Source organism: Mobula birostris, chromosome 14 (genome assembly GCF_030028105.1).
Source record: "Mobula birostris isolate sMobBir1 chromosome 14, sMobBir1.hap1, whole genome shotgun sequence".
Lineage (NCBI taxonomy): Eukaryota > Metazoa > Chordata > Chondrichthyes > Myliobatiformes > Myliobatidae > Mobula > Mobula birostris.
In genome coordinates this window covers 12020114-12092202 of record NC_092383.1, presented here as the reverse complement: position 1 = coordinate 12092202, position 72089 = coordinate 12020114, and positions in this window count along the sequence as shown.

The following is a 72089-nucleotide window of genomic DNA, read 5'->3' as shown; positions in this document are numbered from 1 at the left end:
CTCCTCAGATTCCCTTAAATATTCCACCTTTCACCCTAAACCTCTCCCCTCTAGTTCTAGTCTTACCCAAACTCAAGGGAAAATTTCCTCACAAAAGTCCTGCAAAAGGTAGTGGATGTGGCCCAGTCCATCACAGTAAAGCTCTCCCCACCACTGAGCACATCCACATGAAGCACTGTTGCAGGAAAGCAGCATCCATCATCGGAGACCCCACCACCCAGAACGTGCTCTTTTCTCACTGCCGCTATCTGGAAAAAGGTACAGGAGCTTCAAGACTCACACCACCAGGTTTAGGAACAGTTACTACCCCTCAACCATCAGGCTCTTGAAGCAAAGTGGATAACTTCACTCAATTTCACTTGCCCAATCATTGAAATGTTACCACAACCAATGGACTCACTTTCAAGGACTCTTCATCTCATGCTCTCAATATTTATTGTTTATTTATTTATTTATTTGTTGATTGATTTATTATTAGTTACTTCCTTTAGTATTTGCAGTTTGTTGTCTTTTGCATACTGTTGAACACCAACATTGGTGCAGTCTTTTGTTGATTCGGTTATGTTAATGAAATATTGAGTATGCCACACATGAAAATGAATATCAGGGTTGTATATGGTGACCTATACGTATTTTGACAATAAATTTACTTTGAACTTTGAAAATTTTGCATGTATTTACCTTAACTATTATCAGAAGTGAAGCAACATCTATTCAGGCTCGGAGACCTGAAGAAATGTGTAAATTGGGCTAATTTACCTTCCAGCACTTTTAGTTAATGTGCTGCTTGAACTAAGTGAGAGCATAGATGTGAACAAGCCAACTTCCACTTTCATAACGCCCTTAATATAGCATACGGTGCAGGACCATTATCAAAAGGCTTATCTAAAGGTTCTCCATATCTCCTGATATTCATCAAGCTCTGCTGTCTTCTTGAGTGCACAGAATGCATTAACTCATGGATGCAGATAACAATAACATTTAAAACACACTTGGGTAGGTATGCGTCTCGGAAAGGTGGGATATTAGCAAACGCAGGAAAATGGTCATCATGCTCGAGTTGGGCCAAAGGGCCTGTTTATGGCTCTGTAACTCACCTCTACGCATCACATCCTGTCAGGTATCTTCAATTCCATCCCTCCACCACAGAGAGGGACATGCCCCCTGCTACCATGATGCTGAACTGTGGCGTTCCTCCTTAACCCTTTCATGTCTCTGTTGTTTTCTCTGCTCCTTAACTCAAAGTTCAAGGTAAGTTTATTATCAAAGTACATATACTGTATGTTACCATATAAAGTTCAAAGGAAAATTTATTATCAGAGTACATACATGTCATCACATACAACCCTGAGATTCTTTCTCCTGCAGGCATACTCATCAAATCTATAGAATAGTAACTGTAAATAGGATCAATGAAAGAGCAGGAGCGTAGACGACAACAATTTGTGCAAATGCAAACATAAATAAATAGCAATAAATAACGAGAGCATGAAATAACAAGATAAAGGGTCTTTAAAGTGAGATCATTGGTTGTGGGAACATCTCAATAGGTGAATGCAGTTATCCACTTTTGTTCAAGAACCTAATGGCTCTGGGGTAGTAACTGTTAATAAATCTGGCGTTGCAAATCCTGAGGCACTTGTACCTTCTACCTGATGGCAGCAGCAAGAAAAAAGTGTGGGCTGGGTGGTGAGGATTTTTGATTAACATCAAATTTTCAAACTTCTGGCATTTACTTTCTCCAACCACCCTCCCCCCCTCCCACCTTCTCCTTCACTATTCCCCAGTCCCATTTCACTCTCTCACCTCATTTTCCCTTGTTTTTGATGATGGATGCTGCTTTTCTACGGCAATGTTTCTTATAGATGCACTTAATGGTTGGTGGGGGGGAGGGGCTTTGCCTGTGATGTACTGGGCCGAATCCACTCAAGATTTTCCACTCAAAGGCGTTGGTGTTACCATACCTGGCCATAAATTAAAGGCATCCTTTGGTCTTGCGAGACCATGGATCTGCGCCTGGAAAGTCTTCACTCTCCAGGGCGCAGGCCTGGGCAAGGTTGTATGGAAGATCAGCAGTTGCCCATGCTGCAAGTCTCCCCTCTCCACGACACCAATGTTGTCCAAGGGAAGGGCATTAGGACCCATACAGCTTGGCACCAGTGTCGTCGCAGAGCAATGTGTGGTTAAGTGCCTTGCTCAAGGACACAACACGTTCCCTTGGCTGGGGCTCGAACTCACGACCTTCAGGTCGCTAGTCCAATGCCTTAACCACTTGGCCACGTGCCCCCACCTGGCAATAATATAGCCCGTAAATACACTTTCCACTATGTATCTATAGAAGTTTATCAAGGTTTTTGATGACATGCCAAATCTCTGCAGATTCCTGAGGAAGTCGAGGTGCTGTCCTGCTTTCTTTGCAATTACAGTTATACGAGGGTCCAGGACAAGTCCTCTGAGATAGTGACACCCAGGAACTTGAAGTTACTGACCGTCTCCACCTCTGATCCTGCAATGAGTACTGGCTCTTCGTCCCCGAGATTCCCCTCTCCTGAAGTCCACAATCAGTTCCTTGGTCTTGCTGACATTCAGTGACAGATTGTTGCTATGACACCACTCAGCCAAATTTTCAATCTCCCTCTTGTAAGGTGATTCGTCACCCCCTTTGATATGACCCACAACAATGGTGTCATGAGTAAACTTGAAAATGGTATTGGTGCTGTACTCAGCCACACAGTCATGGGTATAAAGCGAATAGAGCTGGGGGCTAAGCACACAGCCCTGTATACTACCTTGAGAATCTTTTTTTTGCAGATATTTACAGTAAAATAAAGAAATCAACAGAAAAAAACCTACATAAACAGAGGCTGACAAACAGCCAATGTGCAAAAGAAAAGAAACTGCGCAAACATAAAAATAATATCAAGAATAATATCGTCGTGGTTTCCATGCCACTGGAATCAGTTGGTTGATTTGTGAAGTATCGTGTGCTTCTTGGAGTGTAACATCAAGTACACGTTAAACAAATAGACGCACAGGTATCTTCGCTCTGTGGGCCACTTCTTCAGAACGAAGACCATCATCCTCGACCTCAAGGGATAGCCATGACGATGAAGAATATAAGTTGTAAAGAGGCCTTGAAATTGAGTCCATAGGTTTATAGAATCAGTTCAGAGTTGTAGTAAGTAAAGTTATCCAAACCGATTCAGGAGTCTGATGGTTGTGGGGTTCCCAAACTTGGTGGTGTGAGATCCAGTTCTCCTGTACTTCCTTCCCAGTGAGACAATGGCATGGCCTTGATGGTAGGGGCCTTTGATAATGGATGCTGTTTTCTTCTGTCAGCACCCCATCACTTAACTGAGTTCAATGTGAGTGCAAGCCTCTCCCAGAAAGCTTCTAAACAACTTGTCCTAATCGAACCCTCCATGCCTAGAATTAGAGACTAAGTTGTTATTCCTTCTACCAAAACACTTCCCAACGCTATATTTCATCTGATGCCTCTTTGCCCATTTTTGTAATTTCAGTTCATTTGCAGCCTCCCTGCTTTCTCAACACTACCCGCCCCTCTGCCTATCTTCATATCATCTGCAAACTTGGCCACAAAGCCAACAATTCTTCATCCAAATCATTGACTTACAACGTAAAAAGAAGCGGTCCCAACGCCAACCCCTGTGGGTCACCGTTAGTCACCAGCAGCCAATCAGAAAAGGCTGCCTTTATTCCCACTTTTTGCTTCCTGCCAGTCAGCCAATGCTCCATCCATGCTAGTATCTTTTCTATAATACCATGGGTTCTTACCTTGCTCAGCAGCCTCGTGTGCCAGCATCTTGTCAAAGGCCTTCTGAAAATCCAAGTGCACAAAATCCACCGATTCTGCTTTGTCTATCCTGCTTGTTATTTCAAAAAATTCCAATGGATTTGTCAGGCAAGAATTTCCCTTAAGGAAACCATGCTGACTTTGGGGTATTTTATCACCTGCCTTCAAGTACCCCAAAACCTCATACTTAACAATCGACCCCAACATCTTCCCAACCACTGAGGTCAGGCTAGCTGGTCTATAATTTCCTTTTTTCTGCCTTCCTCCCTTCTTAAAGAGTGGAGTGATATTTGCAATGTTCCAGTCCTCCAGAGTCATGCCAGAGTCAAGTGATTCTTGAAAAGTAATTACTATTGCCTCCACAATCTCTTCAGCTACCTCTTTCAGAACCCTGGGGTATAGTCCATCTGGTCCAGGTAGCTTATCTACCTTCAGACCTTTCAGTTTCCCAAGCAACTTCTCGCTTGTAATAGCAACTGCGCTCACTTCTGCACAGTGACACTGATCCATTGCCACAAATCAAAGTCTGCCCGCAGGTGTCTCATAAATGTCATCCCAGCAGTTTCTGAGAACAAGGAGAGATGGTGGAAGCCTTGGTGGGAGTCACTGTGTCTGGGGACCAGCAGGTGCTCAAGGAAAGCTATTCCGGCCTGCATTCCAGGACAATTTTAGGAGACAGAAATCTCTGGAGGGAAAGAAATCTGTGGGAAACCTGGCCTCTGGGATTCTTCACAGATTTTTTTTTGGACCAACAGTGATTAAGCACCATTCCTGGGCAGTTCTAATATGAAGTAACTGTGTTTCACAACCATGCAGAACTAACAGGCTACAAATGTGGAACAGCTGAAGATGTTTGGAATAAATGTTCCTTCATGATTAACTGGAGGGGGCAATTCGACTTTAGACGTCCTATTAATTGCCATTTGTAGGAGGCTTAAAGAAAGAGGGACAAGAGCAGAAGAACTCACCACCTGTTGGTTCCACCACACACACGACTTGGAAATTTGTCGCTGGTCATCCATCCATCCCGGGTCTAAAACATAGACCTCCCTCCAACAGCGCTGCGGGAGGATCTTCACCAGAAGGACTGCACCTCACCACCACCCTTTCCAAAGGGCAATTAGTGATGGTCAGTAAATATTGGTCTCACCAGAATGTCCTCATCCCACAAGGGAATAAACAGAAACCTAGCAGTGAATCAAACACAAAAGATTCTAGAGATGCTGGAAATCCAGAGTAAATGCCCTCAAAATGCAGGAGGATTGCAGCAAATCAGGCAGCATCTATGAAAAGGAATAAAGAGTAAGCATTTTGGACCGAGACCTTTAAAAGCCATCTTGGTAAGAACATGGATCCCGAATTTTGCTTTCTCACTTTTGCTGATCATGGTTCAGGGGTTCAAAAAGGCTGTCACATTTTTCTCCAAGGAAGTTAAGAGAACTTAGTACTCTTGTCGTGTGATAAGTCTATGTATCACTGAAGATCTTCACTTCTCTCCAAGTTCATCCTCATCTAATGTGTAACTTTCATTGTGATGAGGGGTGGGGGGATAGTGAATTTAAGAAAACTCTGTGCATGACTTATTACATTCACAGTGTCATTCAGTCTATAGACAGCCAAAACAATCATGAACCTTTTACTAACACAGTCCAAGGATGTGCTGGGGCTAGTCCATAAGTGTTGCCATGCTTCCAGTGCCAATGTAGCATGCCTACAACTTATTAACCCCAACTCTAACCAATATGTCTTTGGATTGTGGGAGGAAACCAGAGCACCCAGAGGAAACCCACTGGAAGAAGACATTCAATATAAGTTAGAATCAGGATCAGCAAATTTTCATGGACCATATGGCCTGCTTGGTGTGTACTTTTCTATATTCTGATTTCCATAATGCAATAAGGTTTCTCAAGGCTGTCAGTGGTAGTGGAGATAAGTTCCCAGTACCGATTAAATGCTCCCAATGGTGCGCATCTCAATTAGCGTCTCACAGCTAACTCCAATTCCTAGTCTTCAAGTGTGGCTTAGCTGCTAAGCCTAGTGGAACCATAATACTGACAGGAGCAAGGCCAAAAGGTGGTTACTGGCACCTTAAAAAAAAAGTCGCTTTTGGCAGATGGGCCTCATCTGCCGTGGTCGGCAGCCCATTTAGGAAAATGGCTGACCTCAAACCTCCGCTGCCTTATGGCTATACCCACTCAGGAGGAAGGCTTCAGGAGTAAACCCTGAGGGAAAAAAATCCAGAGCTAGAGTTCCCTTAATTGAGTTCAACGCAGACTGGCAACTCCCGCGATGCCACCGATGCCAAACTATACCAGTCTGTGCTGTTCCTTTGGCGTTATCAGCTGCGTGTGGGGGGTGGGGGAGGGGGTTCTCTGCGTGGAAAATAGCTTACTCTCCAAATCGTACTGCCCTGGCACGCGTACGCAGACAGTTAGGAGGCAATATCCATTGTATATCCTGACTAACAGAGGGCCTCAACAATGCAATAAGTACATTAGTCCTGCACACAAAGCAAGCCACTCTTGCTGATGCCCAGTGCAATGTCAACTGTATTGTAACTCTTAATGTTAATTTGTGGCTTAAAAATATAAAGCATGCAATAGCCTTCCCCACGTGCCTAAACCAATTTTTGTTTCCGTCAAGACAACAGAAATGAAAAATGAGAGTGATTCCAGTCATGTATCACAGACTCCTTACCCTACCCCGTAAATCCCTGGGTTTAGATTAGGTTAGATTAGGTTCAACTTTATTGTCATTGTGCCGAGTTCAGATACAAAGCCAATGAAATGCATTTAGCATCTGACCAGAAATGCAAAGTATAGTGTTATTTACAAAATAACTGTGAATAAAAAAAGTGCTACAGCACATAAATATAAAAGTACTGAGACAGTACAATACGGATGCAATACTGCTTAGCGCTGTGATGAGAGGTTCAGCAGGGTCACAGCCTCAGGGAAGAAGCTCTTCCTGTGCCTGCTGGTGCAGGAGCAGAGGCTCCTGTAGCGCCAACCGGATGGGAGGAGAGTAAAAAGTCCATGGTTAGGGTGAGATGCATCCCTGATAATGCTTTTCGCCCTGCCCCGGCAGCGTTTATGGCAGATGTTCTCAATGGTGGGCAATTGGGTGCCGATAATCCGCTGGGCAGTTTTCACCACACGCTATGTGTGTTTATGTGTGTTTCCTCCTGGTGCACCTGTTTCCACCCACAATCCAGAGTCTTGCTGGTTAATAGGTTAATTGGTCACATGAGTATATTTGAGCAGCACAGGCTCACCATGCATGAACTTCTGTTGAGACTTCCTACTGGGTCTGTTACCATTCTGTACCGCCAAATAATACCATTTCTGGCTAATTGTCATATTTTATCTAATTTATAACATTGTGCTTATTAACACTACTGGTTAGTGTACTGATGAACTCCATCCTGGAAAATAATAGGGAGTTTGGATGAGCTTTCCTATTTAAGGGTCAAGATCAATTTGGATTTTACGAGGAGATCCAAATCCAAGCCCAAATCTCACGTCAATCTGAATTGCCTTTCCCCTTTGAGCCTGTGTAAAAATAATCCAAGTCCCAAAACGCACAGACAACTTTGCCAAGTCGAGTTCAGTCTGGATCAGGATTCTGCTTAGATCAGTGCTCAAAACTGCTGCTAAAAATAACTCCCTTACAAGACCCAGCACCAACAACCGTTTAATCACTGCCAGTCCCGCAGCTTCTGGGGAACAGGATCTTGCAATAGGCTTACAATTTTTGTGAACGGATCATGGTTAAAATGTGAAGCTCCTTCAGCTGATTGTGCACAGTGTGCAAAGTAGTAAGTTTCAAAATGTTAGGAAAGGTGTCTTGATGATTATTTAGTTCTTGCATTTCTGCTGAATGTTTCAACTTCCCAAACTTACTGTGGCAAAAGATAGGCAAAAATAATGCAATCTGCTGGGAAACGGGGTGACTCAACAGAAATTCAAGATGTTTGCCAGAGAGTGCTGATGAGAAACAGGCCCTTCAGCCCACACAGTGCACCCAACAATCAAGCATAATTTTTTAATATTAATTCTACTTGAACCCATTGTATTGTTCCTACATTCCCTTCTACTCTCCCAGATTCTACCATGGACCCCCAGGTAGGGAACTCCTGCTCTAGGGCCAATTTATAATGGCCAGTTAGCCTATTGAGCCTCACATTTTTTGGGATGTGGGTGGAGCACATATAGGAAACTCACCAAGCCACAGGGAGAATGTACAAGCTCCCCACAGTCAGAACTGGTCGGGATTGAACTCAGGACACCGGAAGCTGCAGCCTCTGCTGACTCCACCACCGCACGATCTGCGTGTAAGTGGAATGGCGGATCCAGGATTCAAGTTTTATTGATTCTTAGATTCACAGAGTTTTAATGCACTGGAGACATGATCTCCATCAAACAAAGGCATGCTGATCATCCCTAATCAGTCCGTGCCTTTCCAAACGCATGTAATTCCTGAGCCTCCAAATCCCTTCCAGGTTACTTTCCCACTACTGACGTGAGGCTCACTGATTCTGGCTTGTCCGTGCAGCCCTTCCCAATTAAAGGCACAACAATAACCATCCTGCAGACTTCTGGTGTTCACCGCGGCTAATGAAGAGAGCAGAAAGGAATAAGGACCTTATGGCCCTTTGAACAGAGATGTCCAGACAGATAGAGTGGATACCACTCACAATAAATAGTAATAAAGTCATATTCATGTGGTGAACTATGTTGATTGAGAGCAAGTGTTAGCAATCTAAGTGCACTGAGATACTCAGAGTCATAGAGCACTACAGCACAGAAACAGGCTCTTCGGCCCATCTAGTCCATGCCAAACTGTTATTCTGCCTAGTCCCATTGACCAGCACCTGGACTATTGCCCTCCATCCCTCTCACTTCCATGTATTTATCCAAACTTCACTTAAGCCTGCATCCCCCACTTCCACTAGCAGCTTGTTCAACTTTGCTCCTCTCTCTGATTGAAGAAGCTACCCCTTAAATATTTCACTTTTCACATTGAACCTATGTCTTCTAGTTATAGTGTCACTCAACCTCAGGATCAATTGGGCAAATGCAAGCTGGCTTTTCTCACTATTTATACTCCTCATAATTTTCTTTACATCTATCAAATATCCCCTCATTCTGCACTTCCAGGAATAAAGCCCCAGCCTATTGAATCTTTCCCTATAACTCAAGTTCCAGCAACATCCTTGTAAATTTTCTCTGTACTCCTTCAATCTTACTGACATCTTTCCTGTAGGTAGTTGATCAGAATTGCACACATTATTCCAAATTTTGTCTCTCCAATGTCTTAAACAGATTCAACGTAACATCCCAACTCCTGTACTTGATTTTTGGACTTTGATGTTTGAATGTCTTTAGGATCCTATCTATCTGTGATGCCTCTTGTTGTTAGCAATTTAGTGCACTGATATGTAAAATACACAACAGAAAGCTTTGGTATGGTTAGTGAATCAGTATCGCCACATCAGGGTCACAATACCCAAAAGACAGCAGGAACCTTCTGACCAGACATAACCTGCAGAGTTTCTCCCTCTGTGTGCGCTCCCCATCCACCTTGGACTAGTTAACTTCTTGCCGAGAGGAAGTCCAAGGGTGAAGAATGATGCAATATTTCACCTCAAGTGAGAACCTGGGGAAACAATACCGAAACCTGGAAGCGGTACAGCAGCGTAGTGGTTAGTGTAACACCATCGCAGTGTCAGTAATCCAGGTTCAATTCCCACCACAGTCTGTAAGGAGTTGGTACCGTGCAGGTTTCCTCCCAGTACTCCTGTTTCCTCCACCTTCCAAGGACATACAGAGGCATAGGTTGTAGTTGGATGGTGAATGTTACAAGGATTATCCCTTAGTAATAATGATCAATTAGGTACAGAGAGAATCTGTATTTACTGAAAAGTACCTTCATTATCTCAACTAAAAAAACATGTGAACTTACATAACCGAATACCTGTGTGCACAACTGCTAAGTTTTCCTGGCACTCCATGAACAGTCAAAGAATCAAAAAGGTAATATCCAGGAAAGTAGTTTACACTGTGATGTGGGATCCTCCATGTCAGCCAGAGGGTTGTCACTGCCTTGTGTTCAAAGCTGCTTACTTTTAAACACTTTTTATCATGTCAAATGTTGTGCTTCAATCTCATTGGCTCGAGGTCACTTGACCAACCTGGGTCACTTTCTTACTGTCTCTGGTTCAGGGCTACAACCAGTATTGTTCTATGGCTTTTGCCCTCAGCCTTGTGCCTTTTGTTCTTTTCAACTCTGACTCAGTTAAACCAGATGACCCAGACACTAAACCTAATGAGATTGCAGATTGCACTTCTTGCAACCCTGCCAATTTACTTAATAAACAGCTACTTGTCTGAGAAAGGTCTCAGTTTTAACAGATCATTGGCTAAAATACCTTGTGTCCACATTCAATTGCTCTGATTAAGATATGACAGAGCAGGAATCAGTTCACAAAATGGTGGCTGCAAGGACAGTCTCACAAAATGGCTACATGATTGTCATTCTTTCTGGTCAATATACAACAGGCTCATTGGGCCAGAAAGGTCTGCTACCATGTTGTATCTCTAAATAAATAAAAATAAAAAGTAAAAACACCCTCTTCATCCAAGGACCACTCAATGAGACTTAATCAGGAAAACAGAACCCTGGCTGATTTACCGTCTGTCCTGGCTTTAGATTGCTGAAAGATTTTAGGGTAAAGTGTTAGTAAGTAGGAATAAAGAAACATATTGCCACCTTTATTTGATAGCCAGTTTCAAAATATTCAATAGGTTTGCAGCAACTGTGATGAGAAAAGCAAAAGTTAGCATCACTGTTGATCAGAATCAATATTCACTCAAAAAGTTAATGAAATATAGAAAGGTTGTATAACAGAAGACTGCTTTGTTTTTTTTGTGCCTTTCACATTACAGTTCCATTCCACATGCATCATAACATGACTGACACAGTAGTACATTTGGTAGACCTACTGCTTCACAGCTTTGCAGAGACCCTGGTTCAGTCCTGACACAGGGTGCTGTCTGTGTGGAATTTGCACACTCTTTTATTTGAGGTTTGATGGAGATTTGATTGGAGGGAGGTTTGATGGAGATTTGATTGGAGGGAGGTTTGATAGAGGTATACAAAATTATGAGGGGTATAGCTAGGGTAAATGCAAGCAGACTTTTTCCACTGAGGTTGGGAGGGCCTATAACTAGAGATCATGGGTTAAAGGTGAAAGGTGAGAAGTTTAAGGGGAACATGAGGGGTAAGTTTTTCACTCAGAGGGTCATGAGAAGGTAGAATGAGCTGCCAGCACAAGTGGTGCATACAAGCTTGATTTCAATGTTTAAGAGAAGTTCGGATAAGTACATGGGTGGTAGGCATATGGAGGGCTATGGTCCCGGTGCAGATCAATGAGAGTAGGAAGTGCAGCATGGACTAGATGGGCCAAAGGACCTGTTTCTGTGCTGTAATTTTCGATGATTTCATGACTCTATGACTCCCTGTGAACGAATGGGCTTTCAGTTTCCTCCCTCACCCCAAAGACGTGCAGCATTGTGGGTTAATTGACCACTGTCAGTTGTGGGTGGTAGGATCAAGGGAGAGTTTACAGGTTATAGTGAAAATTAGTTGTGGGGGGTGGGATTGTTAGAATTGCTCTGTGAGCCAACTGCTTGGGCTGAATGACCTCCTTAGAGTTACATGGAAGTGAGGAACACGGGAAAACGACAATACTACTATAACATTGAAAATAGCTTGTTAAAGATAATTAATGTGTCAATTCAACTTCTAACCAAGTAACTTTAACAATGTTACACCAACCAGTACTAAGATGTAAAGGTCCCATTGTTGAAATGTGGTATTTCAAGCTGTTCAGAGCCAAGGGCGGGAACACTCAGTAATAGTTCTGGCATCCAACATGTTGCCCTTGAAGAACAGAATCCTACAGAGGGTCCAATGTTTGATTGTTGCCTTGGCAGACTCGAGCATCGCATAAAAGCTGCAGTCAAATCTTCAACCCTCTGTAAAATCCTGTTTTTCCAACAGCAGCAGCTTCACCAAGAGATTCATTAGGGAGAGTTCCAGCCCTGGGCTTGAAGCACTTCAAAGTTCAGAGTTCAGAGTGAATTTATTATCAAAGTACGCATATGACCCTGAGATTCATTTTCTTGCAGGCATACACAGTAGAACAAAGAAATACAATGCAATCAGTGAAACATTACACAGAGAGACTGACAATCAATGTGAAAAAGAATGTAAGCTGTGCAAATACAAATAGATTTTTTTTAGATTATGAGACACTCAGTCCTCTTTTATTGTCATTTAGAAATGCATATATGCATTAAGAAATGATACATTGTTTCTCCAGAGTGATATCACAGAAAACAGGACAAACCAAAGACTAACACTGACAGAAGCACATAATTGTAACATGTTCTTACAGCAGTGCAAAGCAATACCATAATTTGATGAAGAACAAACCACCGACATGGTAAATAAAGTCTCAAAGTCTTCAAGTCGATCGACTCCCGAGTCCCCGATGGCAGGTGGCAAAAGGGAGAAACTCCCTGCCATAGACCTCCAGGCACTGTCAACTTGCCGATGCCTTGGAAGCAGCCGACCACAGCCGACGCTGAGTCCGTCCGTCCGAAAACTTCTAGCCTCCGACCAGCCTCTCCGATACAGCCTCCCAAGCGCCATCCTCTGCCGAGCGCCTTCGACCTAGCCCCGGCCGCTTAAACACCCAAAGCCGAGGATTTCGGGGCCTTCAGCTCCAGAGATTCCGGTTACCACACAGTAGTAGCGGCAGCGAAGCAGACATTTCAGAAGTTTTCCAGATGTTCCTCCGTACTCTCTTGTCCGTCTCCATCAAATCAGAATTGTGCACGGTCCCCTACTTGACAGATAACAGACATCATCACCGAAGTGGCCGCGCGCACTGCGTCACACCGCCATCTTCTCCTCCTTATTATTATTAAATAATAATGATAAATAAATAGATAAGTAGCCAGAACATTGTTGAGACCTCGAAAGTGAGTCCATAGGAAGTGGAATCAGTTCTACGTTGAGCTGAGTGAAGTTATCCACGCTGGTTCAGGAGCCTGATGGTTAAGGGATGCTAACTGTTCCTGAACCTGGTGGTGCATGACCTAAGGCTCCTATGTCTCCTTCCCGATGGCAGCAGTGAGAAGTGAGCATAGCCTGCATGGTGAGGGTTCTTGAAGATGGATGCTGCTTTATAATGGCAGTGCTCCTTGCAGATGTGCCATATAGCTTGTCATCTAACTACAGACATTATGTAGCTTGGGGATTTTGGCAGTCCATGCAGTTATGTGTAAGAGCTACTGTTGCCTCTCTCAGTGGGTGCTTTGTGTGCATAGCTGGATTGTCAGGCCGTAAAACTAGAAGACACAGGAGCAGAATTAGGCCATTCAGCCCATCAATTCTATTCCACCATTCCATCATTGCTGATCTATTATCCCTCTCAAACTCATTCTCCTGGCTTCTCCCGGTAACCCTTGATGCCCTTACTAATCAAGGACCAATCAACCTTCTGGTTTAAATATACCCAATGGCTTGGCCTCCACAGCCATCTGTGGCAATGAATTCCATCCTCTTACTAAATAAATTCCTCCGCATCTCTGTCCTAAAGGGACATCCCTGTATTCTGAGACTGCGTCCTCTGACCTTAGACTCACCCACTATAAAAAGGCATCTTCTCCACGTCCCCTCTATCTAGGCCTTTCAATATTCGATAGGTTTCACTGATATCACCCATCATTCTTCTAAACTTCAACAAGTACAGACCCAAAACATTCAAATGCACTCTTTTATTCCCACAATCATTCTCCTTTGTACCCTCTCCATGGCCAGCACATCTTTACTTGGACAAGAGGCTTTCAAATGCTATTCAGAATGAGAATCAGTATCAGTTTTTATATCATGAAATATGTTAATTTTGCAGCAGCAGTACAATGCAATACATAATAATACAGAAAAAACTGCAAATTATGGCAAGTATATATATAAAATAGTTAAATGAAATAATAATGCATAAACAGAAATAAAAAATGTAGTGAGGTAGTGTTTATGGTTTCAATGTCCATTCAGAAATCAGATGTCAGAGGGGAAGAAGCTGTTCTGAATCACTGAGTGTGCACCTTTAGGCTTCTGTACCTCCTAACTGATGGTAACAATGAGAAGGGGGCATGCCCTGGATGATGGGGGTCCATAATGATGGACGCCACCTTTCTGAGGCACTGCTCCTTGAAGATGACCTGGATACTACAGAGGCCTGTACCCATGATGCAGCTGACTAAATTTACAACTCTCTGCAGCTTACTTCGATCCTGTGCGGTAGCCCCCTCCACCCCATACCAGATGGTGATGCAGCTATTTAGAATGCTCTCCACAGTACATCTGTAGAAATTTATGAGTGTTTTAGGTGACATACCAAGCCTCCTCAAACTTCGAATGAAATATAGTCAATGTCTTTCCTCGTTTATCGATAGTTGTGACCATTTTAGGTCCACAGAGATACTAACACCCAGGAACTTGAAATTGCTCACTCTCTTCACTTCTGATCCCTTTATGAGAATTGGTTTGTGTTCCCTCATCTTACCCTTTCTTTCAGTGTGTAGTGTACGACATCCTAAATTAACCATACAGTCGTATTTCCATGCATCCAGTAGGCAAGAAATTGCATAACTTTCTTTGTAACCTCCCTGATTTTTCCTCCTGATCCTGCCATGCTTGGACAATTTTAGTGGCTGTTTGAAAACCAGCTGTGACCAGCTCAGGCTACAACAGGAGGATGTTCCATATAAATGAGATCACCAAGTAGCAAAGGGAATACATTAAAACACACTTCAACTTTCATGGAGTTGCTTAACATTATCTCTTTGCTATCCTCATATCTGTTTGCTTTTATGCCAGAATTATTTTGTTCAATTGCTGATGTTATCTGAGGCACATTTAGTCTTCCATCATAGATTAGGCTGTGGGCGTATTCAGAAGTTCCTCTTGAACTGGGTTCTAATGCCATTTTGTGGTTTTGATGAAATCTTGACAATTTGAAAGCACCGACTCTCTAATCACACTCTGTGCTTTAACTGTTAATCAAGGTATTTGAATTTTATTGCTGGGTAAACTGAAATTCAGTGCACTGTGGGCTGGGTTATAAGCCCTGCTTTAGTCAAAATGCTTTTCGGTAAAAGTTTCAGTAAAGCAGAGTTAGAACAACATAATCCTCAATATTTATAAATGTCCATCATCTCTTTCACTTTTCTGAATAAGCCAAGGTAATTCCAAAATAAGGTTAACTTTTTATTCTGTATTGCTACATCAGATATCTGATATTTACATCTCCAAATCTTCTATTACTAGTGTAGGTGTTGGTGTCAAGGAGAAGATCAGGCCATTAATAGTTTCCTTCTCCACAGATTTTATTTATTTATTGAGATACAGAACAGAATAGGTTCTCCCAGCAATCCCCCAATTTAACCCTGACCTAATCGAGGGACTCTTTACAATGCCCAATTAAACAACCAACCGGTACGTCTTTGTGCTGGGAGAGGAAACCAGAGCACCCAGAGGAAACCAGGCCTGGTCACAGGGTGAACATACAAACTCCTTCCAGGCATCAGTGAGAATTGACCCTGAGTCACTTGTACTGAAAGCATTGTGCTACCCAGATATCACCTGACCTGGTATACATTTTTTTAGATTTTTTTTAGATTATGAGAACTCTCAGTCCTCTTTTATTGTCATTTAGAAATGCATACATGCATTAAGAAATGATACAATGTCTCTCCGGAGTGATATCACGGAAAACAGGACAAACCAAAGACTAACACTGACAGAACCACATAATTATAACATACAGTTACAGCAGTGCAAAGCAATACATAATTTGATGAAGAACAGACCATGGGCACAGTAAAAAAAAGTCTCAAAGTCCCGAGTCGATCAACTCCCGAGTCCCCGATAGCAGGCGGCAAAAGGGAGAAACTCCCTGCCATAAACCTCCAGGCACTGTCAACTTGCCGATGCCTTGGAAGCAGCCGACCACAGCCGAGACTGAATCCATCCGTCAGAAAACTTCGAGCTTCTGTCCAACCTCTCCGACACAGCCTCCCAAGCGCCAACCTCTGTCGAATGCCTTTGACCTCGCCCCGGCTGCTGAAACACGCAAAGCCGAGGATTTCAGGGTCTTCAGCTCCGGAGATTCCGGTTACCACACAGCAGCAGCGGCAGCGAAGCAGGCATTTCAGAAGTTTTCCAGATGTTCCTCTGTGCTCTCACGTCCGTCTCCATCAAATCAGAATTGTGCACGGTCCCCTACTTGACAGATAACAGATATCATCACCGAAGTGGCCGCGCGCGCTGTCGTCGCGCTGCCATCTTCTCCCCCCTCCCGGGAGGTTTGTTCCACCATTTCCACCATTTGCTATGTTACTTCAAATTTCCAACAGTATTTTGATTTTAGGGTTCCCTAAACTCAGTTCTGACACAAACCTTAGGTTGGCCAGCTACAAAAATACTGGTGAAGCAGGCTGCCTGTTGAGAGCTCGGTAGAGAAGCACTGACTGAGCTCTTTTGCAGAGTGTTAACGGCTGATGAAGCATCAGCCAATGCATTGAGATGAAAAACGATATCCATTGTAGACAAATCAATGTTAATATGCTCAGAAGGTGTTCTCCAAGGATTGTCACCTTGTCATGGTGGAGAGGCTTCTGAGATCCCGAGATCCCTAGAGTGAAGCTGTCTGGAGGTTCGCTCTTAATAGGGTCATCCATGGCATTAAGGTCAAGGAGACTTTCCAGACAAAGAGCCATCTAACCAAGACCTCAACAGTGGAGCTGGTGGAAGATGGTAACGCATCAAGGACCATATGGTGGCTGCCTGTGCATCTGCCTCCTCACATTAACCCAAAGTCAGATGCAGGCATTCTTCATTCAGGGAATAATCCCTTAGGAAAGCATCATACTCGACTCAAACAATCACACGACTACTCAGAAGGTAGAGTCCGTTTAGTAAGAGGAGGAAATTAAACCATAGCCATGTTTCCCAGTGAAAGTATCATAATTACCTGAGAAAATGCAATGAGTGGAGAGTAGTCATATAAACATTATTGCACAGAAATTCAATCTCATCACTTATGGTCACCAAGTTTGCTTGACAAGGGAATTATCCGTTTTATTTTGTTTATGCCCTGTGGGTAGGACATCTGCATAGCAGCAGCACTCCATGACAGTGAGTTTACATCAGGACAGAACTCCTTACAAGAAAGATCTCCAAGAACATACTAAGGTAGATGTCAAACTGGGTAGCCAACTAATCCAAGCCAGGGTAGAGGCGAACAAGTCATAGCCAAAGAAGAGTGGAAAAAAGTGAAGATCTATCTCATCATGGTGGAGATGGTAGGTAACTAAGTGGCGTGGGTTTTGGGATTTTCAGAGTACAAGAGTACCGTAGCTCTGATGTTAGAGCATGTAATAGGGTTTAAATTGACTTTGTGTTATAGCAAAAAAACAGATTACAATAAATTGTCAGCCCATTTTTCACCCACCCCACATTTTATTCCCAAGATAGCCAATATGTTTACTGGTTTGCACTATTGCACAGACAAATTCGTCTGTAATGGGCTTTTGATTTCAACTTTCCCTATAATCCTTCTGTAGTGACATTAAATGGGACAGTGTCAGAGAGTGAATAATTGAAGCAGACATTTACTACGTGCAGAATCACAGCCAGGGACCCATACCTCACCAATCCACTGTCCACGAGGATTGATAATGAAATGCACGGATTGCCCAATAGTCCCTGCTCGGTGCTTTAACTAAAGGTGCAGTTCAATAAATAGTCTGGCCCGTGATGCCAGGACATTGATTTGTGTTCAGTCACTGCAGTCAGTCCATGGTGCTGATATTACACCAGAATGAATACTTGAATGACAGGTCCGAACCAGATATCTTGGGACTATTTAACAATATCTCTCTTCCTAGAAGCCACAATTATGTGTTAGACCTGGATGCAGACAGTACATGCCTGCTTTTGGTCTGAGCAGCGGTGATACGGCTTGCTTATCTATGAATGATAGAGGCGCTCTATCAGCAGCCCTGTCAATCATGCCCTTCTGTGTTACGGGGGCCCTTTCTTCCAATCAGTGCAAAGGTCCTTCTTTGTGTTTGCCTTATGCCTGCCCTCCTGGTTTTCCCAAGTCAGGCAATCGTCAGAAACCTGGTGGAAGCACAAATGGTTGACTGACAAAAGGATTGTCAAAATCTGATGTCAGATAACATTGCTGCCAGTCAATGCCAATAACGTTCTAGGGAACCTTAAAATGTTATATCTGATGACGTGCAACAGATTTTTTAACAGGTTATCTGTCTAGAAGTTCTTTTGTTTACCTGCACTACTGCACTTTATCTGTAGCTGTTGCACTTTGTACTGCACTGTTATTGTTTTACCTTGTTCCACCTCAGTGCACTGCGTAATGATAGGATCTGTATGAGCAGTATGCTCCTCTGTAGAGAGAGTTAGCAGCACTTCAGTTTCTGGGTGTGCACACAATGGACGATTTCACCTGGTCCCTCAACACCACCTCTTTAGTCAAGACTGCATAGCAGCATCTCCACTTCCTGAGGAGACTGAGGTGATTAATAGCAAATATTAATTTCAACAGCAACCAGTCCACGTTCAGATTGAAAGGCTGGTTGCTGTTGAAATTAACATTTACTGTATTTCATAACTCCAGAATATGCCCCAACAGGAAGCTGAGCAGCAAATTTTTCACCCAGAGTGTGGTCCGTATCTGGAACGAGCTGCCAGAGAAAGCAGTTGAGACAGAAAAGGTTTAGATCGGGGGTTCCTAACCCCTTCGGTTAATGGTAGGGGTCCAAGGCATTTAAAAGGTTGGGACCCTCTGGTTTTGTGGATATGGGCTAAACGTGGGCAAGTAGGAGTAGCTTAGAGAGGGAACTTGGTCAGTATGGACCACTTCAGCTAAACATCCTGTTTCTGTGATGTATGACTGCATGGCTCCATAACTGGAGCAACACACCAAAAATGCTGGAGGAACTCAACAGGCCAGGCAATATCTATGGAAAGGAGTAAACAGTCGACGTTTTGGACCGAGACCCTTCATCTCATGTTTATGACTCTATAACTGTCCTATCAAGACAAGGCAGAGAATAATCCACATCGATTTGATAGGACAAGGTAACTTTTATGTTGAAATTGTATAGGATGTTGGTGAGGCCTAATCTAGAGTACTGTGTGCAGTTCTGGTTATCAACCTGCAGGAAAGATGCCAGTAAGACTGAAAGAGCACAGAGAAAATTTACAAGAATGTTGCCAGGACTTGAGGATCTGAGTTATAGGGAAAAGTTGATAGGTTAGGACTTTAGTCCCTAAAGCATAGGGAGATTGAGTAGAGATTTGGTGGAGGTATACAAAATTATGAGGGATATAAATAGGGTAAATGTAAACAGGCTTTTCGTACTGAGGTTAGGTGAGACTAGAACTATAGGTTATAGGTTAAGGATGAAAGGAGAAAAGTTTAAAGGGAACCTGAGGGGAAACGCTTCCACTCAGAGGGTGGTGAGTACGTGGAATGAGCTGCCAGTGCAAGTGGTAGATGTGTCTTTAATTTCAACAGTTAAGAGAAATTTCGATAGGTATATGGATGGGAGAGAGGTAGAGGGATATGTTTGGGTGCTGGTCGATGAGACGAGACAGCATAATAGTTGGCATGGACTAGATGGGCTGAAGGGCCTGTTTCTGTGCTGTAGTGTTCTGTGACTCTATGACTCTATTTGAAGGATGAGCCTGCTGACAGTAGTTCATTCCTACATTAGCACATTGGAGCCTCAGCCTGAATTCTGTGCTGAATTGCCTCAATGTGAACTACATACATGAACAGAAATGTCAGACTGTTAAGAAACAGCTAAGACAGCTGTGCTAGAGATGGTATTCTAGAAGGATGAAACCAACAGGAGATGAAAGTTCTTTCTCATCCAAACATATTTTCATGATCTTGTGGCAGAGATGGCTTCTCTTTATTGCATTCTTCTGCTCCTTTTCCACTACTTCTTTCCTTGAAGGTAGAAAATCAGGCAGGCTCAGAAACATCTTAGAAAATGAAAATTAAACTAGCATTTAAATGCTAGAAAATAGTTTCATTTGCCTTTGACAGAATCAGTTGGATCTACCACATTCATAGTCATTCAACAGAAGCTGAGAAATATTGGTCACAAACCAATCCCTGTAGAAAAAACTATGCGCTCTGTGGTTGAAGTGGTGTCCAATAATATTACTAATATTTAAGGCTTGAATTTTTTGGTTTTATCCAATAACAACTGAAGGAACACCTAAGACCTACCTGGAATTTTCACCAATAAATCTTCGGGTCGGCAATAAATGTCAAGCATTTAGACTTTGTTTCTAGTTTGCTTCAGGAAATGCCGCACGCAGCTTTCAAAGTGTTCCGATGGACCCCTGATCAATCCTTGTTTGTGCGATGATTTGGTCTGTGGAGGTGAAAGAATCACGAGGAATAAAACTGTGGAAATGGGATAAGGAAAAGGAGTCCGTCGCAGCTGCATGAAGGAAAATGAGCATTTTGTGCCAAGGATATGATTAAGGTTAAACTAGTCTGTACTTAGTTTTGCCAATTTCAATTAAGTTGAATTAAGTTTTCTTTTACAAAATGAAAATATCAGACTTTGCCAAATACTATTGAAAACTGACTCCAACCTTAACCAAATATAAAAACCTAAAAATTCATGGTCTGCTATATTTAATCTAGAGAGGAAGCAGGAATGCATGGCTTAAGGCATGGGGAAAGATTAGAGAACTGTAGCAGCTTTTCACACAGCAGGAAAGTTAGGGAAGAGGTCAAGGATTAAAAATTTTTAATTGTGCCAACACTTGCACTATCAGAAATGTCATAACTAGAGGATACAGATACTAAAAAAGCTACCAAGTTTATTTTACACAGTAAGTTGCTATGGTAGTGTAGCAGTTAGTGCGATGCTATTACAGCTCAGGCTGTCAGGGTTCAAAGTTCAAATCCAGCACCTCTGTAAGAAAGTTTGTACGATCTTCCTATGTGCACGTACGTTTCCTCCAAGTGCTCCAATTTCCTACCACAGTCCTAAGATATTACGGTTAAAAGGCTAATTGGCCATTATGAATTGTTCTGTGATTCGGCTGGAGTTAAATCAGTGGGTTGCTGGATGGCACAGCTCGTAGGGCCAGAAGGGCCTGTTCCGTGCCGCATCTCTAAATAAATAATAAATAAATAAACATGAAGGTTATAAAGAAACAACATGCAAAAGGGAATTGGATAGTCAACATTGAGATATTTGTAACACACTGGGAAAAAGCAAGAATGCACACAGTTTTATTTTCCTGGGAAAGGGAATCAGAAAATAGAGGGCATAGGTTTAAGGTGAAAGGGGACATTTTTAAAAGGTTCCTGGGGGCAACTTCTTCACCCAGAGGGTGGCGTGTGTTTGGAGTGAGGCGCCAGAGGAAGCCATTGAGGAATCACACTAACAACATTTAAAAGCCACTTGGACATGTATGTAGATAGGAAAGGCTTCAGGTGATTTGGGCTAATGTTTCAATGAGCATCTTGGTCAGTGTGGACTCATTGTTTTCGAAGGACTTGCTCCTGTGCTGTATTGCTGCGTGAATCCTTGTGAATGGAGAGTATACCATGAAGAGTTGAATGCCCGCCTTTGTTAATTGATCCAAAACCAACAAAGTAATAATTCCAATGCTTTGTTACAATGACAAAAGGTTTTCATATAAACAGATTGATACATTGGAATCAGAATTAGGTTTAATATCACTGGCATATGTCGTGACATTTGTTTGTCTTTGCAGGAGCAGTACAATGCAATACATAACAATAGAAAAAAAAGTGAATTCACAACAAGTAAATATGTAGAGGAGCTGGCTGGTGGCGTAGTGGCAGCAGCGCCGGACTTCAGAGCAAAGGCTCCCGAGTTCGAATCCAGCCGGCTCCCTTGCACACTTTCCATCTATGCTGGGTTGAGCGTCGAGCCAGCAGCTCGGCCTCGTAAAAATAAGAAGGCCTGCTAAAAAAAGTCATCATGACGGTGTCCCGATGACTCCACTCGGAGCTAAGGGCTTTCTTCTTCAAATATATAGAGGGGAAGAAACTATTCCTGAATCACTGAGAAATCCAGAAACAGTAAATTTGTTAGTGTAATAATTCTGAGGCTTTGTCACAATGACAAAAGGTTTTGATATAAACAGATTGGTACGTTTATTTGCAATATTGTATAATATGATTTGGCCTTGGTATATATCTCCCCTGTTTAATTCAGTAACTCTGTTGCTCTGTAGCTAAATCCCACCCATCACCAAAACAAATACAGGATCAGTCCAGTATTCTGTTCTGTGCACATCCTAGCACCATGCCTTGCAATGAAGTTGTGATATTACCGTTAGCTGTTGCAAGACCAGGAGCTTGATTTGAGTTTTATAATCGTAGCAACTCACAAAAAGGAATTGAACCTACAAAAAAAATCATTTCACTTGCAACCTTTATTAGACCTTGTTGATTCTGCCTGAGCTGAATGCAAACCAATAAATAAATATCCTTTATTCTAGGAAAGCTCTTTTTAAAATGCTTACTAGTACTCCAGGACTATGTGCGCAGGCCTAAGTGTGTGCACATTGCATGTGCATATGTGTGCATGTGTACAGTATGTGGTGTATTTGTATATGGAGGGAGAGAGGTATATATGGCCAAGGAGATTGGCATATATATTGGGAAGGGGAAAGATGTGTGTCAATAGGGAGGTGTGTGTGTGTGTATACGGTATATGGGGAACGATGCATATGTGGGCACATATGTAGAGGGGAGATGGATGCGTGTGAGTGTTGAGCTCTGTACGTGTGTGTGTGTGTGTGTGTGTGTGTGTGTGTGTATATGTGTGTTCTGCTGTCTGAACCCTACAATGCTTAACAGACCCACTGAATCTGGTCTGTCAGTGAGCCAGAGGAAAAGCAGGGTGAGTTTCAATTATGAACACTTACGAGACAAAACAACCCCACAGTGACTGATAGAATTAATGACAGTGATGAGGTGAGAGCAGACTGAATGATAGTGGAGGAACCAACTGCTCTGTGTGCTTTAAGAGCTGAGGTTGTAATTACCTTTGTGCGGATGAAACTAGGATGGATTTTAAGCAGGAGAGTAATCAAAGTCGGGGAGTAGATAGGGGAGTGAAAGAATGTTGTTGTGGGGCTGTGGAGGATTCACAGAGAAATCTGCCCATGATCACTTTACCCATGATCAATGGAGATGATAGAGGCCCTGCCACTGTTTTCTACTAGTAGGAGGAGAGAAGACATCCAGCTGTCAGACCTGTGTTATGAACAGTGTCAAAGAGTCATGGGTACAGGCCCTACGGCCCAGCCACTCTATGCCAACCATTTTAGCCACCCAACTTGTCCGAATTTCCTGCATTTGGTCCATAGGCCTCCAACTCCCATCCTCCATGTCTGTCTCCAAGAGTTTCTTTAATGAATCCTTTGTACCTGCCTCAACCACTTCAGAAACAGAATCAGGTTTAATATCACCGCACGTGTCATGAAATGCCTTGTTTTTGCAGCAGCAGTACAATAATAAAAACTGAGAATTTCAGTAAGTACATATATAAAATAGTTAAATTAAGAAAGTAGTGCAAATTAAGTAGTGAGGTAGTACTCAGGGGTTCAATGTCCAATTAGAAATCTGATGGTGGAGGGGAAGAAGCTGCTCCCAAATCACTCAGTACATGCCTTCAGGTTCCTGTACCTCCCTCTTTCCTCTGGGAGCTTGTTCCATGTACTCACCACCATCTTCGTTAAAAAGTTGCCCCGTTTAAATCTTTACCCTCTCACTCTGAACCTTGACTCCCTAGTTTTGAATTCCCCCGATTCTATTTATTTATTGAGATACAGCACTGAGCAAGGTCTTTTGGCCCTTCGAGACATGCTGTCCAGAAATGCCCCAATTTAATCCCAGCCTAATCACGGGACAATTTATAATGTCCAATTAACCTATCAACCGGTAGGTCTTTGGAACATGGGAGGAAACTGGAAGACACAGAGGAAACCCACACAGACTCAGGGAGACTTACAAACTCCCTACAGTAAATAGCAGGAATTGAACCTGGGTTGCCTGTACTGTGTTGTGCTAACCATTATGCTACCATGCCAATTACTGTTACCATCCACCTTATCTAAGCATTTCTTAATTTTAATCATTGCAAGGAAAGAACTCCAGGGTGTTCAACTCCCATGGAGCATTCAGTGCCCCTGATCCATTATCTCTGTCCCAGAATTGCTTGGCGTGGTGTTGCTGTGCACAGAGTAGATACTCAGATAGTTCTACACTTTGTTGATACCTACGAAGGCTGAGTAAGGCATAACCTCTCAGCAGTAGTGGCCTCCTGACACTCTAGTTACTCCCAGCATTTAAACTGGACCAATCCAGATGAAGGGTCTTTTATTTTTTTTTGTATGTGCATAGTTTGTCTTCTTGTGCACATTGGTTATTGGTCAGTCTTTGTCGGGCCTAGGGGCCCGACGCTGGCCCCCTAGGCCTGAATCGACGTAGTAGTAGTAGTTTGCCTGTTTATGTATAGCTTTTGGTAAATTCTATTGTATTTGTTTTTTCCTGTAAATGCCTGCAAGAAAATAAATTGCAAGTTAGTGTACAGTGACATATCAAAGTTCAAAGTAAATTTTATTATCAAAATATATATCTGTCACCACATATAACCTTGAGATTCATTTCCTTGTGGGAATACTCAACAAATCTATGGTATATTGACTATAACAGGATCAATGAAAAAACGTCCAACTAGGCTGTTCAACCATAGTGCAGAAGACAACAAACTGGGCAAATATAAATAAATAGCAATAAATAACAAGAACGTGAGATGAAGAGTCCCTGAAATTGAGTACATTGGTTGTGGGAACGTTTCAATGTTATACCAAGATAAGAAATTCCTACCCTTCCTTGCCCATACTGCATTAGTACATATATGTACTTTGATTTCAAAAAATTTACTTTGACTAAATTGCAAACACAAAATTCATTTTCTTGATGTTCTTGCTTCCAAGAAGGAGTTGCCTTGGTAATTTACAATGATAGTGAAACAGTTTTGGAAAGAAATGTGTTCAGAACTTGTTTCGCTCTCGGCCTGTCAAAGGCCAAGGTGAGATAGATACCCCTGAATGGAATGAAGCCACGCTGTAGCTGAAATTCAGCCCAGGAAGTGAGATATGTTGCAGTGTATTTCTCTGTGCTTTCACCTCTGTTGCTGTCCCTGAACAGCTGCATAGAGACTGAAGCGCAGTCAATATATTTTAAGTGGCTGTTTGTGCTACCATCCACTGACAAGGGTGTTAAACTGTCAGGAGTCTGATTGCTCCTAATTTAGAATGCAACCTGCCTGGCTGTGCTAAGTGTGAAAGATAAGCTGATTGCTGTCCTTGACAGCTGTTCTGCTCTGAGGGTCACCAGAACTGTGCATCTCCTCTTTCTCCGAGCTTGGTGCAATGTAATACTAGATTCCAACCGTTCGATGCTGGTCTGCCTGGGCCGTGTGTGATGCATTTGGTGGGTGGGCTTCAATGCTCTGTTCATCTCTGCCCATTCTTCCGTTGTCACCCATGTTGATGGTAATAGTTTTTATCAGTTTGGGATGGACAGAGAAAAGAGGATCTGAAGTGTCCCGTGGCACATGAGGTGAACAATAACAGCAGAAGCAGGCTGTGTGAACCCTCAAGCCTACTCAGCCATTCAATGAAATCATGGCCTGTTTAATATTGCCCTTAAGGACATAGTCAGTGGCACAAGTGGGGCTTCCCGGTGGACAAACATTTTAATTCCGATTCCAATCCCCTTTCCAACGTGTCAGTCCATGTCCTTCTCTTGATGAGGCCACCCTTGGGATGGAGGAGCAACACCATATATTCTGTTCGTGTACCCTCCAACTGGATGGCATGAATATCAATTCTCCTTCTGGCAAACAAAATCTGCCTCCCCTTCCTCTATTTCCCACTCTGACCTTTTATTTCTTCTCACTTCCCTCCTGGTCCCCTCCTCCTTCCCCTTCTCCTTTGGCGCACTCTCCTCTCCTGTCAGATTCTTTCTTCTCCAGCTCTTAATCGTTCCCACCCTCCTAGCTTCACCTATCACCTTCCAGCTAGCCTCCTTCCCCTCCTCCCCACTTTTTTATCCAGGCATCTTCCCCCTTCCTTCTCAGTCCTGAAGATAGGGCCTTGGCTCAAAACGTTGACTTCATTCCACAGGTGCATTCATTTCCATAGATGCTGCCTGATCTGCTGGGCCCATCCATCGTTTTGTGTGTGTTGCTTTGGTAGCGGAGATGTTTCTTCATATTATAAGTACCTTTGGACAATGTATTTAAGGAAAGGTGTACAGGCCCTGGGTAGGGTCCAGAGGAGGCTCACAATGTAACGTAGTGATGAGCACAAAGTTCTACAGTACCAGCATCCTGGGTTCAATTCCCTCTGTGGACTGTAAGGAGTTTGTACGTTCTCCCTATGATCATGTGTTTTTCTTTCCAGGTGATCCATTTTCCTCCCACACTCCAAAGATGTACCAGTTGATAGATTAATTGGTCATTGTAAATTGTCCAGTGATTAGGGTAGGGTTAAATTGGGAGTGGGGGGGGGTTGCTGGGCTTGAAGGTCGGGAGGGCTCATTCCACATTGTATCTCAATAGATAAAATAATTAGAACAAAAATTAAAGGCTTAATGTATGCAGAGTGTTTGATGACTATAGGTCTGCACTCAATGGAATCCAAAGGGATGAGTGGGAATCTTATTGAATTTTAGCGAATATTGAAAGGCCTGTTTAGTGTGGGCTTGGAGAGGACCTTTCCACTGGGATGATAGTCTGGCATCTGACGGCACAGCTGCGGAAAAAAGGAACATCCCCTTAAAATTGAGGTGAGGAGGAATTTCTTTAGCCAGAGGGTGGTGGTGGTGGTGGCCAGGTCACTGGGTATCTTTAAAGCAGAGATTGATAGGTTCCTGATTGGAACAATGGTTAAAGGTTGAGTGGAGAAGGCAGAAGAATGAGGTTGAAAAAAACTGAGCTACAATTGAATAGCAGAGCAGACGCAATAGGCCGAATGGCCTGATTGTGTTCTCATAGGTTATGGTCTTATGGTCTCACAGCTCCAACAATAATGAATTTGATCCTGCCCTTGGGTTTTCTCTGTGTGGTGTTTGCAAGGTCTTCCAGTGTCTGTGTGGATTCCCCTGCATCCCTCATCTCAAAGAGGTGCAGGTTGGTAGGTGAATTGGTTCATTTTCAACACTTCAAAGGTTCATTTTATTGTCAAACTATGCATATATAATACAACTCTGATATTCATCTTCTCCAGATAGTCATGAAATACAAAAAAACCCAAGGAAGTCATTGAAGAAAAAGACATCAACCCCCGTTCCTGAACAAGAAGGAAAAAGAATCAAAACTTGCAATCCCCAAATCCCCCACCCCTTCCCTCATACAAAAGCTAACGGATCACCCACATGGAAAATGGCGGCTGGAACATCAAACCCCAAACCCTCAACCCCCTCCCTCGCAAAAAAAAGTGACAATACTGCCCTTGTTGTGTTGGTGTGGGATAGAATTGATGGGAATATGGGGAGAATAAAATTGGATGAATGTAAATTTTGTCACTACATTCGATATGGTCCCAGTGCAAAGTGAGAGACACTGTAGTGGGTCAATAGTTCACAGAGTTTAATGCGAACAGAGTTAGAGGGAAAAGAAAACAATAAACGTTAGGTTGAACAGGACCATTAACTAAAACTCTCAAATGGAAAACAAAGCCAAAGCTGTGGCTGAAAGGAATAACTAAGTATAAAATGAATACCACTACTCTTCAGAGTCAGTTGACTCGACAGGCCAATTTCTCAGGCAAGGCCAAATGCAAGTAGACAGTAAAACACTGCTGTGCTTTGCTCAAGTCTTGACAAGTGCTATGACACAAAGAATGGAGTTAAATACCATCATGAGCGTAATTGCTATATGTGCTGCATTGCTGAATCTGCGGTTGTGACATATTTATTGTGGATAGTGCTTGGTAACTAGTATGGACTCTGTAGAGATCCACTACTATATTGTATGATTCTGAGTCATCTCCAATTTCCTGTCTGTTCCTACTGTCCTTGGCTCATCTGCTGTCCAAAAATCTGTCTCAGCCTTGAAAATAATACCTTGCCTCTACAGTTCTTGGCAACTGAGCATGTACTCTTCGTGGATGTGAGATTAAATCCCAATCTGATCCTAATCAAACCCTGCCAAATCAAACTTTGATCTGAATCCAAAGAGTCATACTTTGATACCCAAATAACTCCAAGCTTAGAATTATGTTGTCTCTATCAGACTTGGAACATATGGCCATTCCCCCAACGATTCATAACTTTCTGACAAACATCTTTGGAGCATGGGGAGAAATCAGGACACCCAGGGGAAACCCACACGGACAGCACCCAAAGTCAAGCTCAAAGTCTTTTCTTCTCATTTTCAAGGACTCAGGTTCTCAGTATTATTTTTATTTACGCAGTTTGACTTTCTTTTTCACGTTAATTGTTTGTCTGTCTTTGTTTATAGCAGAGGTTCCCACCCTAAGGTCCATGGACCACTTGGTTAATGATAGGGGTCAAAGGCATAAAAAAGGTTGGAAACCTCTGCTTTGTATTAACACACACAAAATGCTGAAGGAACTCAGCAAATCAGGCAGTATCTGTGGAAAGGAATGACCAGTCAACATCTTGGCCAAGACCTTGTATAGTTTTTCTACAAAAAACTACAGACCCTGTATAGAAAATAAATCTCAAGGCAGAATATGATAACATAATAAAGGCATCTGTTAGTCTTGCGAGACCGTGGATCTGCACCTGAAAAGTCTTCACTCTCCAGGGCGCAGGCCTGGGCAAGGTCGTATGGAAGACCAGCAGTTGCCCATGCTGCAAGTCTCCCCTCTCTATGACACTGATATTGTCCAAGAGAAGGGCATTAGGACCCATACAGCTTGGCACCAGTGTCATCACAGAGCAATGTGTGATTAAGTGCCTTGCTCAAAGACACAACACGCTGCCTCGGCTCGGGCTCGAACTCACGACCTTCAGATCACTAGTCGAATGCCTTAACCACTTGGCCATGTGCCCACACATGATAACATATACGTACTTTAATAATAAATTTACTTTTAAGTTTGAACTTTGAATTTTGAAATTCCTCCCCATCTCATTGTTGAGTGGGTGATCCCTTATTCTGAGATTATGCCATCTCGTTCCAAACCTCTCTACAAAAGAAGACATCATCAGAGCATCCATTCTGTCACTTCCCTCTCATCATCATCTTTACGTGCCGTGTCGTATGACATGGGCGATCATGGTCATGACCATGATTGTTCTTGGTGAATTTTTCTTGGTGCCTGCTTCTGGGCAGTGTCTTTACAAGACAGGTGACCCCAACCATTATCAATACTCTTCTGAATTTGTCAGTGGTCACTTAACTGGGACTTGTGATATGCTCCACTGCTCACGCGACCATACAGCACCTGCTCTCAAGACTTCACATGACTCTGATCGGGGAGCTAAGCGGGTTCTACGCCTTGCCCAAGGAAGACGTGCAGGCTAGCAGAGGGAAGGAACACCATACACTTGGTTTGGTAGAGATGCATCTCCACCGCACCACTCCCCTCTGCTTCACTGAATCAAGCCCTTCAGCCCATTGCGTCCACACTGATCATTAAACACTTATCTGCACTGGCTCCACTTTTTCAACAGTCCCTCCAGATTCTTCTACTCCCCTATGGACTAGGGGCAATTTACTGCAGCCAATTAACTGACTGACTCGCATCTCGTCGGGACATGGGAGGAAGCTAGAGCACTTGGAGGAAAGGTAAGAGACTAGAAATTCTACAGATACTGTAAGTCTTGAGCAATACATGCAAACTGCATGAGAAACTGAGCATCTACAGTGGGGGGAAGAGGTAATAAGCAGTTGATGTTTCAGGCTGAGATCCTTCATCAGGACTGGAAAGGACAAGGGCTTCATCTGGAGGAAACCTACAGTATGTGGTCACAAGGAGAACATGCAAACTCCACATAGACAGCATCCAAGGTTTCCCGGGTGGTAAGTCTGCAATTCCACTGTGCCACACTGTAGAGAAGTTTAAGTTTGTTATCAGCTGCTAGCGATGTTTAGTGGATTGAAACTGAGTGGCTATATATTATCACAAGAGACTCTACAGATGCTGGAAATCCAGCGTAACACACATGAAATGCTGGGGGAACTCAGCAAGTCAGGCAATATCTATGGAAAGACAAAAAGAGTTGATATTTCAGGCCAAGACCTGTCTTGATGAAAGGTCTCAGCCCAAACCATCGACTCTTTATTCCTTTCCATGGATACTGCCTGACCTGCTGAGTTCCTCAAGCATTTTGTGTGTGTCATATGATAAACATATCTTTAGAATTATGACCTGGAGACACAAATCTTAATCTTATCAATCCACTGGGGAATTTGAAATCAATTATTTAAATAAATCTGGAATTTAAAAATCAGCAGTCGTAGTGATAACCACAAAACTGCTGGAGTTCCATTAAAAGCCCTTTGATTTATGGGTGTGTTGTCAAGAAGGAGATCTGCCCTTCCTACCAGGTCTGTAAGTCAGCACAGCACAATTCACTCAGATCAAGGCCCATTAGGGATGGTAGTAAATACTTTGCCACTGACACCCTCATCCCATCAGTGAATAGAAGATGTTATGGCTACTGCAGCTGATCACAACTAGAAATCAGCATCCCACTGTTACACCGAGTCCAGTCAGAGTGGTTGTAGCCACTTCTGCACTGTAGTAAATATTAGCATTATTTGTCACATGTGCATCGAAATGTACAGGGAAATGCATGGTTTGTGTCAAATCGAATCCGAGCGGATGAGCTGGGGGGCAGCCTGGAAGTGTCACCAGACTTCTGGCATCAGCATAGCATGCCTCTAATTGTACATGTTTTGAATGTGGGAGGAAACACACACGGTCAAGGGAAAAACATACAAGTCCGCGGCGAAAATCGAACCCCAATCTGTAAAGCGATTGCGTGAACCACTACGCTACTGTGCTCTCCTGTAGTCATCTGCACGCTGGATCATGGATAATGGATAGTGATACACCCACTCCTTCAGAAGTAGCCTCTTGTCCAGAGTGTTTTTATTCTTGTCTTTTAGTCAATATGCATGTCACTCACCATAGCTCTGATGGAAACACTAAACCCCACACAAGCCTGGGAGTAATTCTCAAGTTCAACTATTCAGTGGATAAATTTTTTGCCTCTGGACATTTAATCATAACATATTGCAGTGGAACAAATTTCTCACTAGTGTGTTCTTGAGACGTGCTTCATATCTGAGTCCAAAATTGTAACACATCCTAAATCCAATTTATACCTCGGGAATAGTGGCTTCCAGCGCCAGTAAAAGAAAAATTGACCTTTGTTTAAATAGAGCCATACATGACCCAAGGATGTCCCAAAGCACTTAAACAGCCACAGAAAGACTTTCTGACTGGGAGCACTGTTGAAACATATGAAACGTGACCAGCATTCAACACATACAGACCTACCCTGGGTTATGAATGCCTGACTTATGGACACCATTGCTTATAAACAAGCTCCTATAGTATTATTAAATGCAGAATTGCACATTCATTCCTACAAACAGCAGAACAAGTTTTCCCTCTCTCTCGCTCTTCAATTTAAGTAGTTGTTCTTTTTTATAGTCTGAAGTTCTGTTAATGTAATTCATTACATAGCTGTTTCCATTTCAAGTGATGCTTTTGTTTACTTTCCAAGTTATGGACAAATTAGGCTTATAAATGCCTGTTTATTACTTCGGGACAGCCTCCAAAAAGGTATACCAAATTATGAGGGGTACAGACAGGGTAAATGCAAGCAAGCTTTTTTGACTGAGGTTGGGTGGGACTACAACTAGAGGTCATGGGTTAAGGGAGAAAGGTGAAGAGTTTAAGGGGAAACGTCTTCATTCAGAGGGTGGTGAGAGTGTGGAACGAGCTGCCAGCGCAAGTGGTGCATGCGAGTTTGATTTCAATGCTTGAGAGAAGTTTGGATAGATACATGGATGGTAGCAGTATGGAGGACAATGGCCCTACTGCAAGTGGATGGGAGTTAGCAGTTTAACTGGATTGGTATGGACTAGATGGGTAGAAGGGCTTGTTTCTGTTTTTTATGACTCTATAACTATAAGGTCACGAGGGGAAGACGGGATAATTTATTTAATTAATTGTTTATTGAGATACAGTGCAGAGTAGGCCCCTGTTGCTCTTTGAGCCACGCAACCCCTGATTTTAACCCCTAACCTAATCACAGGACAACTTACAATGAAAAATTAACCTACCAACTGGTATGTCATCAAACGGTGGGAGGAAACCCATGTGGTCACGGGGAGAACATACAACCTGCTTACAGGCAGCGGCAGGAATCGAACCCGGGTCATGGGAACGGTGTAGCGTTGTGCTAACCACTATGCTACCATGCCGCCCCAACCTCTTTCACTTATAGGATGCACATGAGACAGGAAGACCCCACTCTTTGTTGGATAGTGCTCGGGGAACATTGTCATCTACCTGTGCAGGTCTGCAGGACTTCAGGCGAATCCCTCACCTGAACGACGCAGCTCTGATCAGTTCAGCTCTGATGTTTGGCAATGTCTGACTTCTCATGTGCTCCAACTTCCTCCCACATCCCAAAACCAAGCGTACTACGGGATTGGCTTGGACACTGAGATCATTATTCCCCCACTTTCACCTTTAAATGTACCACCCGCTGGTATGAGTGACTGATTTCGTCCAGCACCACAGACTAAATGGGCTGAAGGTCCTGTTTCTGTGAAGCAGTGCTCTAGGATTCTATGATCAATAATGTTGCTTGGCACAACAAGCTGGAATGCTGTATATTTACAATGGTAGCACATCCCTTATTATCAGAACGCCTTGAATACCACAGAACCCCTCTACGGCCACAATGAGGTAGCCCTCAGGTTGGAGAAGCAATACATCATATTCTGACTAGGTAGTCTCCAACTTGATGGCATGAACATCGATTTCTGGTAATTTTTCCCCTTCCCCTTCCCTTTTCAATTCCCCACTCTGGACCCCTCTTTCGTCTTTTCTTCTCCTCACCTCCTCCTTCCCTTTCTCCCATGGCCCATTCTCCTCTCCTATCTTCTTTAATCATTTACCTTTTCCATCTATCACCTCCCAGCTTCTTAATTCAACCCCACCCACTTAGCTTATCACCTTCCTGCTTGTACTCCTTTGCCTCCCCCAAACTTCTTTTTCTGACTTCTTCCCCATTCCTTTCCAGTCAAGGTGAAGAGTCTCGGCCTGAACTGTCGACTGCTTATTCATTTCCATAGCTGCTGCCTGACCTGCTGAGTTCCTCCAGCATTTTGTGGGTGTTGCTCTGGATTTCCAGCTTCTGCAGAATCTCTTGTATTTTTGAACATTCAATACTGGTGTCCATTCCAAAAGCCACTAAGTACAAACAGCAGGCATGCAAAATATACCTCTTTGTTCCCATGAACTCCTACTATTAACTGAGGGATCTGTGGACCCAAGTTGGAACCTCTGATCACCCCCTATGTCGTCTCAATTGGACATTATCAGAATGTCCCACACCCAATGATTGGTTTCACAAGCCACAAAGTATCAGTTGGAAGTGAGCTCATGTACAGGTTTTATTTCCTCAAAATTCAAGGTAAATTTATAATCAAAGTATGGATATATCAGCATCTACTACCCTGAGATTCATTTTCTTTCAGGCATTCAAGACTGGTTCACATTTTCTGTTGATCCATAATTTCACAACCCCGCAATGATCGCCAATAGAGACCATGTAATGATTAACAAAAAGTGCAAGGTTAACTTTATTTCTCACATATACATCAAAACTTCGAAGCATACAGTGAAATGGGTCATTTGTGTCAAATCTAATCAGTGAAGACTGTGCAGGGCAGCCTGCAAGTTTCACTCTGCTTCCAACAGTGCATCCGCCGTACTTATTAACCCCAATTGGTACGTACATCTTTGGAGTGTTGGAGAAAACCGTAGCAACCAGAGGAAACAGAACTAGTCATGGGAGAGCATGCAAACTTCTTACTGGCAGCAGCAGGGATTGAACTCTAATTGGTGATCGCTAATTCTATAAAGCAACGTGCCATCCTCAGTTGTAGGGATTCTCTTTTGTTCATTGCTAGGACTGAATGAAAGATTACATTCTAAGTGTGACAACTTTTGGTAGTCTAGCTCTCCCCATGATTGAGCACATCTACACAAAACATCATCGCGGGAAGGCAGTACCCATCATCAGGGACCCCCACCACTCAGGAGATGCTCTCTTCTCACTTGTGTCATCATGAAGAAAGTACAGGAGCCTCAGGACTCACACCACCAGGTTCAGGAGCAGTTACTACCCCTCAGCCATTAGGTTCTTGAATCAAAAGAGGTAACTTTACTCAACTTCACTTGCCCCATCATTAAAATGTTCCCACGACATATGGACTCACTTTCAAGGACTCTTCATCTCATGTTCTCAATATTTGTTGGTTACTTACTTATCACAATTATTTCTTTCTTTTTGTATTTGCACAATTTGTTGTCTTTGGCACATTGGTTGACCCCCAAGTTGGTGCTGTCTTTCATTGAGTATTATTCTATTATGGATTTATTGAGTATGCCCACAAGAACATTAATCTCAGTGTTGTGTATGGTGACATATATGTACTTTGATAATAAATTTACTTCGAACTTTGAACTTCTGTTCTACATTCAGACACGTAAACAACCACTTCATTCCTGCACACTCTACTGTTTGCTGATGCACTTGTACGTGAAGCCGGCCAGTGGTGTAGAATCATTCTCACTGGACTTCGAGGCGAACGGTTCTGGGCTCGGATCCTGCTGGCTCCTTACACGCTAGGTTGTGCATTGAGTTAGCAACTTGGCCTTGCAAAAAACAGACACAATCGCTGAAGAAAACTGCAAGGTTTCCACCCAATGCGCCTCAAGGCGCAAAAAGGAACAACCTATACGTGGTGCATATGAAAAGGCTCATACAGTTACCTGAGCTGAGCGATACAGCACGATCTGACCATCATCACTGCTTTGAAAAGCTATCATGCAACAGCTGTATGACTACAGAAACATGATGTTTTTATTGGTACTTTTTATTGCCCTCAATGATCACTGAGTTAAAAAAGCCGACAGCAATTTATGAGGCATCCGTCAACAGGAATTGTTAGCTGTGGACTTTAACGGGAGTTACATCCTTTTGCGCCTTAATATGTCAAAGGATTCAAGGATTCAAAGGATTCAAAGTACACTTATTATCAAAGTATACATCTCTGAGATTTGTCTTCCCCACAGACAGTCACAAAACAAAGAACCATGGAACGTGTTCAAAGAAAAGTAACTCAAACCCCAAACACACACCACCCCCCACCCTCCACGGGCAAAAAAAAACAAATTATACAAACAGCAACAAAAAAATTGAGCAAAAAAAAATCTAATCAAAATGCATATTTCAGTTCAGCTCAGCATTCATTATCTGCAAGCTGGCCCGATTCAAAATCGCACAAACTAGTAGCAAAAAAAGGAGCGACTGGAAAGGAGAACACATCATTTCTGTACCTCTATTCTGTACCTCTTTACAATCCTGTTGAAAAGATGCATAGTGTAGCTCCAGGACAGGTTGAGCTGGTACCTTAATCTTGTGGTGGCCAAGTCATCTGGTGTATTTAAAGCAGAGCTTGATAGTTTCTTAATTAGTAAGGATCAGAGGTGGAGAGGGTCAGTAACTTTAAGTTTCTGGACGTCACTATCTCAGAGGACCTGTCCTGGACCCATCTCATAAATACTATTGCAAAGAAAGCACAACAGCGCCTCTACTTCCTCAAGAGTCTGCAGAGATCCATCATGTCATCGAAAACCTTGGCAAACTTCTATAGATGTGTGGTAGAAAGTGTGCTGACTGGCTGCATTACAGCCTTGCAGGGGATCACCAGTGCCTTTGAGCGGAAAATCCTACAAAAGGTAGTGGATCTGGCCCAGTGTATCACTTTGACATAAAAGAGTCTTTTTCTGTTGATCAGTGTCAAAAAAGCCAAATTAAATCCACTGTGATTCAATACTGCAAAACAATAAAACATGAAAACTCCCGGGGGGGGGGGGGGGGTGAATACTTTTGATAGGCACTGTAAGTAAATTAAATAAGTCGGGCAAAGAAAGAGAGGAAAACATAATGAAGTACTGTTCATGGATTCATTGTCCATTCAAAAATTTAATGGCAGAGGGGAAGACATTCCTGAAACATTGTGTGTGTGTCTTTAGCCTCCCGTACCTCCTTCTTGATGGTAGCAATGAGAAGAGGGGATGTCCTGAGTGATGGGGGCCCTTAATGATGGATGCTAACTTTTGAGACATTACCTTTTGAAGGTGTGCTCAATGCTGGGGAGGCTAGTGCCCATGATGGAGCTGGCTGAGTTTACAACTTTCTGCAGCTTTTTCTGATTCTGTGCAGTGGCCCCTCCATACCAGATGGCGACGCAACCAGTTAGAATACTCTCCATGCTACATCCGTAGAAATTTCCTGGAGTCTTTCATGACATACCAATTCTCCTCGAACTCCTAATGAAATATAGCCGCTGTCATGTTTTTTTCATAATTGCATCAATATGTTAGGGCACAGTATAGCTCTTCAGATTTGTTGACACTTGAGAACTTGAAATGCTCACCCTTTCCACTGCTGATCTCTTGATGGTCACTGATGTGTTTTCCTTTGACTTCCCCTTCCTGAACTCCACAATTGATTCCTTGGTATTACTGATGTTGAATGCAAAGTTGTTGCTGTGGCACCACTCAACCGGCTAATATATCTCCCTCCTTTGCATCCACATCACCGTCTGAAATTCTGCCAACAATAGTTGTATTGTCAGCGAATGTAGATGGTGTTTGAGCTGTGCTTAGCCATGCCATCATGGGTGTAGAGAAAGTAGTTCAGTGTTATAAGCACACATCCTTGAGGGGCACCAGTATTGATCGTCAGCAGGTGCTATTTCCAATCTGCACAGAATGTGGTCTTGGTGAGGATATTGAAGATCCAGTTGCAGAGGGAGGTACAGAGGTCCAGATTTTGGGTTTTTTTTCATTAGAACTGAGGGTATGATTGTTGTTGATCGCTGAGCTGTAGTCAATAAACAGCAGTCAGATGTAGGTACTATTATTGTCCAGCTGATCTAAGACCAAGTGGAGAGCCAGTGAGATTGCATCTGCTGTAGACCCTTTGTGGAAATAGAGAAATTGCAGTGAGTCCAGGTCCTTGCTTAGGCGGGAGTTGTTTCTAGCCTCTCAAAGTACTTCATTACAGTAGATGTGATTGCCACTGGGTGTGTCATTGAGTAGGCTCACGAAGCTCTTCTTGAGCACTGGTATGATTGTCACCCTTGTTTAAAGCAAGTGAGAACCTCTGACTGCAGCATTGAGAGATTACCCTTCAACCTTAAGGCTCCTGAATCCGCACAGAAAACTTCACTCACCTCCGTGGGACAACACGGCAGCGTAATGGTTAGCACAACATGTTACGCTACCAGTGCCCGTGGTTCAATTTCTGCTGCTGTCTCTAAGGAGTGTGTATATTCTCCCCATGATCGTGTGGATTTCCTCAGGATGTTCGGGTTTCCTCTCACAGTCCAAAGATGTACCGGATGGTGGGTTAATTGGTCATTGTAAATTCTCCCATGCTTAGGCTAAGGTTAAACTAGGAGATTGCTGGGTGGTGCAGCTCCAAGCACCAGAAGGGCCTATTCTATGTAATATCTCAATAAGTAAATAAACATTGGACTGCTTCAATAACCTTTCAAGAACTCTACACTCATGTTCTCAGTACTTACTTATTTATCTGAAGTAACCCTTGAGATCGTTGGACAGAGATCGGAATCTCTTAATATTCTCTACTTTCCATCGTCCACTTGGTAAGACTGCTATAATGGTCAGTGTACAGAACTGTGCAAAAATATTAGGCACATATGTATAGCTAGGGGGCCCAAGACCTTTGAAGAGTACTGTAAGTTGTTTTTTATATAATTTCCTGCATGGGTTAATTTTGATTTGATTTGAACACATGGTGGAAAGATATTCATCTCCACCCTCTCTTTATTTGCTCTTGAAACAGCAATATCTGTAAGTCCTACATTTTCATTAATATTGGTAAACAGTTAGTAGATACAGGACTGTGCAAAAGTCTTAAGAACCCTAGATATTTATACAGTATATGACTAAGAGTTTTGCACGGTACTGTATGTGGGTGTGTTTTCTGGTCTAATAGCTGAGTGGTATGACCGTGGTACATAGTAGTACAAATCTCCCATCAGTTGTGTGTTGTTGGCCCTCAATAAAAGATGTTTTCTTGGCAGCTCCATCTCTGTGGTTTGTTTTATGAGCAACAGCATTTATGGAGTCTGCAAACACTACTGCTGTTCCTAACACAAGAGATTCTGTAGATGCTGGAAATCCAGAGCAGCACACGCAAAATGTTGGCGGAACTCAGCAGGTCAGGCAGCATCTATGGATGGGAATAACTACTCAACATTTTGTGCTGAGACCCTTCATCAGGACTGGAAAGGAAGGGAAAGAAGCCACTGTTACAGGCGGAAGTTCCCACTTGCTTCACAAAGGCAACAATTATTCCAGTGCCTAAGAAGAAGCTGCCTTAATGACTATCGCCTGGTAGCATTCACATCTACAGAGATGAAATGCATTGAGAGGTTAGTCATGACTAGGTTAAACTCCTGCCTCAGCAATGATCTGGGCCCACTGCAATTTGCCTATCACCACAATAGGTCAATGGCAGATGCAATCTCAATGGCTCTCCACGCGACTTTAGACCACCTGGACAACACAATCACCTACGTCAGGATGCTGTTCATCGACTATAGCTCAGCATTTAACACCATCATTCCCACAATCCTGATTGAGAAGTTACAGAACCTGGGCCTCTGATAAACACTCTGCCTAGAAAAGGATTTTCCTTGTATTAGTTCAAGCTAATAAACAATCCCTCTGCAATTGGATCCTTAGCTTCCTAACCAGAAGACCACAATCTGTGTGGATTTGTGATAATATCTCCTCCTCACTGACGATCGACACTGGCACACCTCAAGGGTGTATGCTTAGCCCACTGCTCTACTCTCTCTATATCCATGACTGTGTGGCTAGGCATAGCTCAAATGCCATCTATAAATTTGCTGATGATACAATTATTGTATCAGATGGAGATGAGAGAGCGTACAGGAGTGAGGTATGCCAGCTAGTGGAGTGGTGTCACAGCAACAACCTTGCTCTCAATGTCAGTAACCTTGCACTCAATGAAAGAGCGTGGAGAGGGGAGATTTGCAGCATGGGCAACTGCTGGTCTTCCATACAACCTTGCCCAGGCCTGAGCCCTGGAAGCTTTCCAAGGCACAAATCCATGGTCTCATGAGACTAACGGATGCCTATAATACACAAAGTGACCACTTTATTAGGTACACCTGCACACCTGCTCATGAATGAAAATATCTAATCAGCCAATCATGTGGCAGCAACTCAATGCGTAAAAGCACACAGACAGGTCTAGAGGTTCAGGTCTTGTTCAAACCAAACATCAGAATGGGGGAAGAAATGTGATCTAAGTGACTTGGGCCATGGAATGACAGTTGGTGCCAGATGGGGTGGTTTGAGCATTTCAGAAACTGCTGATCTCCTGGGATTTTCATGCACAATAGTCTCTAGAGTTTACAGACAATGGTGTGAGAAACAAAAGAAACATCCAGTGAGCAGTTGTTCTGTGGGTGAGAGGTCAGAGGAGAATGGCCAGACTGGTTCAAGCTGACAGGGAGGTAACAGTAATTCAAATAACCACAGGTTACAACAGTGGTGTGCAGAACAGCATCACTGAATGCACTACACATCAAACCTTGAAGTTGATGGGTTGCTGCAGAAAACCATGAACATACGCTCAGTGACCACTTTATTAGGTATAGGAGGTAACTGAGTGTGTATTTCTTTCCTCATTGATTTTCTCACTGTCTTCAGCTCCTCTCCTTTAGTTGTGACTCGCAACCCTGTATAATTCTGTAGGTCATTCTTAACCGGTTTACAGTCTGGCTATTGCAGTGTGGAGAAACATATCCTAGAGTCTCTGCTCTTGAGTATGAAGGGAGGACACACTGTTCACTATGCCAGGCCATCCTAAAGTACCAAATAAAACGTCGTCACTGTCATAATGCAAGGGGCAATGTATCCAATATGTGCATAGCAAGCTCCCATAAAAAAACAGCATGGTAATGCCCAGATTATATGTTTTAGTGACTTTAACTGATGGACAAATATAGATTCAGATTCAGATTTATTGATCACATCTACAGTACTGTGCAAAGGTCATAAGCACATATATATATATATATAGCTGGAGTGCTTAAAACTTCTATACAGTACTGTATTTGTCAACGTGGAGTGGAGAGTGAGCTTGTAAATCTGGTGGGAGCAACGGATGCTGGGAATGGTGAGGCTTGAGCACCGCGGGAGGGGTCTGGGATGGGTGGCAGAGAAGGAGTGCCAGAGACAGTGGGTGGTGTGGATGCAGACACACCCAACCCTGAGACACCAGGCAAGGTCACTTGATTCCAAACAACTGGTTTATTGATCATTACAGAATGTCCCTCCGGTGCTTCCTGCTCCCTCCCATCTCCCTTCGGCATTTCCCAAACATGATTCCCCTCTCCTTGCACATTCCCACTCTCGGTCCACAATAGAGACCCATATGAGAATCAGGTTTATCATCACTTACATATGTCATGAAATTTGTTTGTATTTTTGTGGCAGCAGTACAGTGCAATACATAAAATTACTATACATGTGTGCCTATGACTTTTGAACAATACTATACATTGAAATATACTGTGAAATGCATCATATGCATTAACAACCAACACAACCTATAGATGTGCTTGGGGCAGCCCACAAGTTTTGCCACACCATGCTCGCACCATTATAGGATGTCCACTATGTTCAGCAGAACAACACAAACAACAGCAACAAAAGAACGACAGTAAAACAAATTCAAAGTCCCGTGAACAGCATGTCCCGGTGCTGATACCAGTGGTCCAAGTTTAAATGTCAAAGACCAAAGTCGGCAAATTGAAAGTCAAGCCCTGTTGGTTGTGGCCACTGGGTCAACATATCGGGTAACTGGTGGCCCAGTGCCTGTGAGCCTAAGAGTCTGGACCAATGACTGGAGGTTGTAGGCCAGGAAGCAGCCTGCACTGGGAGTGGAGGCTTATCTCTGTGTATGAGTAGGTGGATGGGTGGGAGGGAGAAAAGGAGCTTGTTCTGCTGCTGTTGGTGTGTTGTTGTTGTTATTGTTTGTCTTGTTCTGCTAAATATTGTGGGCTTGCTATGTTGGTGCCGGAATGTGTGGAGACACCTCTGGGCTTCCCCCAGCACATCCTCAGGTTGCGTTAGCTGTTAAAGCAAGCAACTCATTTCACTGTTGGTTTCAGGGAGGTTGTGAGAGGTAAATTTTTTTAATCAGAGAGTGATGGATGGCTGGAATGCCCTGTCTAGTATGCTGGTAGAGGCAAATATATCAGAGGCTTTTAAGAGACATTTGGATAGGCAAATGAATGTAAGGAAGATGGAGGGATATGGACATGGTGTAGGTAGGAGGGATTAGTGCTTGAGTGCTTTTGAGTTACTTTTTAACTGGATCAGCACGACATTTTGGGCTGAATGGTGTGTTTCCATGCTGTGCTGGTCTATGTTCTATGTGATAAATAAATGAATCTGAAATCTGAAAGAGAATCACTGTTAATAAATCAGAGCTGCAGAATCTGGGGAACTAATGGCAATATTAGAGGAATAAAATGGGATTTGCAGAGATTTTTTGTCAATGGGTGCTGCTTGGTTCAGCCTACAGTTGATGGGCTGAAGGGCCTGTTTTCATGGTTTATGACAATTAACCTAAAATGGCAGTGAGAAGCTCATTCCTGGTGCCTGTTCCTGAAATCATATGGCACTCCTGCACTTGTTGGTACAGGGAGAGAATACTTCAGCTGTTTGTGCATGAAGAGTTTAGAAAATGGAAGTATTTATATAGATTAGCTGTGCATCAAATTGTATTTTATAAATTTTATAAGACGGTCATTTTAGTGATAAAGCTAAACTGAACTTTATCACTAAACCTAACTAAGCTAGAAACCCAGAGACTTGAATTAATGATCTGGAGGAAAAGGTTCATGTTCCCTCAGAGAAGATTAAATTCATATAGTTAAATAATCCGGAATTAATGAGTTGATATCCATAATGATGACAAGGAAATTATTGGGTTGTTGTAAAATCCCATCTGGTTCACTGATTTGCTTTAGGGAAGGAAATTTATCATCCTCTGAACTGGGCCCAGAACAGTGTGGTTAGTTTAGCCACATCTTGAAGAGACCTGATAAATAACTCATGGTGTGCTATTGACACCTACATTTGTGAATTAAAAAATACAAAAGTGAAGAGGGAGCTCTTGGATTCCGCAGGCTTTTGTAGACCTTTTGGAACTCTGCAGCAGCTGGAGGGTATCCTGAACGAAAGAGTATGATCATGTTTTTACTTTGACAATGTTGATACTGTAAATAATATTTATGTAATGTAACGTGCCAGTGATCAATGATCAGGGTTCAATTCCCACTGCTGCTTGTGAGGAGTTTATATATTCTTTTTGTGACTGTGTGTGTCTCCTCTGAATACTCTAGTTTCCTCCCAAATTCCAGAGACCTGCAGGTTAGGATTAGTAAATTGTGGGCATGCTATGTTGGCATCAAAAGCATGGCAGCTCTTGCCCCCAGCACATAATTTGACTGTGTTGGTCATTGACGCGAATAACATATTTCACTCTTTGTTTCAACGTGTCAATGTACATGTGACAAATAAAGCTAACTTTTAACAGAGAAATAAAAGTTTTAAAGACATTACTCCTTTGTGCGGTGTTGGTTGTAAGGAAGAGGAGAGCTGTTAAGCTTTGTTTAATTGCTGAGCAATGTTTGTTTACTTCTGCAGTTGTCAAGGTGAAGGCTTGTGTGTGTGCCTGTCTGTCTATCTAAGCTTTGCAATATTGCAACCAATACTCCTAATATTCGCTAGAAATTCCAACAGAGGCAGACCTTACATAATCATATCTGTGGCTATGCAGAATTAAGACCAACTTGTTTCAATAGTTTACAAAAGGCTTTATGGCGAAGTAAAGTATATTACAGCAATCCCATCTTCAGCGATGAACGAAAGCATCTAATTAATTTCTTCTGTACAGGATTCATCCTTTCAAAGTATTAACGTTTCAGTTGTATGGTATGGTTCGGAGTCGTTCCAACTGGAAAGATGCCAGTACCCAGATATCGAGGGTGTCCTTCAATTAGACTCATTGCCTTTGGTGGAAATTCTCCAGGATTCCTGTTCCTTGGTCTCTCTCACTCTCTCTCTCCCCCACATTTAAGTTTAGCTTGACAATATTCTCAGGCGGGGGTTATACAAGGAAATGGGAGGCATTGGGGGAACAGCAGTTTCTGCACCTCAATATGAAGAGGAGAAGATTGAGAAAAGGAAATAAGCACTTTGATTAGACCATCAGCCATCATGTGACAGCAACTCTATGCATAAAAGCAGGCAGACATGGTCAAGAGGTTCAATTGTTCAGACCAAACCAGAATGAGGAAGAAATGGGATCTAAGTGACTTTGACCATGGAATGATTGTTGGTGCCAGACAAGGTGGTATGAGTATCTCAGAAACTGCTGATCTGATGGGATTTTCTTGCACAAAAGTCTCTAAAGTTTGCAGAGAATGGTGCGAAAAGCAAAAAAAAAACATCCAGTGATGGGCAGTTCTGTGGGTGGAAATATCTTGTTAATGAGAGAGATCAGAGGAGAATGGTCAGACTGGTTCAAGCTGACAGGAGGGTGACAGTAACTCAGATAACCACACGTTACAACAGAGATGTGCAGAAGAGCATCTCTGAACACAGCATGCTGAACCTCAGAGTGGGTAGGCTACAGCAACAAAAAAAAACGAACAAGCACACAGAAATAAACTCAGTGGCCACTTTATTAGGTACGTCCTGTACCTAATAAAGTGGCCACTGCATGTATGCCATCATTCAGTCAGAGATTTGCTCACCTGTATCTTAGTTACTGAGTTGATTGAGCTCCATATCTTTCAATAATCTTACCTAACAAACAGATACCAATCTTGTTTTTAAATCCTCAATTTGTCAATCTCAACCTTTTGGCAAATGAACACTTAAGTTATAGATAAAAGGAAAGTGAAATTTATAGATTGGGCTATATCAGTCTGTAACTGATGAATGAGAAGTCAATGGGCTCCGGTGTAAGAGGCTGTAACGGGACTAGTTGTATTCCCATCGCAGGGATCTCTTGGCGTGACATCTTTCCCCATGTGATGGATGACTCCAGCTTAATGTTGCTGCTCTCTGTTCGAGACTTTATGCTCTCACTGCTACAATAACTTAGGTCTACACAAAAGCTACAAGGATTTCAAATTTCTGCTTGTATCTTAAAATACTTAGAATTAATAGGTCCAATAAGCCTATCTCTTTACAAAGATTTCAGTCTGGACTATCTCCCCTGTTACTATTTCATTCAATCGCTCCTCTCTTTAGAAATACATTGAATTACCTCTTGCACACATTCATACTCCACTCTCAGCACACAAGAGACTGCACACAATATAGAGCAGAGACAGGAACAGCTTCCTCAGCCCACAATGTTATACTAAACTAATTAAACTAGTAATTAAATGCCTCACTAAACTAATCCATTCTGTCTACACAATCCAAAGGTGTACGGTTTAGGATGAAGGTTAGTAAAGTGTTGGATACTATTTTGGCACCGGAAGCACGACGGTACTTGCAGGCTGCCCCCAGCACACCCTTGGATTGTGCTGGCCGTTGATGCCAAAGACGCATTTCACCGTGCGGTTCGATGTACAAGTGACAAGTGAAGCTAATCTCTGAATTTGAACAATCTCTGTATCCCTCCATTTCTCAGCATATTTCAGATGCTGGAATCCGGAGCCATAAACAATCTGCTGGAAGAACTTAACGGGTCGAGCAGTGTCTGTGTGAGGAAAGAAGTGATGCATGGTTTTGATAGTTCCTTTCCTCCCACAGATACTACCTGACCTAACCCCTTTGACCCCCTTGACCCCCTACCATCAGGCAGGAGGTACCAAAGCATTTGAGGTGTATGGGGTGTCAGGGAGGGGTAGCACCTCTGGTGGGGGAACATGTTGCGTCCTTTTCAAGGTGGTTAATCCACCTCTGGTCCCCACCTGGCACTCAGCTCTCACCTGTGGCTCCCCGTAGCTGTTTGCATGTGACAGCGGCCATACCCCGGGCAATGGCTTCAACAAGCCGGCTAAATCAGGTGAGAGTAGCCAACAGGTCTCAAACCCTCGGTGAGATAGGGAGTTGTCTATCCCAGCATGTGAAGACAAACTCCAGCGGATTGAGCGGATGAGACCAATGGAAGGTCCAACGGTCAAGAAGGCAGTCTCTGCAAGCGTCGTGGAATGTGTAGAGCAGGAAAAAACACAGACGACGTCCTGGTCATCCACTGTGCCTAGTCCCATCTCCAGTCGTCCCGACTCTGTCTTGCCACTGGATCCAGATGGGAATTGGGAAGAGAGAGTGAGGCTGACGCTGTGCAACTCTCCCTCACTTAAATCCAAATCATGCGCCAGTCTCGACACCATCAAATGGTGTCGAGGTCCTCATAGACGTCAACGATGGACAACCGAACCAAAGCATTAGGACAAGAACAGTTCCTTCCACTAGGCCGTAATACTACTGAACTTCCTGCCACCACCAAGGTCTCATCAATCATTCATTCGTTTATCACTCTATCTATCCATGCAGGGGAGAGAAGGAGAGCAGGGGTTAGGGACGCAGGGAGAAAGGGAGAGAGAGAGGCAGAGCAGGGAAAAAAACAACAGGAATCCTGGAGAATATCCACTAAAGATTTTCATTTGGCAATTTCCTTTTAAGTTTTTCTCGTCTGTAACTGGACAAATGCGCACCAAGACTTTCGTTTGGCACTCTCATTTTAAGTTTTTCTAGTCTGTACTAGACAAACGCGCACCAAGTATACCATTTCCCCTTTGCTTGTTTTCTTTAGATGTGTCCTGCGCATGCCCAGTAGGAGGAGATTCGCCCAAATATCCGTTTTAATGTGGACGGAGGTATTTTCAAAAACACCTGGTGTGGATGCCTATCATTTTTACGTGAACCCGGCGTTTTCAAAATTATCCGGTCTAGTTTGGACGTTCCCTAAGAATCTAGAACATTCCCAGCCACAGTTTTCACAGATTAGAGAACTCCAAGGATTCATCACCCTCTGGTGTACCCCTGATAGACCTTGAAGAGGTGTATCAAACCATGGGGACTCAGTCTTTTTCTCAGGGAAAGGGAATCAGAAACAGAGACCACAGTTTTAAAGTGAGAGAGGAAAAGAACCTAACGGGCAACTTCTTCATACTGAGAGTGGTGGTTAGGTATATGAACAAACTGCCAGGGGAAGTGGTTGAGGCTGATACAATAACACTTAAAGGAGAAGCAGGAATGGATAACTTAGATGCATGGGTACAATAACAACATTTAAAAGAGACAAGGTTTAGAGGGATACTGGCCAAATGCAGCCAATGGGACAAGCTTGGTCAGCATAGACAAATTGAGCTGAAGGGCCTCTTTTGGTTCTGTATTGATCTATGCCTCTAGCTGAACAAATATCTCAGAGATATCTGTGGTCCACCAATTCCAGCCTCCCAATTGCCCCTAACTGCAACAAACTCCTGTGAACCCTCATTACCGTAGTCTCAGACCTCTTCCCCTCTCTTTGTCCCTCAAAACCAGGCTCCTTGACTAAGCCTTTCATCACCTGTCCTTACATGGCTCGGCAACAACGTGCTTGATAATGGATCCCCCGATAGTTATTTATTTATGCACTTACTTGTACTTTCACTTATTTATTCGCACAGTTTGTCTGCTTTTACACATTTGGTAGTTTGTCAGTGTTTGCATGCAATTTTCATTGAATTTGTTTTACTGTGAATATTTGCATGAAAATGAATCTCAGGGTAGTATATACTGTACTGTGCAAAAGTCTTAGGCATCTATGTCAACATGGAGCGGAGAGCGGGTTTTCCTGTAATTCCGGCAGGAGCAAAGGATGTTTGGAAAGGCAAGGATGGACTGCCACGGAAGGGGTGTGGGACAGGTGACAGAGTAGTTGTGCCAGGGCATGGGGTGATGCGGGTTCATATACGCCCAGCCCTGAGGCACCAGGCAAGGTCATTTGATTTCAAACAATGTAAGGAACAGAAAGTTGTAATAGTAGGGAATTTTAACTTTCCACATATTGACTGGGACTCCCACACTGTCAAAGGGTTAGATGATGTGGAGTTTGTCAAATGTGTTCAGGAAAGTTTTCTAAATCAATATAGAGGTACCAACGAGAGACGATGCAATACTTGATCTCCTATTAGGGAACCAGACAGGTCAGGTGACAGAAGTATGTGTAGGGGAACATTTTGGATCCAGTGACCATAATGCAATTAGTTTCAAGTTAATTATGGGTAAGGATAGGTCTGGTCCACGAGTTAAGGTTCTAAATTGGAGAAGGGCCAATTTTGAGGAAATGAGAAAGGATCTAGGAATAGTGGATTGGGATAAGTTGTTTTCTAGCAAGGATGTTTTCAGTATGTGGAAGGCATTCAAAGGCGAAATTTTGAGAGTGCAGAGTTTGCATGTTCCTGCTAGGATTAACAGCAAAATTAACAGGCATAGGGAATCCTGGTTTTCAAGGAACATTGGTGATCTGGTTAATAAAAAGAAAGAGGTGTATAGCAGGTATAGGCGACAAGGAACAAATGAGGTACTTGAAGAGTATAGAAAATGTAAGAAAATACTAAAGAAGGAAATCAGGAAGGCAAAAGGAAGACATCAGGTTGCTTTGGCAGATAATGTGAAGGTAAACCCGAAGGGTTTCTACAAGTATATTAAGAATAAAAGGATAGTAAGGGACAAAATTGGTCCCCCAGAAGATCAAAGTGGTCGTCTATGTGTGGAGCCTCATGAGATGGGGGAGATCTTAAACAATTTTTTTGCATTAGTATTTACTTAGGAAATTGGCATAGTGTATATGGAAGGAAGGGAAACAAGCAGTAGTGTCGTGGAACATATAAAGGTTAAAGAGAAGAAGGTGCTTGCTGCCTTACAGCAAATAAAGGTAGATAAATCCTCTGGGCCTGACATGATATTTCCTTGGACCTTGAGAGAGACTAGTGTAAAAATTACAGGGGCCCTGGCAGAAACATTTAAAATGTCCTTAGCCACAGGTATGGTGCCAGAGGATTGGAGGGTAGCTCATGTTGTTCCGTTGTTTAAAAAAGGCTCCAAAAGTAAACTAGGTAATCATAGACTGGTGAGTCTGACATCAATAGTAGATATATTATTGGAAGGTGTTCTGAGAGATCAAATATACAAGTATTTGGACAGCCAAGGGCTGATTAAGGATAGTCAGCATGGCTTTGTGCGTGGCAGATTGTGTTTAACGAATCTTGTAGAGTTTTTCGAGGACGTTATCAAGAAAGTAGACAAAGGAAAGGCTGTGGATATCGTCCACATGGACTTCAGTAAGACCTTTGACAAGGTCCCACATGGGAGGTTAGTTCAGAAGGTTCAGACGCTAGGTATCCATGGAGAGGTTGTAAACTGGATTCAAAATTGGCTGTGTGGAAGAAGACAGAGTGGTAGTGGATGACTGCTTATCAGACTGGAGGCCTGTGACTAGTGGCGTGCCTCAAAGGTCTGTGCTGGGACCATTGTTGTTTGTTGTCTATATCAATGATCTAGATGATAATGTGGTAAATTGGATCAGCAAGTTTGCTGATGACACTAAGATTGGAGGCATTGTGGACAGTGAGGAAGGCTTTCAAAGCTTGAAGAGGGACCTGGACCAACTGGAAAAATGGGCCAGAAAATGGCAGATGGAATTTAATGCAGACAAGTGTGGGGTGTTGCATTTTGGAAGGACAAATCAAGGTAGGGCATGCACAGTAAATGGTAGGGCACTGAGGAGTGTGGAGGAACAAAGAGATCTGGGAGTTCAGATGCATAATTCCCTGAAAGTGGCGTCACAGGTAGACAGGGTTGTAAAGAAGGCTCTTGTCATCCTGGCATTCATAAATCAAAGTATTGAGTATAGGAGTTGGGATGTTATGGTGAGGTTGTATAAGACATTGGTGAGGCCAAATTTGGAGTATTGTGTGCAGTTCTGGTGACCTAACTATAGGAAGGGTATCAGTAAGATTGAAAGAGTGCAGAGAAGATTTACAGGTCTACAGGAGTTGAGTTACAGGGAAAGATTGAACAGAAGAGAGAGAGAAATTGCCTTTAAACTCATGAGAGAACATAGGCCATCAACTTTTTGCTGTTGATCTTTCTGTAGCAGGCAATTTCTTTTTTATGAGGTCGAGTTGCTAGCTTGATGCTCAACCCAGCGTGGATGGAAAGCGTGCCAGGGAAGCCGGCTGGATTCGAACTCAGGAGCCTTCGCTCCGAAGTCCAGTGCTGATGCCACTACACCACCAGCCAGCTAAAGATTGAACAGATTAGGACTTTATTCCTTGGAGTGTAGAAGAATGAGGAGAGATTTGATAGATGTTTACAAAATTATGAGGGGTATAGACAGAGTAAATGTGAATAGGCTCTTTCCACTTAGATTGGGAGAGATAAATAGGAGAGGACATGGCTTTAGGGTGAAAGGGGAAAGGTTTAGGGGGAATATTAGGGGGAACTTCTTCACTCAGAGTGGTGGGAGTGTGGAACGAGGTGCGATCTGACGTGGTAAATGCGGGCTCACTCTTTAAGTTGTAAGAATAAATTGGACAGGTACATGGATGGGAGAGGTCTGGAGGGTTATGGACTGGATGCAGGTCAATGGGACTAGCGGAATAATGTTTCAGCACAGACTAGAAAGGCTGAATGTTTCTATGGTTCTAATTGGGTTACTGATCATTACAGAACGTCTCTCTGGTGTTTTCCACTCCCTCCCCTCTCCCTGACCCCTTCCCACTCTCAGTCCATAATAGAGACGCATATCAGAATCAGGTTTATCATCACTCACATATGTCACGTAGTTTGTGCTTTTTTTTATTTTGCGGCAACAGTACAGTGAAATACATAAAATTACTACAGTACTGTACAAAGTTCTTAAGCAGCCTGGCTACAGAGTATATATGTGCCTAAGACTTTTGTGCAGTACTGTACATACTTTATTAATAAATTTACTTTGAACTTTCATGTAGCTGCATTAAAGCTGCTATACAAATGGAAGCTGCAATTGTTATTGTTAACATCGAGAACAATGTTGATCAGGGTTATTCTGATCAGTCACACATGATCTCCAGCCTGCTAGCAAAGCCTCCTTGTGTGGGCACATAATATTTTTTTTCTGTAATTTTCAAACCCGTGTTTTAATATTAAATACTTCGATGTTAAATTTATCATAACAGTCAAGGCTGTGTTCGTTAGCTGAAGCTTGCGTGAAGTTTTCAAAGTGCTTAAAAGCTTGTTATTCGTCTTAGTGGGAAGTAAGTGTTGTGGTGGTGCCTTAGAGCAATGCCAGTCCCATTCAGTGACAGGCCAATTCATTTCCCACTGAACCTCATAACCTCGCAGCTCTGAGCTCGAGTGCGAGTCCTGCCTCTTTCATCCCTTCCTTTTACCTCACAAGGAGCATCTTCACAGCTCCTGAAGCCCGCATTTCTTTTCCCTGACAATTACGTGAGGGGTGGTCTTCCTTTCATTGTGAATGAGACCCTTGGCTGTGTAATTAGCCTGCTCATAATTGAAAGCAGGGCAATGGCAGAAAGGGGCCTCATATATAGAAGAAAAATACATATTCATGCATTCTGTGGCTTGGAAATTGCATTTCCTTGTGTTTTTTTAAATTTCAGGATGACTGCATTCTTTCAAGCTTCCGTTGAAGCCCCTATGAGGCTATTGTCGTTCTCAGAGAAGGCCCCAGCATTGAAATAATTGGTGCACTTCACCTCATAGAAGGGAAATGAAGCCCCATTTACTCTCCTGCCTGTCTGGTACCTTCGCTTTTCATCCTGATGCTTTGTTCTTTTACTTTGCTCTCCACCCCGCAAGCTCAGTCCCACATCTTCCACACATTCAGAGGGACCAAGGGCACTCTATGTGCCGGAAGCGCATTAAGACTGACAAACAAAGCCCAGAAATTAACACCACATTTACGAACAGCTCTTTATTCCAGTTAACCTGGCCCATGGAAAAGTTTGACGAGAATCAGCTTACTTTTGATGGGGTAACGTTGGTTTTATACTGCAGAAAGTGAGGCTCTTCAGCCCATCGCACCCATGCCTAGACACAAAAGAATCTTCAGATGCTAGAAAACTTGAGCAATATCTACAAATGCTCAGCAGGTCAGGAAGCATTTACGGAGGGAGATAGATTCGGGCCTAGACTCCTCCATGACTAGATTCCCCTGTACATTATCTCGGCCTTCCCCTTATGGACTGAGTGGCGTCCTATCCTCGGGCTGGAGGCCTATTGGTATGTATGAGGGGATGGGTGGGTGAGAGTGCGGGAAAGGGGCTTGTTTTGCTGCTGTTGGTTGTTTCGTCCTGTCGTCGTTGCTGTTGCTGTTTGTGTTGTTCTACTGAACACTGTGGGCATGCTGCGTTGCCAATAGAATGTGTGGCAACACTTGTGGGCTGCCAGCAGTACATACTTGGGTGGGTTAGCTGCTAACACAAATGGAACATCTCAGTGTGTGTTTTGATGGAAATGTAATAAATAAGTCTGAATCTGAAGTTGCCACAGTGGACTTGCCTTCACAGACTGCAGTTCTTGCCCGGCGGGGAGTCTGGAAGGAGACTGGTCACCAACTCGTACTGTAGTTCGTTAGCAACCCACAGCAAAACTTCAAGTGATGAGCCAGGTTTTGAGTTCTTGGCAAATGCAATGGCAACTCAATGTGAAGACTGCATAGTGAAGCATCTATCCAGCAGCATAGCTAAATATGACATGCTGTCAAAGGAGGAATGGCTGTATTTCATTAGAAGTTTGAGGAGATTTGGTACGTCACCAAAGGCACTCACAGATTTCTACAGATTTACCATGGAGTACATTTGGAAGAAGCTGCAAAGGGCTATAAACAAGGTTTCTTATCACAGCTCTGCTTCCGGCAAGATGGCGCCAGTGACCAATAGCGGCATCTTGTAGACATCTTACAAAACGACTGGATACTCCCTTCCTTCTGAAGTGGGATTGGGTGCAGCCTGTAACCTCCCTTTTAAGGATGTATTTTTGAGCTGTCTGAACGACCTGGTGCTTCTGCGATCGCCTGGGGGATTCCGCGTGGAGTGCATCTACAGCCATCGCTGAGGGTGTAGGTTGCATTGATTCTAATGGTGGAACATGAAGCCGTGATCGACTCCATTACTCTGTGCTGATTGAAGCATCGGGCAAAATTAAAATTGATGAGGACGAGAGTGGAAAGTGAATTGGCATTCATGTTGTCTGCCACTGATTGACCAGTTTTCCTCTTGCTGCCATTGGCAGAATGTGCACGAGTCTTGGGTCTCACGCTACAAGGTTCAGTCACCCTGTGGCTCATGTCTCATGGCTCTGGACTCACTTTCAGCTGCTGATGGATGTTTATTGTTCTCACACTTTTCTATTTGCGTGATTTGATCACTGCACTTCAGCATGGAGCTGCATCTGTGGCTGTGGTCTGCAGCCATTAATACAGCGCTGAACTGACTGACTCAGTGGCTGTAGACTGGCTCCACTCCTTGGCAACTCATGGGTGTGACCTCACTTTTGGAGACTCTATAGTTTGATGCTGAACGTTTTGTGTGTTATTTACTTGCTTGTTGCTGTTTGCGTGACTTGTTCTTCTTTTGCATGTCTGTCGGTCTTGTTGTGCGGGAGGTTTTCTTTAAATGGGTTCTGTGGTGTTTCTTTGTTTTGTGGCTGTCTGCAAAAAGACAAATCTCAAGCTTGTATACTGTATACCTACTTTGATAATAAATGTACGTTGAACTTTGAACTCGACCAACTCCATTGAAGACATCTTCAAAAAGCGATACCTCAAGCAGATGGCATCCATCATGAAGGGCCCTCAACACCTCTTCCAAATTTCGACTTCCCTGTCAGCCATACCTTGAGGACCAAGCCTTTGGTCACTGTTCTAATGACTCTCTAGGTGGTTCTGCCTTGACATTTGTCTAATGATATTGTTTTCAAATGCATTGGATCATTTTGATGCATTGAAAATGCCATATAAATGGAAGTTTTTGTTTTGATAGTAGATAGCTCAGAATCAAAATCTGGATTATTATCACTGATATACAATATGCCGTGACCCTTGAACAGTGCAATACAGAAAAAGTTGCTATAAGTTACAATGAGAAATACCCTCGTCGTCATGGCTATCCCTCGAGGTCAAGGATGATGGTCTTCGTTCTGAAGAAGTGGCCCACAGAGTGAAGTCACCTGTGCGTGTATTTGTTTAACGTGTACTTGATGTTGCACTCCAAGAAGCACACGATACTTCACAAATCAATCAACTGATTCCAATGGCACGGAAACCACGACGATTGGAGCTGATGGATTTGTTGCAGCCTTCATCCGCCTTCACAGCCATTGAGTTCGAAGTAACTTTGTCCGCCTGTTCCACCGTTGAGGTCTTGGTTGGATTGTTCTTTGTCAGGGACCTCACCCTCGACCTTATCGCCATGGGTGACCCTACCAGGAGCATAGCTCCAGACGGCATCACTCTCAGGATCACAGGACCACACAAGCTTCTCCACCGCGACAAGGTGACAATCCACGGAGAAGAATGAGAAATATATAACTCGTGTAAATAGAAAGCCAAATATTGAGGTAGTGTTCATGGTTCATAGACTGTACAGAAATCTGAAAGCTGAGGGAAAGAAGCTGTTCCAAAAACAGTGAGTGTGCATCCTTAGGTTTCTGCACCTCCTCCCTGATAGTAGTCTTGGATGGAAGACTTTCACCTACCTGAGGCACTGCTTTTTCGAAGATGCCCTCAATGCTCGTTCCTCGAGTGTAATCACTGGTTAATGTAATCAGTTACTCAAGCTTATCTTACAGTAACTACTTTAGCTGTTTTTACCAAATGTCTGCCTAATAAAAAATTAGAAATTAGTCACAATTACCAGAGAAAGCAGTTCCTTTGATATTTGGAAGGGAAGGACCCTGATTGAGAAGAGGGGTGGAACATAGCTACAATGTGACAGTTAATTTTTCATCTCTTCATCATTAGAAATAATAAAGCCATTTCTTTACTTGGTATCCAACAACGTTTAATTGGATAATATTCTGAATCAGGTTTACCATCACTGACATCTGTCATGAAATTAGTTTTTTTTTCGCAACAGCAGCTGTATAGTGCAAAACATAAAATTTACTATAAGGTACAAAACTAAACAACTAGTGCAAAAGTGGAATAGTTTGGTAGCGTTCAGGAGTTCATGGATCATTCAGAAATCTGGTGGTAGAGATGACGAAGCTGGTCATAAAACGTTGTGTGGAGCTTCAAGCTCCTGTGCTTCCTCCTCAGGAACTGATGTGTATTATTGCTTTTCTAGGGCCGTAGAGTTGTTGGTGATTGATCTCCCTAAAAGTTTTCCCTCATATCATGACCACAGTCAACCCACATCTCTGGCACCATCGAGGACATCTTCAAAGAGCAATGCTTCAAGAGGGCAGTATCCATCATTAAGTACCCTCAGCATCCAGGACATGGCCTCTTCTCAGTGCTACAATCAGGGACGAGATACAGAAACCTGAAGACCTGCACTCAACATTTTAGGAATAGCTTTTTCCCCTCCTCCATCGGATTTCTGAATGGTCCGTGAACCCATGAACACAAATTTTGACTCTCTTTTTGCACTATTTGTCTATTTATTATATTTCTTATTGTAACATATAGGCTTTTAAAAATATATTGCACTGTACTGCTGCTGCAAAACAACAAACTTCACAACATAGGCCAGTGATAATAAAACTGATTCGGACTTCATTACCTGTATTTATGGTCTGTATTAGATTCTATATTGATAATGTGCTGGATGAATTCCAACCATTGAACGGTGGCAGTGATCATCTTAACATACTTATTCAAAATTTTGGCCATCATTTATCAAATCCTGGCATGTAATTTCAACCTAAGACTGCTCAGTTTTATAAAGCTTTTTGTCCTTGATTACTTGCTTGTCCTTTTTATCTTTTTCAACTCTTTATTTTCATACTGAAGAAGGACGGCTACAAGGTGTGAGCTGGTACAAACATTAAAGGGAGCAAGATGCCTCCCGTGCTTAGTGGTTTTCTGTTGGGTTATTGCCGCTTCTTTGTTTGGATCTCCGTACCAGCCATAGAGAGAAAGAAAACAACAGGAATTCTGCAGATGCTGGAAATTCAAGCAACACACATCAAAGTTGCTGGTGAACACAGCAGGCCAGGCAGCATCTCTAGGAAGAGGTACCGTCGACGTTTCAGGCCGAGACCCTTCGTCAGGACTAACTGAAGGAAGAGTGAGTAAGGGATTTGAAAGTTGGAGGGGGAGGGGGAGATCCAAAATGATAGGAGAAGACAGGAGGGGGAGGGATGGAGCCAAGAGCTGGACAGGTGATAGGCAAAAGGGATACGAGAGGATCATGGGACAGGAGGTCCGGGAAGAAAGACGGGGGCGGGGGGGGGACCCAGAGGATGGGCAAGGGGTATATTCAGAGGGACAGAGGGAGAAAAAGGAGAGTGAGAGAAAGAATGTGTGTATAAAAATAAGTAACAGATGGGGTACGAGGGGGAGGTGGGGCATTAGCGGAAGTTAGAGAAGTCGATGTTCATGCCATCAGGTTGGAGGCTACCCAGACAGAATATAAGGTGTTGTTCCTCCAACCTGAGTGCGGCTTCATCTTTACAGTAGAGGAGGCCGTGGATAGACATGTCAGAATGGGAATGGGATGTGGAAGGATGTGCTTAGTGGTGGGATCCTGTTGGAGGTGGCGGAAGTTACGGAGAATAATATGTTGGACCCGGAGGCTGATGGGGTGGTAGGTGAGGACCAGGGGAACCCTATTCCTAGTGGGGTGGCGGGAGGATGGAGTGAGAGCAGATGTACGTGAAATGGGGGAGATGCGTTTAAGAGCAGAGTTGATAGTGGAGGAAGGGAAGCCCCTTTCTTTAAAAAAGGAAGACATGTCCCTCGTCCTAGAATGAAAAGCCTCATCCTGAGAGAAAGAAATTTGTTTTGTTCCAGTAAGGGCAGCATTGTAGCGTAATACGTTACAGCGCTGGTGACATGGCTTCGATTCCCACCACTGTCTGTAAGGAGCTTGTACGTGTTCCCTGTCACCACACGGGTTTCCTCCGGGTACTCCAGCTGCTTCCCACATTTCAAAGAAATGTAACTTGCGGTTGGTAAGCTGTGGGCATGCTACAAGGGGTGATTGATAAGTTCGTGGCCTGGGGTAGAAGGAATCAATTTTAGAAAACCTAGCACATTTATTTTTCAACATAGTCCCCTCCTACATTTACACACTTAGTCCAGCGGTCGTGGAGCATACAGATCCCTTCTTCGTAGAAGTGGCTCACAGTAGAGGTGATTGATAAGTTCGTGGCCTATGGTAAAAGGAGATGAGTTATTAACTACAAACTTCCTGCATAATCACTCAAAGAGTTGAACTGCACGTGCAGGTAATGAGAGCATTTTGGACCTACAGGTGGTCCACAGCAGGGGTGACCGATAAGTTCATGGCCTAAGGTAGAAGGCGATGAGTTATACAGTTCTCATTACATGCACGCGCAGTTCAACTCTTTGAGTGAAAATACAGAAAGTTTGAAGTTAATAACTCATCTCCTTCTACCTTAGGTCACGAACTTATCAATCATCCCTGCTGTGGACCACTTCTGGAGGTCCAGGACACCGACTTCTACGACCGCTGGACTAAGCGTGTAAATGTAGAAAAAATAAATACACTAGGTTTTCTAAAATTGACTCCGTCTACCTTAGGCCACGAACTTATCAATCACCCCTCGTAGGTTGGCGCCAGAGGCACTGTGACATTTGCAGCTGCCCCCACCACATCCTCCCGCTGTGACGGTCGTTTTGATCAGAGAACACGTTTCACTGTGTGTTTCGATATTTCGACGTACATGTGACAAATGAAGCTAATATTAAGCCGGCTGCGCATCTCCAAGCAGAAACTCAAGCCGGAAATCTGCCCTCTGGTAAATGCAACTGACCTTCACAGTGTTGTTCAATGCACAGAAGGATCAAGGATCAACTTCATTCGCCATGTACATTTCTATGCATTAGGAATTTGCCATGGTGTGTTGGTCAGGATGTGACAGGCAACAAAAATTCAACAACTTAAAAGAAGAAAGAACTGAATAAAATAAAGTTAGATAAAGTAGGATATGGGATAAAATATGTATAAATACATAAATACCAGCATGTATTTACAATGTAAACAGTATTATAGAAGGTGGTTTAAAGTGTCTCGAGTGCAGTGCAGTGACTGAGGTGATTGATAGAGGGGGGTGTGGCGGGATCTAGCTAGAGTGGTTGATCAGATTAACACACAGAGCTGAGAATAGACGCATGGATGATAGAAAAATGGTGGGCTACATAAGAGGGAGGGGGTAGACTGATTTTAGTGTAGGTTTAATGGTCGGCAAAACATCGTGGACCAAAGAGCCTGCACTGTGCTGTAACATTCTATGTCCTAAAGTTCAAAGTAAATCTATTATCAAAGTACCTATATCTCACCATTTGCTACTCTGAGGTTAATGTCCTTGCAGGCATTCACAGTAGAGTATTTATTTATTTACATACAATGCAGAATAGGCCCTTCTGGCACCTTGAGCCACGCCGCCCAGCAGACCCCAATTTAATTCTAGCCCAATCATTGGACAATTACAATGACCAATTAACCTAGCAATCGGTATGTCTTTGAACTGTGGGAGGAAACCGGAGCACCAGGAGGAAACCCACACAGTCACGGGGAGAACATACAAGCTCCTTATAGCCAGTGGCGGGAATTGAACCCAGGTCGCTGGTACGGTGAAGTGTTGTGGTAATCACTACGACACTGTGCTGCCCCATGCTATGGTATAAAGAGCAAAGAAATACAATGGAATCAATGAAAAACTACACACAAAGACTGACAAACAACCAATGTGCAAAAGACAAACTGGGGGAATACAAAGAACGTATAGCCAAACAAATAAATAATACTGAGAACGTGAGTAGTAAAGTATTTGAAAATGAGTCCATATGAAGTGAGTTATATGATCTGTGATAAACATTGCCCTCACCTCCCCCCTTAGGCTCAAACGAGCAAATCTTCAGAACTGTGTACTATTGTTGAAAGTCGGCAGGGCATTTGTAATGAGCCATTGTTTGTCTCCACCTCCGCTGCCCCTCCAAGCTTTTCTCAGTCTCTGCCCTCACTCTGCCAATGCGCTGGTGACAGACAACAGCATTGATGCGCCTTCATCAACAATGAGCAGTGGAACGAGAAAGGCAAGCAAAGTTAAGTGGATGTTTTTATGGATGGGAAGGAAGTGGTTTGCACCACAGTGTTCCTCAACCATCAGTTTTGGACCATTGGTCTTTTGATTATTGTCCTGGACAATGGGTGTTTAGGGCACTGTTTGAAAGTTTATAAATGATGAAACATACAAATATGGCATTCACACAGAGGGTAATAACTGACTACTTAGCTGGATCATGGCAAAATTTAAAGCAGCCTACCATGATGGTACATTTTTGCAGAGGGAAAAAGAAGCTTCTAATCGTTCTGGAGCTGTGAACGTCACCTGTAAGGCCAGAATTTATTGCCCATTTCCAATTGCTTTTTGAGTGGCTTACCAGGATTCTTCATAGGACTGCTGAGAGTCAACCACATTGCTGTGAGTCTGAGATCTGCTCAGAAGGGGAGGGACGGCAGACTACCTCTGCTGAAAGACACGGGTGATCTAAAACAACGCATACAGAATGCTGGAGGAACTCAGCAGGTCAGGCAGCATCTATGGAAATAAATAAACAGTCAATGTTTCGAACCGAGACCCTTCATCAGGACTGGAGAAGTGTAAATCTTCTTTTCTATCGATGCTCCTCGGCCCACTGAGTTCCTCCAGCATTTTGTGTGTGTTCCAGCACCTGCAGAATCTCTCGTGTTAATGATTAGTGAACTAGTTGTGCTTTTGTCAGCATCTAGTAGGTTCACAGCCATGATTGCTAATCTTGCTTTATACTCCATTTTTATTTACCTAATGGTGAGCATTACGGTTAGTGTGACACTATTGCAGCCCGGAGCGTTCCTGAGGTTGGGGTTCAATTCGGGTGCCATTCTGTGAGGAGTCTGTATGTCCTCCCCGTGGAATGCTTGGGTTTTGCCTGGGTGCTCCAGTTTCCTCCCACAGTCCAAAGCCATATTGAGCAGGTTATTTTGGTCATTGTAAATTTTCCCATGATTAGGTTAGAGTTAATCGGGTTTTTCAGTGATGGCTGGGGCAGAATGCCTCAAAGGACCAGAAAGGCCTACTCCATACTGTATCACTAAATAAATATGATCATGGCAGTTACCATGGTGACATGATATGATATCTCCAGATTAATACCCCAAAATACTAGCCACAACTTAACCAACTCCCACAACACAATTACCATCAAAATTGGCATTAATTACTTGGCTCATGTGCAAGGCCCATGGTTTACAAATAACTAAAATAAAGTCACATTGAAAATGATAACCAAAACTTCAAAAAGATGTGAGTACCACTACAAGTCTAGTCTTTATACACCTCCATTTCCCAAAGGGAAGGTCTGAGAGCCTTTGTTTCTTGAACAACTAATACTCGCATCTGCTCAGCAGAACTTCCTTTATCTCCAACAACGCCTCTTTTGATTCCACCCACTTCCTGCTGATCAAAGATGTATTTACATGGGCCCCAGCTACACCTGCCATTTGTTGGCTCTGTGGAGCAGTCCTTGTTTCAAGTGTATTCCAGCACGCAGCACCAACCACTGCTTCCTCTGCTGCATCAATGTCTGAGTCAGTGCTGCTTACTGCGCTCATACGGAACTCATCAACTTGATCACCTTTGACACCAACTTCCACTCTGGCCTCAAGTTCACCTGGAACATTTCTGACACTATCCTATTTCTTGGCATCACTCTATTTCCATCTCATGAGGCTGAACTGCGACTGACATCTTCTCAAAATCCACTAACTCCCACTAACTCTGTTTCCTGTAAGGATATCACACTTTTTTCTTAATGAATCTACCACCACTGCCTCTGTTCCCGAGATGAGGCCCTCTGCTGCAGCCCTCACATGCATTTCCTCTATTTCCTGCTTAACATGTAGCAGAGTGACCTAACAGTTTGTGCATCTCTTGACGATGCCAGTGGTTACCGAATGGATATCCACCATGGCCTGAGAGAAGTTTGCACATTCTTCCCAGTGACCACATGGGCTTCCTCCAGGTGCTCCAGGTTCCTCCCACAGTCCAATGATGTAGAGGTTAGACCCTAAACTCTAAGGATAATGAGTTGTTGTTATGCTACAGTTGTGCTGGAAGCAGGGCATAACTTGCACAATCCTCACTAATTTGATTTGACACAACAATAATGCATTACACTGTATGTTCTGATGTACAAGTGACAAATATATCTCAACTTTACCTTTTAACCTGCTCTCACCAACCCTTTTTCCCAGATAGAGCAGTGTTAGAGTTCCCATGCTCCTCAACTTTCACTCTACCAGCCTCCATATCCACCATAAAATCTTCAACTGGATTAAAGATTAACTTTAGTTGTCATATATACATCGAAACAGCGAAACGTACAGTGAAATGCATATTTGCATCAATGACCAACACAGTCCAGGGCAGCCCGCAAGTGTCGCCATGCTTCTGGAGCCTACATAGGATGCCTACAACTCACTATTCCTAACTTGTGCGTCTTTGGAATGTGGGAGGAAACCAGAGCACCCAGAGGAAACCCACATAGTCATGGGAAGAACATACAAACTCCTTACACACAGCAGCAGAAATTAAACTCCGTTCTTACAACTGGTGGTAAAAAGCATTATGCTAACCACTACACTACTGTGCAGTCCACATCTCTACAATCTCCAACATAATCCCACCTAAAGTCACCTCTTTCCCACCCACCACTGTTGTTTATTTCATATTTCAGTAATACTTGAGTAATATTGTAAATATATTGTTTGATTAAGCATTCTTTGTTTGTTTGAATTATTCATTATTTATGAATTATTTTCCTGAAAGGAAAATTCTGCTTGACCAACCTACTGCAATTTTTTGAGGAAATTACAAGCAAGGTAGACAAAGGAGATGCAGTAGATGTGGTGTACTTGGATTTTCAGAAAGCCTTTGACAAGGTGCCGCACATGAGGCAACTTAGCAAGATAAGAGCCCATGAAATTACAGGGGAATTACTAGCATGAGTGGAGCATTGGCTGATAAGCAGAAAGCAGAGAGTGGGAATAAAGGGATCCTATTCTGGCTGGCTGCCGGTTACCAATGGAGTTCCACAGGGGTCGATGTTGGGACTGCTGCTTTTTACAATGTATGTCAACGATTTGGACTATGGGATTAATGGATTTGTGGCTAAATTTGCCGATGATACAAAGATAGGTGGAGGAGCAAGACGTGCTGAGGAAACAGAGAGACTTAGATAGTTAGGGGAATGGGTAAATAAATGGCAAATGAAATACAATGTTGGAAAGTGTATGGTCATGCACTTTGGTGGAAGAAATAAATGGGCAGACTATTATTTAGATGGGGAGAGAATTCAAAATGCAAAGGGAATTGGGAGTCCTTGTGCAGGATACCCTAAAGGTTAACCTCCATGTTGAGTCGGTGGTAAAGAAGGCGAATGCAATGTTGGCATTCATTTCTAGAGGTATAGAATATAACAGCAGGGATGTGAAGTTGAGGCTCTATAAGGAGTATTGTGTGCAGTTTTGGGCTCCTTATTTTAGAAAGGATATATTAACGTTGGAGAGAGCTCAGAGAAGATTCACAAGAATGATTCCAGGATGAAAGGGTTACCATATGAGGAATGTCTGGCAGCTCTTGGGCTGTATTCCCTGGAGTTTTCAGGAGAATGAGGGGGATCTCATGGAAACATTCTGAATGTTAAAAAACCTGAACAGATTAGATATGGCAAAGTTATTTCCCATGGTAGGGGATTCTAGGACAAGAGGGCGTGACTTCAGGATTGAAGGACATCCATTTAGAACAAAGATTTGGAGAAATTACTTTAGTCAGAGGGTGGTAAATCTGTGGAATTTGTTGCCACGAGCGGTTGTGGAGGCCGGGCCATTGGGTGCACTTAAGGCAGAGATAGATATGTTCTTGGTTAGCCAGAGCATGAAAGGGTATGGGGAGAAGGCAGGGGAGTGAGGATGACTGGAAGAATTGGATCAGCTCATGACTGAATGGCAGAGTAGACTCGATGGGCTGAATGGCCTACTTCTGCTCCTTAATCTTATGGTCATATGGTCTTATTATAGGTTTTTATAATACTGTGCAAAAGTCTTAGGCATGTATACAGTATACATGTAGCTTGGATGTCTAAGACATTTGCACAGTACTGTAGTAATTTTATGTATTGCACTGTACTGCTGCAAAAAAAAACAAATTTCATGACATGTGTGAGTGATGATAAACCTGATTCTGATATGGGTCTCTATTGTAGACTGAGAGCGGGAAGGGGGCAGGGAGAGGGGAATCATGGTTGGGAAAAGGGGAAGGGAGAGGGGAGGGAACAGGAAGCACCAGAGAGACATTCTGTAATGATCAGTAAAACAATTGTTTAAAATCAAATGACCTTTCCTGGTGTCTCAGGGGCTGGGTGTGTTTGCACTCACGTCACCCCCCCACCCCTGGCACTCTTTCTCTGCCACCTGTCCCACACCCCTCCTGCGGCACTCCACCCTCGCCATTCCCAACATTCCCAACAGCAGGACATTCAAGTTTTAAAAGTCTGAGGCACCCTAGTTAAATGTATGTCCCTAGGACTTTTGCACAGTACTGTAGGTTAAATTCTGATCTCTGATGCTTCCAGATTGGAGTTCTCCCTGTGACCACATGAGTTTCCTCTGGGTGCTTTGATATCTTTTCACATCCCAAAGATGTGTGAGTTGGTGAGTTAATTGGGCCATTGTAAGTTCCCCTGATGCAGATGATTGGAAGGAGAATCTAAATGGTCTAATGGGCATGTATGAGAGAAGAGGTAGCAAGGAGTTGTGGATGGATGGTATTGATGGGATTATTCTGACAACTGGCATAGACTCAGTGGAATGAGGCTCATTTGTTGCCATGAGGAAATGTGAACGCCTTGGAACTCTCCTGGTATCCTGCCCAGAATAATTTCCTTCAAGCAGCAACATAACAATGGCACTTCTGAGTGTCACAGTGAGACAGCACCAATGATCTGGGGTTGATCCTGATCTCTGATACTTTCTCAATGTCACAATAGAGCTGCACATCCTCCTTGTGACCATATGGATTTCCACACTCCGCTCTCCACACACAAGCTCCAATTTATGTCCAACATCCCAAAGGGTTCATAGCCCTAGCATAGGTACTAAATCTATATTAGGGGTATAGACTGCATGGCAGAGTAGCGTAGTGGTTTGCTCAACGCTTTACAGTACCTGCCACTGCCTGTAAGGAGTTTCTACGTTCTCCCCGTGACCACAAAAAAAGCGATGTAACAGACTTTTAACATCACAAACCAGCGAGCTGTTTGTTATGTCTCCCCGCTCACTGGGAAAATGGAAACACCTTATTAGGAAGAGAGGGAACCTGTGGGATGTCGAATGCCGGGTGAAACGCAAAGTCTTTGGGGTAACTGCAAGTCTGTGTCTTTGCCGTTGCTTTGCTCACGCTTGAGTACTCAGTGGCGGTGACGATGCTTTTTTTTGCCGGTGGGGGGAGGGGGGGATTGTTGCTCGCTGCCGCTTACGCGCAGGAGGGAGGGGAGCAGTGGGGGGCGGTGACTTTAGGGTTCTTACGTTAAACTGTTGTTCATTCTTTTGGGCACTTCTCTGTTTTTGTGGATGTTTGCGAAGGAAAAGCACCGGAATGTATATTGTACACATTTCTCTGACATTAAATTGGACATGTTGATCGTGGGTTCTGTCCAGTCCAAAGATGTACTGGTTTGTAGGTTAATTGGTCATTGTAAATTGTCCTGTGATTAGGCCTGGATTAAATCAGGGGATTGATGGACGATGTGGCTCAAAAGACTAGAAGGGCCAACTCCGCGCCATATCTTAATAAATAAGTAAACAGCAGGAAAGCCAGTGGGGGGGCATGGGGATGTTAATGAGGATGTCAGAGAAAATACACAACAGGGGGACTAAGTCAGGGAATGTGATTGATGGGTTGTCCTACAATCCAGCATAGATTCAACGGGCTGAATAGCCTATTCCTACTTCTTACATAACTAAACAATCTACAGCTTATATAGAAACATAGAAAATAGGTGCAGGAGTAGGCCATTCGACCCTTCGAGCCTGCATCGCCATTCAGTATGATCATGGCTGATCATCCAACTCAGAACCCTGTACCTGCCTTCTCTCCATACCCCCTGATCCCTTTAGCCACAAGGGCCATATCTAACTCCCTCTTAAATATCGCCAATGAACTGGCCTCAACTGTTTCCTGTGGCAGAGAATTCCACAGATTCATCACTCTCTGTGTGAAGAAGTTTTTCCTCATCTCGGTCCTGAAAGGCTTCCCCTTTATCCTCAAACTGTGACCCCTCAGTCTGGACTTCCCCAACATCGGGAACAATCTTCCTACATCTAGCCTGTCCAATCCCTTTAGGATTTTATACGTTTCAATAAGATCCCCCCTCAATCTTCTAAATTCCAACAAGTATAAGCCTAGTCGATCCAGTCTTTCATCATATGAAAGTCCTGCCATCACAGGAATCAATCTGGTGAACCTTCTTTGTACTCCCTCTATGGCAAGAGTGTCTTTCCTCAGATTAGGGGACCAAAACTGCACACAGTACTCCAGGTGTGGTCTCACCAAGGCCTTGTACAACTGCAGTAGTACCTCCCTGCTCCTGTACTCGAATCCTCTTGCTATGAATGCCAGATTTACCTTATGCCAACATTGTAAAAGATTAAAGTTCACAGTTTAGTTGTTGAATACATCTACTTTACAATAATGGCTGCAGATTAAAAGATCTTATTATTGCTGAAGTATTTAAAAATGTCTACATTACATGCAAGTCGTCTCATGGAAGAGTGACCCAGCTAATCAGAATTTTTAATGGAAGAATAAATGGAATTAATTTATGCTCAATGTAGTTTCAGCGGAGAAAGGACTGAGAGGTGACACCAAACACAATTTTTACATTACAGAAGGAGTTACTGAGATGCAAGAATGAACAAAGGACGTGTGAATTCAATATAACCACCATTAGCCTCAAAAGAGAATGCTAGAGATTAAAAAGAAATCTTTATTTCCTCACAGAATAGAAGGTTATTGATTTTGGGTCAATTGGTATTTTTAAAAAGGAGTTGAATCAATATCCATTTAATAGCAGATTGATGGTTATACTGTTATTTAATGCCACTTGTTTTTATTCTCAGGGAACTCAGGGGAGAAATTCAGGTGTGAAATACTGGTAATAGCAGGTCAGACAGCAACTATAGAATGGGGTAGCATTTCAGTTCTGATAGCAGATCATTAAAATGAAATCTTAACTATTTCACACTCAACAGATGCTGTCTGAACTAACAAATATTTTCAGCTTCCTCTATTGTTATCCTGGATTTCTCGATTTGAATTGTTTTGGGGTCTGGAGAAATTTAGGGTGTAAATCTACACTCTCTCTTCTTAAAACAAGTCCACCCTCTCCAAAGCAACACACACAAAATGCTGGAGGAACTCAGCAGGCCTGGCAGCATCTATGGAAAACAGTAAACATGTTTCCAGTCTTCACTCTAACCTCTCCAGTTTGTTGGCACAAATAAAGTCAGTTCGAATCTAGTAAATTCTTAACATCCATCTGCAATGTATTGCCCAGAATTGAACACAATATTTCACCTCAGGATGTGTTGGGGTTAACAAGTCTAGAAAATGTTTAGAAACATAGAAACATAGAAAACCTACAGCACAATACAGGCCCTTCGGCCCACAGAGCTGTGCTGAAAATGTCCTTACCTTAGAAATTACCTAGGGTTACCCACAGCCCTCGATTTTTCTAAGTGTTTCTAAACATATTCAGATTCATTTATCACACATGCAGCAGAACAGGCAGTGAGATGTGTCATTTGTGGTAACAACCAATCCAACCTAAGGGTGTGCTGGGGGCAGCCTGCAAGAGTCGCTATGCTTCCGGTGCCAGCGTGACATGCTCAGCATGTTCAGCAGAACAACAGCAGCAAAACAAGCCCCATTCTCCATCCCCCCCCCCCACCTTCTTACACACACACACACACACACACACACACACACACACACACACCACGCACAGTCCTCTGACTCCAGGACAGGCCTTCAGACTCCAATGGACTCGTGGACATCGGGCCTTCAACTTTCCCAAGAGAACTCACAGACCCAGGGTTTCAGCCACTGGGCCTCGACTTCCAGAATTCTGATCAACCTTCAGGCTTTGATCCTTCATGCCAACCCCAGGACTCGCTGATGACTGGGTCCCTAACTCCAGGCCTAACTCCAGGCCTCCAACTCATATATGTTATGCAGTCAACATAACATATAAGGGATCCCTAGGTTACAAATGATCTGACTTACACAAATCTGACATTGCAAATTTTCCCATTAATTTTAAAGGCCTTTTTTCCAGATCGTCATAATCAAATGTTTCATGGCATTCATGAATGCCTAGGTAAAGTGTTATGGTAAACCATGTATATATGTTGTAACTCGGTTACCTGTCTGGACACACCCCTCTGCTGACTGCCCCTGTGGCTCCTCCCACAGATTCCTGTATAAAGGTGTTCGCCTTGCCCCTCCCCCTCAGTCCGGGGGCAGACACTCACTGTGGAGGTCGTATTGTACAGCGAATAAAAGCCTTTCAGTATTTTACCAAACCTCAGTCTTTTGAAGGTGCTTCAATTTTATTCGCTGTACATTTTAAAACATGGAACAGGCCCTGAGACCAGAAAAATTAGACCTCAATCCGCAAATGCCTTACGCTGGAAACACTTTCGAACTCTGGCTGGCCTGCTTCGAAGCGTATCTAGAGGAGATTAAAGTGACCGACCCCGTAGCGAAGCGCAGAGTTCTACTCTCCAGGGTCAGTCCAGGGGTTTATTCGCTGATCAGAGACCAGCCGAACTACGACGGTGCGATGAACGCACTCAAAAAACAATACCTGCGGCCGATAAACAGCATCTATGTTCGGCATCTCTTAGCGACACGGCAACAACGGTCCGGGGAATCGAGTGCTGAGTTTGTCCGGGCCCTACAGACACTCGTGCGGGCCTGCAATTGCCAGGAGCTGACGGCGGCGCAGCATGCAGAGCTCCTAGTGAGAGACGCCTTCGTTACGGGGACCAGGTCAGTGTATGTGCGCCAGCGGCTGCTGGAAAAAGTTCGGCGATCGAGCTGGCTGATACGTTGGAGGCCGTTCTGCATAACTCCGAGGCTCTCCAGGCACGCGATCCCTTGATGGCCTCATGGGCGCCGCAGACCCCGCAACCCGCCGGCGAATCGACCTCGGCTGCAGCCAGTCGTGAGTCCACGAAGTGCTACTTCTGTGGACTGGAGAAGCACCCCCAGAAATGCTGCGCGGCCCGACAAGCTACCTGTTCCAGCTGCGGAAAGAAGGGCCACTTCGCCAAGGTCTGTAAGTCAAAACCGCGAGCGGGATAGAGCAGCGACGCATGCGAGACGTGGGGGGTCGCCATCTTCCCTGCACACTGCCACCACGTGCAAAACATGGGGGCCGCCATCTTCCCTGCACGTCGCCACCACTTGCGAGACATGGGGGTGGCCATCTTGGTCGGCGCCACCTCCCACCGCCTACGACCAACGGGTGCTCACGGGCCACCCCACCACACCGGACCAAGACAGCGACCCCACCCTGGCTTCCGTGACCCTCGACCAAAGCGCTCCCCACCAGCTCACAAGGTCAATGATGGACATCCTGGTGGAGGGGCACAGGACAAGCTGCCTGTTTGACACAGGCAGCACGGAGAGTTTTATCCAGCCGGCCACGGTGCAGCATTGTGGACTCATGATACGGCCGGTAAGTCAGAGGGTCACCATGGCCTCTGGGTCGCATACAACAGACATCCGGGGGGGTTGTACAGCGACGCTAGTGGTGCAGGGCACAGAATATCGGGACTACATTACTGGTCTTGCCGCAACTGTGTGCCCCTGTGCTGTTGGGGTTGGACTTCCAGAGCCACCTGAAATGCGTGACAATGAAGTATGATGGGCCCCTCCTGCCAATTACTGTCATAAATCCCCTGTTTTGTAGAGATATGTCACGTACCCCGCTACTGACCACACACACACACCAACCCGCACATCCCACCCAACATCATGCCAACTGCCACACTACCGACACCACTTGTGGCCTCTCCACCCTCAGGATCCCTGCCCCTCCGCTGTTCGCCAACCTGACCCCCGACTGTAAACCCGTGGCAACTAAAAGCAGGAGGTACAGCGCGGGGGACAGAGCTTTCATTAAGTCGGAGGTGCAGCGGCTGCTCAGGGAGGCGGTCATTGAGGCAAGCACAAGTCCTTGGAGGGCGCAGGTGGTGGTTGTTCGGAACGAGGAGAAGAATAGGATGGTCGTGGACTATAGCCAGACCATCAATAGGTTCACGCAGCTCGACGCGTACCCTCTACCCCGCATCGCGGATATGGTCAATCAGATAGCACAGTACAAGGTGTACTCGACCATAGACCTAAAATCCGCTTACCATCAGCTCCCCATCCGCCGGGAGGACCGCCCTTACACTGCCTTCGAGGCGGACGGCAGGCTTTATCAATCCCTGCGCGTCCCCTTTGGTGTCACGAATGGTGTATCTGTCTTCCAGAGGGCAATGGACCAGATGGTGGACCAGTGCCAACTGAAGGCCACGTTCCCATATCTGGATAACACCACCATCTGCGGTCACGACCAGCAGGGTCACGACAACAACCTCCAAAAATTTCTCCAAGCGGCCAAATCTTTCAACCTCACCTATAACAAGGACAAGTGTGTATTTGGGACCACCCGACTTGCTATCCTTGGGTGTGTCGTGGAGAATGGAGTCATTGGCCCTGACCCCAACCGTATGCGTCCCCTGTTGGAACTCCCTCTTCCCAATACCCTCAGAGCCCTCAAAAGGTGTCTGGGCTTCTTTTCATATTACACCCAATGGGTCTCTAACTATGCAGCCAAGGCCCGCCCCCGGTCAAGTCCACCACATTCCCCCTTTCTGCCGAGGCCCACACGGCCTTCAACCGCATAAAAGGGGACATTGCCAAAGCAGCAATGCATGAGGTGGATGAGGCCATTCCCTTCCAAGTAGAGAGTGACGCCTCCGACTTCGCGCTGGCTGCTACCCTCAACCAGGCGGGAAGACTGGTGACGTTCTTCTCCCGTACCCTTCAAGGCCCTGAAATTCGGCACCCTGCGGTAGAGAAAGAGGCCCAGGCCATAGTGGAAGATATAAGGCACTGGAGGCACTATCTTGCCAGCAAAAGGTTCACCCTGCTAACTGACCAGCGCTCAGTCGCGTTCATGTTTAATAATCAGCAGCAGAGCAAAATCAAAAATGATAAAATTCTGAGGTGGAGAATCGAACTCTCCTCCTACAACTATGACATCATGTACAGGCCTGGGAAGCTCAACGAGCCCTCCGATGCCCTATCCCGGGGAACATTTGCCAGCGCGCAGATCGACCAGCTATACGCCCTACATGTAGACCTTTGCCACCTGGGAGTCACCCGGCTTTTCCACTTCGTGAAAGCCCGGAACCTGCCTTACTCCCTTGAGGAGATCAGGATGATGACCAGGGACTGCCAAGTCTGCGCAGAGTGCAAACCGCACTTCTACCGACCCGAAAAGGCACCACTCATCAAGGCCTCCCGCCCCTTTGAGCGACTGAGTGTTGACTTTGAGGGCCCCCTTCCCTCCACCGACCGCAATGTGTACTTTCTTAACGTAATTGACGAGTACTCGCGGTTCCCCTTCACCATCCCCTGCTCCGACACCACTACCACGTCAGTTATAAAAGCCCTGCGCAAGCTCTTCACTCTGTTCGGATACCCATGCTATATCCACAGTGACAGAGGGTCCTCGTTTATGAGTGACGAGCTGCTCCAATATCTACTGGCTAGGGGAATTGCAACCAGTAGGACCACGAGCTGTAATCCCCGGGGGAATGGACAGGTAGAGAAGGAGAATGGCACAGTGTGGAAAGCCACACTCTTAGCCCTCAGGTCAAAGGGACTGCCGGTCTCCCGCTGGCAGGAGGTCCTTCCCGAGGCACTCCACTCCATCCGCTCCCTGTTATGCACGGCCACCAATGCCACCCCTCATGAGCGGCTCTTTTCTTTTCCCAGAAAATCGACCACTGGAACCACCCTACCAACTTGGCTCACGTCCCCGGGGCCAGTGCTGTTTCGGAAACACGCGAGGAGCAATAAATACTCCCCAATGGTCGAGAGGGTTCACTTACTTCATGCCAACCCCCAGTATGCCTACGTGGTTTTACCTGATGGGCAGGAGGATACGGTCTCCATCCGCGACCTGGCGCCCGCAGGAGCTCCGGGCCCCTACCCTGAACACTCCGTGGTGACTATTGACCCCGTACCCACCAATGTATGTACCTACAAGACACTGTGCACCCCAAACCCTATACAGACACCACACGACACTCCCATACCGGGCGCGACGCACACGCACGAGGGATTACCAACGCCTAACGTGCTGGCACCTGAAGTCAGGCCGGAGCCAGCACAACCGCCATCGCCGGTGCTACGTAGATCACAGCGACGGACTCGACCGCCTGATAGACTTAACCTGTAAATATACTTCTTGTAAATATTGTCAGTCACTTCACCCCGCGGGACTCTTTTTAAAAAAAGGAGGGGTGAAAGTGGTAAACCATGTATATATGTTGTAACTCGGTTACCTGTCTGGACACACCCCTCTGCTGACTGCCCCTGTGGCTCCTCCCACAGAGTCCTGTATAAAGGTGTTCGCCTTGCCCCTCCCCCTCAGTCCGGGGGCAGACACTCACTGTGGAGGTCGTATTGTACAGCGAATAAAAGCCTTTCAGTATTTTACCAAACCTCAGTCTTTTGGAGTAATTGAAGGTGCTTCAAGTGTACACCTAGTGGCCAGTGCCTCCTGTATCTAATAAAGTGGGCACAGAGTGCATGTTTGTGGTTTTCCACTGATGTTGCCCATCTACTGTTCTTCTGCACACCACTGTTGTAACACGTGGTTATTTGAGTTACTGTCACCTTCCTGTCAACTCGAAACAGTCTGGCCATTCTCCTCTGACCTCTCTCATTAACAAGGAGTTTTCCCCCACAGAACTGAGACCACTGGATGTTTTTTTTTTAATTTTCACACCATTCTCTGCAAACTTTAGAAACTGTTAGGCATGAAAATCTCAGGAGATCAGCAGTTTCTGAGATACTCAGACCAGCCCGTCTGGCACCAACAATCATTCCACAGTCAAAGTCACTTAAATCACATTTTGTCCCCATTCTGATGTTTGATCTGAACAACAGATGAACCTCTTGACCATGTCTGCATGCTTTTTATACGTCGAGTTGCTGCCACAGAACTGGCAGGTTAGCTATTTGCATAGGTGAGCTGGTGTACAGGTGAACTTAATAAAATGGCCATTGGGAGTATATTCTGTTAGTTTAATTATGAGTGACATTAGGGTAGTTGTTCAATGAAAAGAAAAATTTGCAG